General features: G+C 38.1%; 5 protein-coding genes across 7 annotated transcripts; 3 read left to right on the top strand and 2 right to left on the bottom strand.

The window, feature by feature from the left end:
• Positions 1-5,294: 5,294 nt before the first annotated feature.
• LOC137601027 (coiled-coil domain-containing protein 81-like) lies at positions 5,295-17,217 on the bottom strand. Its single transcript, XM_068323012.1, has 17 exons — positions 17,106-17,217; positions 14,281-14,392; positions 14,070-14,131; positions 13,789-13,942; positions 13,037-13,221; positions 12,889-12,963; positions 12,636-12,801; positions 12,278-12,383; positions 11,685-11,778; positions 11,239-11,385; positions 11,009-11,101; positions 9,281-9,450; positions 9,116-9,194; positions 6,499-6,609; positions 6,214-6,323; positions 6,005-6,130; positions 5,295-5,838 (listed from the first exon to the last, which is right to left on the bottom strand). Exons 2-17 carry the CDS (start codon positions 14,354-14,356, stop codon positions 5,700-5,702), a joined length of 1,893 nt encoding a protein of 630 aa, XP_068179113.1. The 5' UTR covers positions 14,357-14,392; positions 17,106-17,217; the 3' UTR covers positions 5,295-5,699.
• LOC137593471 (X-linked interleukin-1 receptor accessory protein-like 2) lies at positions 16,820-25,053 on the top strand. The gene is made up of 17 exons (XM_068312225.1): positions 16,820-16,902; positions 17,084-17,336; positions 17,627-17,813; positions 18,003-18,147; positions 18,220-18,282; positions 18,386-18,509; positions 18,606-18,751; positions 19,112-19,333; positions 21,709-21,958; positions 22,621-22,783; positions 22,961-23,105; positions 23,198-23,260; positions 23,356-23,479; positions 23,578-23,723; positions 24,056-24,199; positions 24,311-24,463; positions 24,553-25,053. Exons 1-17 carry the CDS (start codon positions 16,845-16,847, stop codon positions 24,951-24,953), a joined length of 2,787 nt encoding a protein of 928 aa, XP_068168326.1. The 5' UTR covers positions 16,820-16,844; the 3' UTR covers positions 24,954-25,053.
• A 1,671-nt stretch (positions 25,054-26,724) lies between these two features.
• On the top strand, positions 26,725-34,218 carry LOC137600136 (interleukin-18 receptor accessory protein-like). Of its 2 annotated transcripts, none has more exons than XM_068321577.1 (12): positions 26,725-26,961; positions 27,137-27,338; positions 28,816-28,975; positions 29,055-29,223; positions 31,005-31,076; positions 31,257-31,386; positions 31,525-31,679; positions 32,555-32,692; positions 32,990-33,097; positions 33,174-33,317; positions 33,399-33,514; positions 33,714-34,218. In XM_068321577.1, the coding sequence occupies exons 1-12, from the start codon at positions 26,874-26,876 to the stop codon at positions 33,918-33,920; spliced, it is 1,689 nt and encodes a 562-aa protein (XP_068177678.1). In that variant the 5' UTR covers positions 26,725-26,873; the 3' UTR covers positions 33,921-34,218. The 2 variants fall into 2 exon arrangements, with proteins under 2 accessions (XP_068177678.1, XP_068177669.1); XM_068321568.1 differs by having other exon boundaries at positions 26,726-26,961; positions 27,134-27,338.
• A 131-nt stretch (positions 34,219-34,349) lies between these two features.
• LOC137600147 (PEST proteolytic signal-containing nuclear protein-like) lies at positions 34,350-37,053 on the bottom strand. 2 transcript variants are annotated; one of them, XM_068321598.1, is made up of 6 exons: positions 36,903-36,963; positions 36,340-36,358; positions 36,090-36,267; positions 35,692-35,766; positions 35,546-35,601; positions 34,350-35,434 (listed from the first exon to the last, which is right to left on the bottom strand). In XM_068321598.1, the coding sequence occupies exons 1-6, from the start codon at positions 36,949-36,951 to the stop codon at positions 35,323-35,325; spliced, it is 489 nt and encodes a 162-aa protein (XP_068177699.1). In that variant the 5' UTR covers positions 36,952-36,963; the 3' UTR covers positions 34,350-35,322. The 2 variants fall into 2 exon arrangements, with proteins under 2 accessions (XP_068177699.1, XP_068177691.1); XM_068321590.1 differs by lacking the exon at positions 36,340-36,358 and having other exon boundaries at positions 36,090-36,316; positions 36,903-37,053.
• A 1,776-nt stretch (positions 37,054-38,829) lies between these two features.
• On the top strand, positions 38,830-44,168 carry stk16 (serine/threonine kinase 16). Its single transcript, XM_068314238.1, has 8 exons — positions 38,830-38,927; positions 39,423-39,547; positions 40,347-40,566; positions 40,650-40,783; positions 41,314-41,401; positions 41,967-42,095; positions 42,226-42,347; positions 42,449-44,168. The coding sequence occupies exons 2-8, from the start codon at positions 39,462-39,464 to the stop codon at positions 42,585-42,587; spliced, it is 918 nt and encodes a 305-aa protein (XP_068170339.1). The 5' UTR covers positions 38,830-38,927; positions 39,423-39,461; the 3' UTR covers positions 42,588-44,168.
• The last annotated feature ends 16,528 nt before the right edge of the window (positions 44,169-60,696 follow it).

Consider the following 60,696-nt stretch of genomic DNA (forward strand, 5'->3'; position numbering starts at 1 on the left):
TCCAACAGTTTGCAGTAGTTCTCCTGGAGGTGGAGGAACGACCTTTTAGTATAATTAGTTCTTATTCAAAGCAAAGAATCTGGGCAGAATTACTAATTAGATGTCATAAAAGGAAAATTAAAGATATTTGTGATCCCAGGGAGGATTGCAGCAACTTCCTTTTAGCTTTGCAGCAGCTCATAGTGCGTACGCGCACACACACACATACACACACACACACACATACACACACAGACAGGGATCTTCTATCTCCTCATTAAGGCTGTTTTTAGTTCAGTAGTCTGTCAGGTGAGCGCTGCTGGCGTACCTGCAGAGACTCCCCTAACAAGCCGTGAGGAGGAGTGCGCAACTTGCAACTTGTACGGCTGTTTCTTCTGCAGACCATTTGTTGAACTGTGCTGCAAACTGCACCGGAAGGTTCACTTGTTGACGTCCACTAGAGATCCCTTTCACTGTCTTGCGACGGGCTGCTTCCATGGCTTCTATGTGTTGAATAAGATCCTCGATGACATTCATCAATTCCGTCATAGTGATGATCCCACTTCTGACACCAATGTAACGTGGTTGAGATTAATCACGAGATGATGAAATCTGAAACAGGAAATCTGATCAAAGAAGGCCATTTACTGTTTACTCAAATGTAAATCACATTCACAGTGGAGTCTCATGAAAACAGAAGTACTGTACAGTCATGGTGTCACACAAAAGCTAGCCAACAACATCAACAACAGTTAACACAGTAAGCAAATAAACGTCCCACCACAACACCGTACACACATAACCAGACAGCTCCAAAACTGGCCATAATAACGGTTCCCAGCCACCACCACCCCCCCATTACACCCGCACGGCATGCTGGGAAATCCTCGGGCACCGTTCTCCAAGACACGCTACACAATGAAGCTTCACACATTATTTAAAACTTTATTTTATTTATCATTTATTTAATCGGAAGTCCCTGATTATAAAGCTCTTTTACAAGAGAGATCTGATCACAGAAATGCTCTGTTTTCTTATAAGGGATTGAACCTGAAAAAACTAATAAAACCTTTTCATATAGGTTTTAGTACCTAACATCACATTACAGTTACATGTTTATTCATTATTTTATAAAACATATCCGAGTACAAAACTAGAACTGAACTAGAACTATGGGAGGATCATAATCAGTAATATTTCTGATCTGGATATCAGACAAACAGGAAACTCTTGAGAAAACTGTCGAAAACTGATCCAAAACATTTTGGAAAGGAAATTAACAATCTGTGAAAGTATTTAGTTGTCATAAAATTGTATGATTCCTCTGAGTCCTCTATGGAAGCTTATGTGTGTTTCTGATCAATGAGATTGTGATACGTCAACCAGGGGTCAAAAAATATTGTCTGCACTGTGAATTTGAGACACCTGGTTTACACTTAAAAAGAAGGGTGATTAATACAGGAATGCAAATCTGTCAAAGCACTGTTAAAATACAACTATCTACCACACACAGATTCAGAATTGTTAAAAGGATCTAAAATATGTCAGATCAGACACTTTACTGGTTCATAAAGTAAACATAGCACATTTAATTTTGTATATATAAGCATTATGTAAAAACGTCCTCTTGTGGTATTAGTTTGCACTGTATGTTACAATATCACCCTGCATGCTGGTGGCCCTTAAAACATCACCATAGAAACACAACAGAAGCATAAATGGATTGATTGATTCATTACAAATATGAAATGCAAGTTCCAATGCGAGGAATAGTTTTGACTGTTCCTCTACAAATTTAAGAATTGCAATTTAGTACCTCAGTATTTAAAGTATGAGGATTTTGAAATGATTGAGAAACTGGGTTTGCTCCAAATAAAGAACCAAATAGTGTGTGGAAGATGCCTGGTATAGTAGAATGTGGGCCTGTCATTGGTTAAATCACTGTTGTTGTTGTTGTATACTTTATTTATCCCGCAGGGGAAATTACATTGTCACTCAGGTTAGTATAGTATACAGGCCCCCTGAACACAACACACAAGGGGGCCTGTAAGCATGCAGTTAGTACATACAGGTACACATCAAACTACACACATCAGGAGGCAGAGTGACGGGGCAGCGGCGTCTGTAACGCGCCCCAAATTGAGCAGCTTGTAGGGGGGACGGCGCCTTGCTCAAGGGCGCCTCGGCAGTGGCTAGGAGGTGAGCCGATACCTCCCATCATCGACTGACACTCGGTGGAATGTTCTGGCGGGAGCGGGATTCGAATCCCCGATGGCGGGGCATTCCTGTCTTCAAGACGATTGCTCTACTGCTGAGCCACTGCCACCCCATGTGTGTCGCTCAATGCAGGTTTGTAAGTGTGACATAATTCTAAAATTATTACTTTATTGTAGTGATATTGCACCTAATGTCTAGCAATACATCCATTCATTCATTCATTACTTTGTTGGTTTGTTCATTTTACATTCATTCATTGTGAGCAATGTATTTTATCTTTCATCAATCAATATGGACCGTAGTGGCGGCGCGCCCGGGGTGCAGCGGCTCTGGACCAACACTCCATCTGGCTTTTGAAATTTCATTGTACCGTCTGTGTATGTGTATAATGACAAATAAAGAAAGGTTATTTGTTGTTTGTTTTATATGAAACGCAATTCCTTTTGTGTTATTTTTATTGCTAGATTATCACCTTTTGAGCTCTTGGCATTCGTTATTAATTTGTCCCAGACTGTAAGCAGTTCATCCTTTGTTGGTTGTCTTTCAATGACAACCCACCCCCTCCTACAATGCGTTTGGTTTATGGTCATTGTGGGATGACCTGTAAGCAGGTCGGAAACATCTGGATGTACAATGACTCCCTGACAGTAACTGTCGACAGCCAACTGCAATCTGCCTGCCAGCGACACAAGGATGGATGTTCATTGAAACTATTGTGCTGGGAATTTAAAAACGTGAAAGCACACACATACTCACACTCACTCCATTCCCATTTAAGTGGTCTTGAGAGTGAAGTTGGCCCCGGAAGAAGGTAACCAGCAGAGGGAAGTGGAGGATGTTCACCATGTGTCACAAATTTCCTTAATTTCACAGGTTTACTTGAGAGGAAAACAACTCACATTAAAACCAATTATACAAGGGCCCGATTAGAGTCTCAGAACCCCACCCTTGGGTCACAGTCATCAAGCCCATTACAAACAACATTAAGTATGTAGTTGGTCTCCTGCTGTCTGAGGTCCCCCAAGGCTGTGGCCTCCACCCTCCTAATCACCCAGCAATCCACTCTAATGACTCGGATTTTCTGATATCACCTTCATAAGCCTAGTAAGAGATGACAATGACACTTTATAATTACATTTGTCTAATGTTTCCAAATCTTAAATCCTCAGTATTTCTTCCAACATTTTATGTCCAAAAAATATATTCTTTGCTAGAAAATGGATTAGTGAACAAGCACGGAAAGCTTTTTCTGCATTTAAACAAAGACTGTTTAAATAAACATGAGCAAATCTTCTGGTTTAAGCCAGTCAGAGGCTGAGTGAGAGATGCTTCCCATTGTATCAGACAGCAAGTTGTGTATATATGCAGTAATAATATGTATATATGCAGTAATACGATATCTACTCTGCAGCAGATGATCTGTGTAGCATCCAAATCATGGAGGACCATCACAGTGAGTGCTTCAACCAAGTGTCATTAAATAGTAATATGTTCTTGCACACATCGTAAAGTTCAAAAGAGTATATTTTGTAATTCTCCTTATGTGGAGGAGTCCAGGATGTACCCACACATTGGAATTCTTCTCTGCATCCACTGAAGGCAACACAACTGAAACATGACTTAGCCATCTTATCTGTTGAAAGTAACAGGACAGCAATTTTTTTCTCTCTGTTTAGAGGTAGAATGACACACACAAGCTGTTGTGATAGAAAAACACATAGCAGTAGGGTGTAAATGGGTGTGAATCAATATGTACATCACAGCAGTAGAAGTACTAGATAAGTAATCATAACATTAAAATTTTTTGTATTAAAGTTTAAGATCTTCTAGGAGGGACACAGATTTTGTATGCATCACATGCTTCATCTCATGCTAGCTTGTGGAACAGCTGCAGGTCAACTAATTTAATCAGGCATTCAGGGTGCCTCTCGCTGTTAACGTGGCCTTAGAACCATTTTTGAACTGAGTTAGATGTGATATGCAGTCAGTAACTGACATTTGTCATGTTTTCTGTGTTTGAGTGTTCTCTTAATATGATTTTTAGATAGTTGTGTTCAGTCCCTGAACATGTATAAGAATATCTGCTCATGCAAATAGAAACACATGTAACCTGGTGTTTATATATTGACTTCATTTAACATAGTTTAATGGACGATCTGTTGATTTTTAAAGTTCACTGTGCATGCATGTGTGTGTGCGTGCGTGTATGTGTGCGTGTGTGTATGCATTGATCAGCAAGTGTGTGATTGTGCATACGTGTTCATTGTGTTCAAGTATTATGACCTTAGAATTGCCTCTGGGCACTCATTTAGGGGGTCTGGCTCCACAGAAACTGTAAACAGGGAGAACTGGGACATCAGCCAGATGAAAAAAGTCATAATGCTAAAGCTCATTTATCTTCTATTTAAACTCTCCATACACACCCACATTTTTTCTTTTCGGTTCTTTTCTACTAGTCATACTCCTCACAGTCACCTGCAACCCATCTCTCAATCGGTCTCCACCCTACATACACTCCGCTCAGCCCTCAGTTCTCTGCCAGATCGTTAGTGTTTGTCCAAGTTTCCTGCATTCCTGTTGTCTGCCTGAATATCTATGACTGATTCTCTCTGTTGCCTGCTCCTCGTTGGCTTTGTTTGCCAGTTTGGACTAATTAGTTGGGGTTTTGAACTCCGGTCTTGAATTAATTTTGATTCTACTCTCCGGTCATGTTTTTGGGGTCCATCTGTCAGTTTTGTCTGAATTTTTTCTGATGACAACACACTGATTTATAGATTTGTGTTTTCTATCCTATCCTTGCAGTCACTGGAAGTCTGGAACCTTGCAAAGACCCTTTTGCCTTTCTTCTCTCAGTAATGAATTTCTATGTATCTGTATGTATTTTATCACAGGGAACTTCCACCATCATCTGTCATGGTTAGCTACGGGACAGCAATCTGTTAAAGTATAGTAAGTAACTAATGAGCAGCCCCCGCCTGCTTGTCTCCAACAACACACACAAACTAATACACCAGGTCTCTTAAGCCCATTGGGGCAGGCAAATGTCTGACTGCATGACTTTATTAAATGTCACAGGTGGATATTGTATCATACGGCTGTTAAACATAAATATAAAAAAGGAAAACTACACTACATAAAATAGAAGCACCACAAACACTAAAGAACTCCAATAAAATTAATTAGGAAAGAAATAAGAATAAATGTCACAGTAAAAGTGAGTAAAAACAACACATGCCATAATGACTCGATAAACATCACATATGCTAAAATTATTTTCTGACCACCTTTTTTTAAAATGTACGGAGCCCCTAAGGTGACATGGAGAAAAAACTTTTGCGAGATCTCGCAAAGATGGAGCTTTTTTTCTTCTTCTCTCCATGCTTTTTTTTTTTCTCCATGTCACCTCAGGGACTCCGTAAAAATGGATCATCATAAAATGAGTTATAAAGGTTAAAGCAATATTTGTTAATAAGATATCAATATTCAAGACCCATTACTGTTCATCAGATTATGAACTGGGAGCCAGAGAAGTGATGAGAGTCTTTCCAGATGTTGGTTGCTCCATAGTTGGTGGTTTTCCTCTTACACTGGCAGCAACGCTTGTACTGGTCCAGCTTATCTACCAGAAGCTGACCAGCAGACCTGAACACAGAATAAAGTAGGGATGGATGAATGAGGAATCTGGAAATCATGTCATCCTGCAGAAATACTTTTGGCTATGATGTGCCTTTTAGGTAAAGTACATCACAATCAGATGATAGCTAAAACATTAGGTGTTTGAAGGAGCAAGATGAATCAGACCACACACCTCAGGAAGCGCCTCTCCTCTTCCTCTCGTTGGTGTTTGACCTTTGCACTGTGACTCCACTCTTCCCGTAGTGACTTACAGATATCTCTCTTCCTCTCAAACCGATTAATGCAGCTCATTATTAACCTGGACAGGGAAAACACCCACTACCATAGTTTCCACATCATCGCTGTTAGCTATTCTGCTCGTTTCACCCTTTATTTACTCACTCCTTTTTGTTGTTTTTAAGAATTTCTCTTTCCATCTCCAGCTGCTCTCGATGACTTTGCATTTCTTTATTCTTCCTCTGAATGGCAGCACTGAAGTTCACCTGGAAGAGCTGTTAGTACTCGCAGTTTCATCACTCAGCATCATGATGTAGTAGACATTTAAATAAGCTAAATCAGTTGAAAATATTAGTGGGACTTTAAAAAGTAGATGCATTTCTGTTAAATTTATGAGACCACAAATGAAAAGTTGTTTATTTTCTTGCAACAATAAGAAACGGTGGTGACCTTCTGTGCCCTCTCACGGCCCTCTGTGTTACTGACGGCTGTCTCAGTGCAGATGGACCAGGAGTTGTTGGACTGAATCTCTGGAAGTTCATTGCACTTCTTATCTCCTACCTAAGAGGTGGAACATTTTAAATGCAGTTGTAATATTGACATGATATACACCAATTTTTTTGTTTTTGTTTGTAATGATTTACTGGAGAATTCTTTTAAGGAACTGAATTGCATTACATTGTTCTGAAGTAGGAAACACAGGATGCGTGACAATGCTGTGTTCATTACTCAAATAACATTTTGATTCCCAAACAGAACACTTGACAAAGACCGCAAAAATTTACTGGAATGTTCAGACAATGTGTGAATTGTCAAGAAAACTGAATGAAACACCTTTAATGAATTGTTTATTTTATAATTTATTCCATATATAAGGCACACTGGATTATAAGGCGCATATAACAAAACAATGTAAATAGATTTAAAAAAAATAGTTGTGCTATCCGTCCACTAGCTAGAGCATTCATGACTGTATCTTTAGTCAGCTGTGAACATCCCTATTGTTATTTCAATTAAGCCATTCTGAGCCTCATCATGGAAACCTGATCACTTGATCACTTTGCCGTCTTAAGGCCACGTCCACACGATGACGGATTTTTTTTGAAAACGCAACTTTTAAAAACGCATCAAAAACGATTCGCGTCCACACGACAGTGTTTTCAAAAAAATCTCCGTCCACACGTAAATGCATCAGTGCGTTTTCGAAGACGGCTATAAGCATGCCAAACCATGTGGTGGCAGTATTGAGTCAACTTTTATCCAATAGGAATCCTCTGTGTTTTGTCGTCACAAAACGCCTGCAAGAACACTGCCATCAACAAGGATCATACATCCATCATGTTTGTATGACGTCACAGAGGTTTTCATCGCAGGCAAGACGTCAGCGTTTTTAAAAAGTTGGGGATACACCGTTCACACGACAATGCACACCCAGCATTTTTAAAAAAAATCCACCTAGGCCAGCGTTTTCAAAAAGTTGCATTTTCGCTCTGGATATCTGCGTTGTCGTGTGGACGGAAGGCATAAACACAACAAAAAAGTTTTCAAAAAGTTCCGGCATCGTGTGGACAGGGCCTAAATGCGCCCCTCCGCCGCCCGCCCAGAGCTATCAACTACATTTGTAAATCAATGCAGCACACCAGGTACCTTTGTCTAGCAGTGACTCTGCTCTTGAAATTTCAGAAAAAGCTTGACGTTCAGCTTTGAGGGTCTTTCATTCACCTTTAGGCCAATTTCTCCGTGTGTTTCCACAGACTAATACAATGGACCGTCACAAGATTCCAGATGACAGGACAATGGCATTTTTTAGACCAATTAAGTTTAAAGTGGGTTATTTCTGGCGCCACAGTAGTTGGGAAATACTGAGATCAGTCAGTCAGTCAAACTGTATTAATTGAATTTTTGAAAGTTCCTTATGTTTTGTTACGTTGTCGTAGCCAGTCACCGGTGCTCCTACAGTGTGCTCTGCCGTCAGACAGCAAGTCAGCGAGAGCCGCCACTTCAGCGACGCCCCTTGACTACCGTTGTTAGGGGGCGTAGGCCCGAATACCTTGTGAGGGTGCCCCTGGTGGCTGAGTGCGGCATGACTGCTGGCCAGACTGCCGGCTTTTTTTCAGCGAACTTGTTTTTAACCAAGACTAATATTAATATTAATCCAAATACAAGGCGCATCGGATTACAAGGCGCACCACGGGATTGTGACAAAATTATAGGCTTTTAGGTGCGCCTTATAGTGCGGAAAATACTGTATTTTTAAAATTTATATTCTAACATTATGTATTACTGCGTTTTGACACTTTGTAGGCTATTTTGCCTTTGATAGGACGGATGAGAGAATGTGACAGGAAAAAGGGACCATGAGAGTAAGATTACTCACAATAGACCAGGAATCAGACCACTTCCCTGAACGCCTTCTAATTTAACCTTTACTCTCAATATATCATTTAACTGGTTTTGTTTGTCTTAAGAGATGTAGAAATTAGACATGCAATAGTATTAACCCTAATAGTGCAGTAAAGGATATGTACGATCCTATTTAGAATGATGACATAATGATAATGATAATGATAATTATTGATTAGACTAGACTCAGATCATAATACTGTATTTTTATTTGTCAGTTCTTGCTGACAGTAGAGCACAGTTCTGTTTTTGCTCATCTGTAGCACTGAATACACTCTGGCCTCTAAATACAAGTGTGAAACCCCCCAGTAGGCCTGTCATATACTGTAAGCATGTATCAGCAGTTGTTTTTTTCTAATTACCTTCAGAAGGGAAAGAAAAAAGTCCCATGCTGCAGATTTTCACACCACTTTTATGTTCAATGTGGTGCAATTTCTTATCTGAAATGTCTAAGCCTGTCTTTAAGTATGAGCAATAAAAGTATTTTTAGTAGTGATAGTATTATTAGTATTAGCGAGTTTTAGAGTACTCTAATATGTGCTCTCAGAGTGTAAATCTGAAATGATATAATATTAGACTCAGGTTTTATTAAAGACCTTTTTTAAAACTGGCATACAAAGTCAAAATAAAATGTGCTATTCAACTTTAAGTAATGTTTTCTTGCCTGGGTGTCCAGAGCCGTCTTGTAATGCTTCGTTGTGTCATACTTCTGCTGGAGCTGCTGAGCTTTCTGCAACGCTAGCCTAAAATTTTCAGTACACACTTGTTACAGAAACCAATCAGGTAATTATCAGTTAATGCCTGATCAATTCTGCTGTTACAGACTCACTCCTGGGCCAGCTGGACCCGATCTTCTTGCTCCATGAGAAGACGGCTCTCCTGCTCCTGAGCCTCATGACGCTGACGACCTTCAATCTGGTTCTGGAGCTCTGTCATGTAGCGATGCTGCTGAATCCGTCTGAGAGGCGTGAGAGGCCGAGTTGGGAAGATAAAGGAAGTCTAAACACAAGCAGCAATCGCTGAATTATAACAAGCTGCTGTTAGACGGCAGTGATTGACAACAGTGTTAAAAGTGTGATGTAAAGTTTTATATATAATACTATATAATAGAATATAATATTATAAAATACAATATATACTGTATATTATAATATAAGACTATATAATAACATATGTAATGTTTCTTTTCTTTATTTGAGCGCCCAGAGATAAATCTGAAGATCTAGATGAACTGTCTCAGGCAGAAATGTTAAGAATCCAGTTACAATTGATCTGATGGTCATATTAACAAATGTATTTATGGTCCTTCAGTCCCAAATACATCTTTGAAGTTTCTTGCCTAAAAATTCACTCGGGTCATGTATTTTAAGGATGCCTGTATAGCATCTGTTTCTGTGGTCATAGACATGGACGTGTGGTTTATTTACATTCACCGTAGCTGAAGCTAGGTATGGACCTTTCAAGAAGTGGATGTTTGTGCACGGTGTGTGTGTATGTGTGTGTGCACAAAGCAAACTCTGAGCATACATAATGTTTCTGAAGAAGATGCAAAATTTACTGTTACATCATGGTTGACCTCAAACCCGAATGACACTTCACTGGAAATATTTTCTGCTCCGCTGAGGGAGGAAAAGAGACAGATCTTTTTTTTTCTTCTATTTATGGGGTGCTTGTAGATGTCAGGACAGACATTCTTGTTGGAAAACCATGAATATGTATAATTATGCATACTTGCACATAATAGAGGCCCTTAGAACATCTTTTCAAAGGGTAAATATAAGAGCCTAAACAATGGTCAAACATTAGAAACCGGTTTTCAGCTCACAGTTTCCAACACTCAACAGTACAGACATATTTAGGGTGATATACTTAGAAAGGACAGGTGAAATGGAAGTAAATACTCAGGTACTATACTTCATTTGAATTTAAGTTGCTACATTTGTATGAAAACATATTTGTCATTAATTTTCAAATTAATCTAAATTGCATATAAACATAGGGTGAACATAAACTGATAACCTTGTATTAAATTAATTTATAATAGATTATTATTATACTGTATAAGTATCTATCTCTCTCTCTCTGTGTGTGTGTGTGTGTGTGTGTGTGTGTGTGTGTGTGTGTGTGTGTGTGTGTGTGTGTGTGTGTGTGTGTGTGTGTGTGTGTGTGTGGTGTGTGCGTGCGTGCGTGTGTGTGTGTGTGTGCGCATCTGTGTTGTTATTATATATAAAAGTTACAATATACCTGAAACTGCAGGATTTAATTTGTTAAAATATTTCAAACTGACATTAAAAGTCTTAAATTTATGCCAAACAAAACTTAAGTGTTTTGAGATTATATAGCAAACTTAAACATCCTTTTAATGTTTTTTCCACCATGAAAGTGTTACATTTAAAAAAAATAAAATTATTACTTATTTTAAGAAAACTATGAATGTTTGGTTGTGCTTCAGACATGTTCACCTGTTGCTCTCCTGCTGCGTGTTTCAGAAGCCTGCAGCTGAAAACGTCTATCATTACTGAGGTCAACGGGATTTTAATGACCAGGTTCTACTCACAGGGACGGGAGGGCAGCAGGTTTTCTTCTTACACATTTCCAAGTTGAATGCTGCAACCTGCTTTGCATGCTTACGTTGCTCATTGAGCTTTGCCTAATACACACAAAAACATATTTTATCATAATTTTGACCAATGGGATGAAACACACATTTTATCTTGTGATCACTCAAATGTTGAAACATGCATGCACACTTCACACACTTCACACACTTCACACACACACACACACCTGTTCTTGGCTCATGCACTGCTCATCCCTCTGTTGTGCTTTAAGGAGTAAAAGCTTCTCCTGTTCTTTCTCCTCCTTCTGCTGCTGCTCCCTCAGGAACACCGGAATGTTTTTTCTGGCTCGCTGCATACACAGGTAACACAGCTCCTGCAATCATAACCAGTAATTTAATAATTTAAATACTGTATATCATTATTTTCCTAAGCGGTATTACAATACTAATACCTCTAACGATCTAACTCCCAGTGGAAAGACTCACTTCTCAGCTCGTCCACCAGGAAAGTGAATACAGCCTAATTTTAGATTTTTTAAAACTTTGTGGACACATCCATTCATCACACACACACACACACACACACACACACACACACACACACACACACACACACACACACACACACACACACACACACACACACACACACACACACATGAATACACTTCACCTGTCCGGCACGGGTGTGATCAGCACAGCTGACACTGACACGAGATTCTTCCTGCTTGGGAGCCATTTGTAGCTGTGAGATGGAGGTGGTGGGCCTGGAAGGGGAAACAGATGCTGTTCTAATGTCGCGTTTTCCAGTTTGACTTCCCTTGTAATTAAATTGCTCATAGATGGCATGTTTAATTACAAATGAAGAAGAATAATTAATTCAATTGTTCGTTAGAAATGTCCAAGTGTGTGTCTGTGTGCGTGTGGCTGCTGCCTGTTGTGTAGAGAGGTAATGGTAGAAGAGGACTCAGTCCTACAGGAAGCAGTGCATCATTTATAGGGCTTTAAACTGCCTGTGGGGTTGTAACAATACAAGACCACCACTGAGCTCTCAACTCTCTGACTCATCTGCCTGGAAACATCGACCACATGCACTGCCAGCATTGTCATTCTCACGGAGTGTGTCTGCTTGTCCGTCTGGGTGCTCGTGTGTGTGTGTGTGTGTGTGTGTGTGTGTGTGTGTGTGTGTGTGTGTGTGTGTGTGTGTGTGTGTGTGTGTGTGTGTGTGTGTGTGTGTGTGTGGGTGTGTGTGTGTGTGTGTATTACTTGTCTGTGGCCTCCGATGGAGACACCGGATGAGGTTGATGGGACAGACTGTCAGCTCTCGTCTGCAGTTTTTGATGCAATTTAGATTCTCTCTGTTGAAGAACTTCTACAGGAGACACACAATACCCTTCATAGGAACGCTACTTTAAAAATTAATGCATTTATCTGATTTCCAAATTATATCATTTCTGATTGATTCTGCAACCCATTAACTATTCTTTCTGTGTTGTATCTCAGCCTGTTACATCCTGTTGATGTTTTTAACGAAACATTCGTTTCAGCAGGCAGCAAAAGCTTGTTGTTGTGTCTTGATGATATTAAATGTCAGGTTGTCTGCCTCTAAAACAAGATCTTTCACCTCCAGCGATCTTCCGGTCTGGGTCTTGTGATGAACTCCAGTGATCTTTGTCGTTATTTTCTGACTGAGGAGAGCAGACAGCTGGAAGGGCGGTTGAGTCGGCAGTCTGTGGCTTCTGAAAGCTGGCCAGTCCAGCAGACAATAAGGAGATACTGCTCCCGGGTCTCTGCAGGTCAAAATGACGAACAATCTCCATACTCTAGTATCACGATACACCACAACACGTAACACACGTGTACTTCTTTATACTCACATTGTTAAAAGCTAACAGCAAATGACCATTTCCATCCATTGCATTAATAAAATCTCGGTTGAACTTCATCCGCACCTTTGAATAACAGTAGATCAGATTGGTATAATGTCATTGTCATTCAATCAATCAATAAATCAATGGCAGCCACCTTTTTGTTTTTAAAGTACAAAACTCCAATTCCATATAAGGTGAGGAACACATTCACTTCAGAGGCCAAAGCTCTGGAGAGGAGCACTAGTGTTTCTCGAATGCAGCCCTCTACCACGTCCCGACCGAGGGATGTCTCCTGAGCCACCGCCATGAAGTTCAGTTGCACCACTGCCAGGTGCATTGCTGCGAGGAACACGCACACACACACACACACACACACACACACACACACACACACACACACAAATCCTTAGTGTTTTTTTGTTAATGCTACTTATCTTTTAAATCCAAACTAGTGAGTCTAATTGATGGGTAGAGGGTGGTAAAGGTCCAGCGCATTGTTTAGTTTCCTGGTTTAAATGAAAAATCATGAATTTTGACCCAAAATGATCAACGTGAGAGTTTTTAAATTGTTTGTAGCTTCTAGCTTGTCAAATGTTAAAATATAAAATATGCCATTAAATGAGTAAACAATCCTACCTTCAGCTTTTACTCAAAAGTTTTAGTGGCGTAGAATGATAGACTTTTCTCTCTTGTTTCCAGCCTTATGGTGTGTTAGTTGTAACCACACATTCACCTTTACAAGTGTTTCTTTCATCTCAAGAAACAGCATGATTTAATTTTTCAAACATATTTCACTACATGTTAAGTACAACTGAGATGTTGAGGTTATGTCATCCAGAGAGGAGGAGATTTTCAAATTATAATGAGAATTTATTGATCATCATTGACTTTCTTATTAAGGCTCACCTTCAGCCAGTGGCCTGACCTGCTTTAAACACACAGATTGAGCTAATTTCCCAGACAGGACGAAGATGGGTCGTTGGATCATTATGCACTTGTTTCCTAAGTCCAACTTCTGCTGGGAGAAGGTGAAGGTCCCCAGTCCTGGCACATGGACCCCCTATGAGATATACAGATACAGATAAAGTGAACGACAGACAGACAGACAGACAGACAGACAGACAGACAGACAGACAGACAGACAGACAGACAGACAGACAGACAGACAGACAGACAGACAGACTAACCTTTTGTAAGGTCATCTTATGCTCAATGTAGTTGGATACTTCAACCCAGATACTCTTAATATCTGCCGGAAACGCATAGAGGTTGCATGGTGACGTCATGAATGATTCACTGGTACTTTATTAGCAGTAAATGGCCATATATTTAATAAAAACAACCTGAAACATTTAAAGAAAAACCTAAAAAAAAATAAAGCAGCTGTCATTGTCAGACCGTTCTCAGGGAGCTGGGAGAGAGTCGGTAAAGTCCGTTTGTCCGCTTCAGACACCACCCGCAGGAGATCGTTCATCTTCGCCCAAAGACGACCCGCACAATGAAGTTGAGCCTGGGTCAGATAGATAGATAGATAGATAGATAGATAGATAGATAGATAGATAGATAGATAGATAGATAGATAGATAGATAGATAGATAGATAGATAGATAGATAGATAGATAGATAGATAGATAGATAGATAGATAGATAGATAGATAGATAGATAGATAGATAGATAGATAGATAGATAGATAGATAGATAGATAGATAGATAGATAGATAGATAGATAGATACTTTAATAATCCCGAAGGAAATCCACGTCTCAGTCCTGCTTGTTTGTGACTGTCGAGACCGTAGAGACGTGTTCCAGTGCGCTGGTTGCCCTCAGCGATGCGCCGGACGCACCGGTGCCGGTCTCCAGGGCGCAGCGCGGAGTCAGTGCGCTTTCAGGGAAACTACAACAAAGCAGTCCAACGAGATCAAGTTTCATTGTGTTTGTCATCGCTAGAGTGTAAGACAAAAATGTATGAGGCAATCACGAATATATTGTCGGGTGATTGCACCAGGAATTGTAGGCATGTAGCTTATTTAATGTGTAGAATTTTTTTTAATAGACCCAAGAATAATAATAAATAAAATAATAAGACCCCTAATAACTTGTCATGCTGATAACCAAGATAGAACATGTGTTAATTGGGATTGCTTATTAATCTGATCTCAGGGTGCACTGAAACGGAAACTGCACGTGCAGACACAAAGGTCATGGGGAAAAAACAGACGCATGTCTGTCGATCTTATTCAAGTACAATGCATGATGATGTCATCAGTGATGTCATCATTTTCATTATGTGAACTGCCAAGTGGCGACTGGTCTTTTACAGTACGGCTTCCTCCCACCTATAGGTAGGAGTGTCCACGTAAATGATTGTCTATGTGTGGCCCTGCAATGAGCTGGCGTCTCATCTGGGGTGTACCCCGCCTTTTGCCCGTATCAAGTTACAATTGGTCTGATGGTCATATTAACAAATGTATTTATGGTCCTTCAGTCCCAAATACATCTTTGAAGTTTCTTGCCTAAAAATTCACTCGGGTCATGTATTTTAAGGATGCCTGTATAGCATCTGTTTCTGTGGTCATAGACATGGACGTGTGGTTTATTTACATTCACCGTAGCTGAAGCTAGGTATGGACCTTTCAAGAAGTGGATGTTTGTGCACGGTGTGTGTGTATGTGTGTGTGCACAAAGCAAACTCTGAGCATACATAATGTTTCTGAAGAAGATGCAAAATTTACTGTTACATCATGGTTGACCTCAAACCCGAATGACACTTCACTGGAAATATTTTCTGCTCGGCTGAGGGAGGAAAAGAGAGACATCTTTTTTTTTTCTTCTATTTATGGGGTGCTTGTAGAGGTCAGGACATATATTCCTGTTGGAAAACCATGAATATTTATAATTATGCATACTTGCACATAATAGAGGCCCTTAGAACATCTTTTCAAAGGGTAAATATAAGAGCCTAAACAATGGTCAAACATTAGAAACCGGTTTTCAGCTCACAGTTTCCAACACTCAACAGTACAGACATATTTAGGGTGATATACTTAGAAAGGACAGGTGAAATGGAAGTAAATACTCAGGTACTATACTTCATTTGAATTTAAGTTGCTACATTTGTATGAAAACATATTTGTCATTAATTTTCAAATTAATCTAAATTGCATATAAACATAGGGTGAACATAAACTGATTACCTTGTATTAAATTAATTTATAATAGATTATTATTATACTGTATAAGTATCTATCTGTGTGTGTGTGTGTGTGTGTGTGTGTGTGTGTGTGTGTGTGTGTGTGTGTGTGTGTGTGTGTGTGTGTGTGTGTGTGTGTGTGTGTGTGTAACTATCTTTCTGTGCTTGTTTTGTTTTAATGTCCAAATAGAATAATAAAAAATTGAACATGGACTCTGACCCTCACTGTTTCCAAAGTTACAAAGTCAACTCTGTGTCACGTAAGTTGCTCAAATATATGTGACTCAACAGATTTCACAGCTGTACCAATAGTTTACGATTAGGATCCTATTTTCAGGAAAACAGAAACAAAAACAAAATAATGAGCTACAGAGGATTTTAGAAATTTCTAGCATTTGTTAAACACAAACTCATTCACTCTCCTCTTACAGTAATCTAACATCATGTGTTTGTGTCCATTTCCTACATTATTACATGTACCTCAAATTTGACTAGAGGTAACAGCTATTATTCAAACATTTTTTTATGTAAAAATATTAAAGTTTTTCATGGTATAAGTGCCTTTTACTAAATTAATATCTTGTACAACATTACTCTACTAAATGTAAATATAAACAGGAAGTGTTGGTCATGCTTTTTCAGCTGTGGTCTAGTATATAGTGTCAAGTGGAAACTCATTAACTCTGCAGATGTGATCAGCAGCTAGTATATAAAGGACATTTTTTACCAGGTGACACAAAGACAGCTGGAACCGGATGTGAAGTTTCATCATGAGGACAGTGAAAATGCATCCTTCTCTTCTTCTCCTCTTCTTCACATTATTAACAGGTAAGCAAATCACAGACATTTAATTTTTGTCTATCTATGTATGCTGTTAACATTTGAAAATCGAAGTCGGGATATATAAATGTAGATATGGATAAATGCAGTTTACAGTATATTATTTTCTACTGTCCATAAACCAGTTTACACACTAAAATGATGTAAAATGTGTGCCCCATATTCACAGGTGTATGCCCCCAGAGACTCACCGAGACGTTTGTCAAGACAGGTGAGATGGTGGGTCTGTATTGCTCTTGTCCCAGAGGGTATCATCGTGATGAATCCAAACTGATCTGGACAAGTCACACCACTGAGGTCATGGTTCTGACCAGCATGTCGCTGCTGGAGCAGAGGCAGATGGACGTAGTGATTCATGGGAGAAATCTCGTGATCCTCAAGGCATCTGTAAAACATCATGGGAATTACTCATGTTCTCTAGGGTAAAAACAAGCATTTCAAAATTGATAAAAAGTGTTTCCCAGAAGTGTTTTCACACATTTCAACAGTAGTTGCATTATCTTTTAATGTAGTCCAATGGGGTAAGCTGATGAGAAGTGGAGAGGAGAATTTAGTGGAGTGGTTATACTGCGTGAATATACTGTGGATTGCTAATATAAAGAGATAAAGTGTAATAAAGAGATAAAGCCAATAAAGTGGTTCAAATAAAAGAATATGTTGTTATATCTAAATGAAATCTTCCTTTTAACCCTTTGTACCAATAACACGACAGGAATGGGAGCACAGAGGTATGGTTCACACTGAAGGTTTACACAGCACAGAGCGGAGAAGATGATGAAAGGACAATGTACTCCACAACGTGTGACACAAAGGAGTCGTGTACATTAACCTGTCCTGATGTAAATACACCAGCCAGAAATATCCTGGATATTACACAAAGTGGCATCACATGGCAAAAGGTATTTAAACACAGTAAATTAGTTGGAATGAGATTGGGAATTCTTAACTTCTTTGAATTATAACTTATCATGAAGGGTAAGTTTTGATCACACATTTGATTGTAGTTTATTTAAATAATGAATGGATTTAATACTGATTTTCATTCCGTTCAACTCCTCAAAAATTCGCATTACTGTTCCTTTTTATAGGAGGGAGAACTGTCACCAAAATCCAATTATTTCTCCACTGTGGAGGAGAACGACCAGGGTGTCTACACCTGTACCAGAACTTATCTGTATCAACGTAAAATGTACAAGATGACCTTTAAAGTGGTGCTCCATGTCCAGCCAAAGGGTAAGGCAAACAAATGTTATAAAGGTTCATTAAGAAAAATAAATTAAAGTACTTTCCTCTTTTTTAACACAGCGAAACTCATGAAATCTTCAGTGATAATGTCTCCTACAAAAGATGTATATTATGTCGACCTAGGTAATCTTAAATCTCAAATCATGTAACGTGCATTCATATAAATCAGTTAAGACTAATATTTTTAAAATCCTGTGTCTCTTTTTTTTTTTTCTTACATCATCAGGTTCAACAGTCGTTATTGACTGTAAAGCACTTTTGTACTCAAACTCTGATGAGGTGTTCTGGTTAAGAGGAGACACATTTGTGGACATAAACGACAGTTTACCAGTTTTCTACAACTATTCAATGTAAATATATCACACAGATGTGGCAGCTTGTACAACAAAGTTCTGAAGCCCAAATGTTGCACAAAACTACATCTTCCCTTGTCACTTCTTGTCCAGTGAACCCAAGTCTGATGTAATATTGATGACAGCATCCCTCGTCTTCAAAAATGTGTCTGAGGATGATATATCGAAACTTTACACCTGTAAGCTGGAATCTTCATCTGAAGCCCCAAGCTTTGTCACCATCGCATTGGCCCAAAAAGGTATTATTGCTTCTATTGTGTTTGTGCAGGTGCTTTGGTAAAGCAGTTCAGCTGATGATCCTTGCATCCATGCATCCTTTGCTAAAATGCACTTAGTGAGTCCTACTGTGCATATTTAAGTTTCAGGTATAGGTTTCATCCATCATGTGTTACCTCATGTCCCCACAGCTTCTCTTCTTTCCTTTTTCCTGACTGCTATTATGGTTGTAATTATGATAACATTATTTCTTAAGACAGTAAGGTGGTTTTTAAAAAAAAGAATTTTTAACAAAGTTTTCAACAAATTCTGTATTGATGACTGATCTGAATTCTGGTTGCTTGCGGCAAAGCAGACTGTCATTCTGTTTCCCACTTTTTCAGATCAGGGCCCAGGATTTGCCCCGCTGAGCACTATTCATCCTGCCCTTGTGGACGGGCAGAATGACTTGGTTTCCATCAAAACTGAGGCTGCAGATTCAAAATCAGTTTCAGCATCAGAGATGGTGTCACCTGGAAAGACCAGAGTTCGATCTCGCTGTCCTCCTGCTGCTGGAGGTCGCTACGCTAAAACCTACCTGCTTCTCATGAAAAAGGTCTTTGTGTGTAACTGTTAATTTAGTTGCATTTTAGTTGCATTTTGTTGCTTTGTACCTGTTGACATGTGTCAATATAGTTTAATCTAATCTAATCTAATCTAATCTAATCTAATCGAAATTTATCTAATCTAATCTAATGACAATCCATCTGACTTTACAGGATGTTCAAAATCACTGGTATGAGTGTTTATCTCTGCCCCCTCATTAATTAAATTCACCAGCACACATTTTTGATAAAATACTTTCTATTCTTTTTTATAGTTGTTATATTCCTGATAAACTCTGTTTATGACCAGTTTTGGTCTGAAAATCAAATCAAATTGAACAAAAAAACATTTTTTGATGTGTCACAGTGATCAGAAGTAACACGAAAAATAAGTAAATAAAATAAAGAAATAACAGCATTGAAAATAAACACATATTTAAATACTGATACTTAAGGTTTTTGGTTTTTTTTAATTCTATATATGTAATCATTTTGTCTTTGCACTGTTGTAATGCCTGAATCTCTCTTCAGGGAAACCAGTAAAGCATTTTCTTGTCTTAGCTTAGTGTTTTTGTGCCCTCTTTGAAAGTAGTATGCAATATGTTGAGTAAAGTTTTTTTGTTTCTATTTCATTTTTATTTTAAGTTAATTTAATGTCATCCTGATCAGAAGTAGATCATTAGAATTCAAATTAAAAAAACAAACAAACACATAAGCCAAAAGACAATATTAGATTGCCATTCATCATTTGGGAGGAACCACCTTGCTCCAAGATTATTGATGAAGAAGGCCATTGTTTTCTTAAAGATATTTGAAACAAGAAATAAAATGTCATTATAAGTTTATTTGGTTTGTAGTGCTTTACTTCCACCTGGTGGAAAAATCCATCAGCACAGCGACAAAAACTGGGTGTCCTGAAACAAAGACTGTGCATTGTCTTCAATATTAGATTTCCCATTTTCTTTCTAAGTCTAACTAAAACCACACACACACACACACACACACACACACACACACACACACACACACACACACACACACACACACACACACACACACAAACACACACACACACACCCAAACACACACACACACACACACACACACACACACACACACACACACGCACACATACACACACACGTATGCATACAATGTCATGTTCTCTTTATTGTACCAGTAAGTCGTGTGGTTTCCTTTTCGGTTGAAGCATTCTGAATGCTCAATGGAAACAAATAGTAGAAACACAGACCATATAAAGTGAATAATTTGACAGATTTCTAACAGTAAAATAATAATGATAATAATAATAATAATAAACAAACAGGGGAAAAAAACTAATGGACATTGTTTAATTTCTTGTTGAGGGATTTGGGGGTTGTTTTAATGTCAGTGGTTTCACGAGGCTCTTACTTAGCTTTCATTTCTCACAACCACCCACTGTGGTTTGACAATGTTGAGGAACTATTCACGGGAAATTAAACAGAACACATTTATGAAGGCGCTCCTCAGTATTTGATGTACGTCGCTGGAAGTGTTTATGATGTTTCTCGTCTTGCTGTTCTTCCTCCTTACATCATTGACAGGTAGGATAATGGTCTCAGTGGTCTGCCTGCAATAAATTTCATTTGAGAATTTATAAGAATAAAAAGGTGCATGACACTTTTGTCCAAAGTAATACGTGGACACACAAATAACAAGGATTCAGATTCATATGGTCAGTTATAAACTGCATGTAACAGCATAGGTATTAGTCTATAAAGACGATGTACGCAAGTGTTACCAGCATACATCTGCTCTGATAGAAAAATCAAGAGAAATCTTGAAGTCAGTTACAAATATTAGCCTTTTCATCATTTGTTTGATAAATGAAAAAATAAAAATAAAATTACTAAACTGGAAAATTTGGCACTGCTTGCTGATTTTCACAAATTTGATCCAGTCTCCTCAGAAACGAAAGTCAAGAAATAGGATGTGGATCAGAACCCAGTGCTTGTTTTGAAGAAGTTACATTAGTTGAGTCAGTGTTTTTCTGTGACAATGTAAATGCTACAGCCAAATAAAAAGTTATTTTGGTTCCAGAACAAACACACACACATATATAGTTTCACACACGTCTTTTTGAAATGAAAAAGTATTAATTGATATTGATTATTGATTTTGTGTGAATAATGACATTTGCAACTAAATAGATCATTTTAAACGGTTTGATTTCTTCAGTGTTGGATATACAGAAAGAAATTATGACCAAGCAGTAATAACTCATGCCAAAATTTGACACATCAGACATATTTCTTTGTGACCTATCACAATGATGAACTGTTTCATGTTGCATTCACACCGGCTCACCTTATACTGTACATTTACACAGTAATGTTCACTAACATGTGTGACAGCTGTGTGCCCACAGGGACAGGAACCAATATATGTCAAGCATGGTGAGATTGTGGCACTGCACTGCTCTCATTATAGTCACAGTCAAAGTGGATCCAAACTGATCTGGAAAAGCGACACCACCAAGAAAGTGAATCTGAGTAGCCTGTCAAGTGCGGAGCAGACGCAGATGGACGTGCTGGTTCGTGGGAGTAGCCTCATTATCCTCAGAGCTTCTGCAAACCATCAAGGGAATTACTCGTGCTCTCTGGGGTGAAGCTCTGTTTATCCAGTTTTATACATAAATGATTTAGAATTGGTGTTTTATATCTGTCTACAGAAAATATCTGCGCTCACTGGTTTAGATAAAGCTAACAGCAGCATCATGCATTTCCAGAAATACATTGCTGCTGGATTGGATACCCAGTAAGGCTGTGCAGTGACACACAGAGCATGGTTGTAATAGAATTTGTTAATACATTAAGTTCTTATCTGCTTTGTGCGATTGTTATATATTGGAACACTGTTTGTACTTTCTTGGTTAAATTTGACAACAATTTTGGACATAACGGCTATGAGTTCCTGAACCATTTTATTAAACATTACTAACAATCACAGTATTTTCCGCACTACAAGACACACCGGACTATAAGGCGCACCTTCGATGAATGCCATCGGATAAAAAAGCTGTATATAAGGTGCACTGGATTATAAGATGCATCTGATCATAAGGCACACCTTCAACGAATGGCCAATTTTAAAACTGTTTTCATATATAAGGCGCACTGTTCGTTTTTGAGAGAATTAGGTGCACCTTATAATGCGGAAAATACTGTATATGGCTCACTAGTCGACATGAAAACTGCCTGGATGTGGAAATGACACTGCTTAACAGAAAATCTTACATTGATTTTTTTTCTTAACTGATGTGACAGTAATGCAAGCAGAAAGTTCTACGTCAATGTGACGATGACAGAGGCCATGAAGTATGAAGACCCATGTCACGCAGGGCAATCCTGCACATTAGATTGTCCTGAAGTCAATTTACCAAATCTCACCAGCAACGGAACCGCATGGCAGCGAGTCAATTCGACTAATGTAAGAAACTGAGAAACTCCTGGAAACAGAGAAGTAGTCTTGGGATTTTCACACTGCTTTTTTGTGTTTAACAAATCTTTTTTTTTCTTCTTATTTTTCCCCAAGTACACCAAGATTTTTAATGTATTTGGAGTTTTCTGTCTATTTGAGACATTGTCTGACTCTTCTGTCTTACAGGAGGATGAGCCATCACCAAAATACGGTTACTTCTCCCGTGTTGAGGAGACAGACCAGGGTGTCTACATATGTACCAGATCTTACCAGTACCAAGATCAAAAATATAGCATGAGCTTTGAAGTGGTTCTTCGTGTCCACCCACAGAGTAAGACAAACACTTAGAATGCATTTATCTTCATGTTAATATTTCCCCAAAAAGCTTTCCCCCAAATGTTTTTTTTTCCCTTTCTGTGCTAGACGGAAAGAAATCATCAGAGATCACATCACCACAAATGAATGATATAATTCAGGTAGACTTGGGTGAGCTTTATACTTTTTGTTTGAATAGATATATCTATAGGCATTTGATAACTTTGAAAGGGACTCCTTCTGAACCCTGTGTCCGTTTCTTCCAGGCTCACCAGCGGTGATTGATTGTAAAGCTGATATATATTCGGAGTCTGGTGAGGTTTTCTGGTTAATCGGGGAGACATTTGTGGATACAAACAACAGATTACCAGTTTTCTACAATTATACAATGTACCAGCTCTTACTAACTATGTCTGGAAGTGTGAATGTCGCTACATAACACGACTCGTCATTCTTAATCCTCCTCTGTCTACTCCTTGTTTCTGTAGTCAATCAGAAACTGAAGCTAGAAGAATGACGGCATCTCTAGTCTTCCAAAGTGTGTCAGAAGAGGATCTGTTAAAAAATTATACCTGTAAACTGGAAATTGACAACCAGCCACCAAGCTCTGTCACCATCACCCTGGTGAAGAAAGGCATGTGACATGGATCAAGATATAGAATATCTCAAAAATCCAGCCCCTTCACTTATCTTGAGGATCGTACTTTTAATTCTACAAACAAGTTTCCTTCATTACTGCTTTTTTTGAAAATTAACTTGTTAAATCCAGATATTATTTTAATTGTTATATCCAGCTCCCCCCCATTTTTATTTATTCATTTTTATCTTCTTCCTCTTCTTGTTATTATTATTATTATTATTTTTATTTTTTATTTTTTTTATTTTTTTTTTTTAATTTAAATTTTTTATTTTAATTGTTATATCCAACTTAATTTACAAATTTTCTCTTTCCATTATTTCCCACAGTCCCACCTCCTTATATTTCCCTGGCACTTTGTATCACTGGTATCTTGGTTGTCATGATTGTGACAGTGGTAATATATGTGAAATTTAAAATCAGTATCTCTCTTTTCCTGCGAGACACACTTGGGTGCCATGGCAACACTACAGGTTTGTTTTTTTTCATTTAAACTAATATCCTGTATTTTTGATATGTCAATATTTTTTTCTGTATCAAATTGAGAGCACAGATTAAGCTACTTTTTATTGCTGTTTGTTTAGATGGAAAGAGCTGTGATGCCTTTCTGATGTGTTACAAGAGCCACACAGATGCAGGGTTAAGTGACAGTGAAACTAAATGTTTGATGAGTGCCCTGGAAGACAGGTTTGGTTATAATCTCTGTCTTTATGATCGGGATGTGTTGCCAGGTGGAGGTATGAAATAATTATGTGCAATAATATCATGAAAATCTACTTCAAATCTCAACAACATGATGAGTGATCTGAATTCTGGTTGCTTGCAGCTGCAGCAGAGGCAGTGTTACACTGTATGGAGCAAAGCCGGACTGTGATTCTGGTTCCCACCTCTTCCGATCACAATGCAGGATTTGGCCTGTTGAGCATCATTCATGCTGCCCTTGTGGACCGGCAGACTCACTTGGTTTTCATCAAAACTGAGGCTGCAGGAGATTCCAGATCCGTTTCAGTACCAGAGGCCTTACAGCTGCTTGCTGAGGTTGGAGATTGTGTCACCTGGAAAGGACCGAGTTCGATGTCACCCTCCTCATTCTTCTGGAAGCAGCTACGCTATTATCTGCCTGCCCCGCAGAATACAGAAAAGAAAAAAAAAGTTGTTCCCTCAGACTGCAGAACCTGTGACCAAATTCTGCAATGTCAGAATCAAGAGTCAGTGTTTTGTATGTAGGGGAAAAGCACCATGTGTATCAAGCTAAATAACACTTGTCTTGAGAATTTGTAATCTGCTACATATTGTATATAATATTAAATTTTCCAAGATCTTCTTACTCCCTGGTATGTGCATTTGTATGCCTCTTATATAATTCATGTTCTTATTTTATCCAGTTATCCAGTTCAATCTTTGTATTTTGTAATCCTTTATACTTTAAATATCCCAGACTTTCACAAAACATACCAGTCATTAAATGGATCATTCATTTAATCTCTCATATTTTCAGGTCACATACTCTTTAAATTTTCAAATATTGTTTCCAAGCAAAACCATTTATCAGCATAATAACATGACATTTTAAAAAGCGTTGTTATTTACCATCACACAAGACGAGATCATGTTGTTTTCTCACATGCAAATCACACCTTTGTATTATTTTGCATGATCTTAAGAGTGAGAGAGTTCAAGTCTTTTGAAATCCCCTTTGAAATCAGTCACTATTGCCTCCTGATTGGATGATGGGAGGTCATACCGACTCGATGCCTGCCATTCTCCAAGGACTTGATGCTCCCTTTTTTGGTGTTAGGTTTCACTGTGACATACTGTAAGTTTACATTGATTAAACAGATATTTGTCACTTCTCTTACGTCACCCCCATAGAACTGGCCATATCCATGCACACTGATCCCCAGAGCACTGTGCTTTTCTTCTTCTCTATTCATATGTTCTTCAGATAGCAGACTTAGAACAATGCTTTCATCATCATTTTCATCATCATCCTCACCTTGAGGAGAATAGCAATATTCGCCTTTTGTTTCCAGCTCTTCCTGGATTTTTAAATTCACCTAATAGTGGCTGGTTGTTAATTATTTTTCATTCACTGACTGATTTATGATCAGATCAGGACCTATGGGTTAAACTAATGGATCATATTTCTTTGAGGAGGTTATCAGAAGTCCCTCACCTGATGATTCCATCACTCTAATCCACCTATGCAACCAATTCATCATGCCATTTTTTTCTTTTAATATTAGTTGGGCATTTTAACACAAAATCTATATGCCCATCTGAGCAAAATAACTTGATTCATTGGAGTCCTCAATGAACTCTTCTGGTTGATTCCTCAGTCAACCAGTCTAGAAACATGTTCATGAGAAAATTATGTTTGAGCTTACACTTTCATTTCAACAGACAGCTGGAAACAACAGAGAAAGAACATGGTGGAGGGAAATTTAGGCTAGACTATTCTGTAAAAAAAAAAAAAAAAGAGGAAACAATCAGCCCACTGAAAGTTCAGACAGAAAATAAGGGTTTGAACCACTAAAAATAACTTGAAATTATTTGTTATCAATAAGAAAGTTTTTCATTTCTAATGTATTTTTTAACACATTTTTCATTTTCTCCTAATATTTATCTTATAATAATAATAATAATAATAATAATAATAATAATAATAATAATAATAATAATAATAATAATAATAATAATAATAATAATAATAATAATAATTCTGTCTAACCAAGATCAGTGTGTCTGTCATCATTTAATGAACTGTACTACAGCCTTCTTCCTTTAGATGTATGAAAGAAATTTTGTTTTAGTGATTAAGTTCAAAGCAAAGTCAAATATTCTTTCACTTTTGTCTATACACGAAGGGGCTTTGAAGCTATGCAAAAGAAAATTTGGGTTCCAGTGAACTCTTGTTCAAGTTACATAACAGGAAATTTTAATCTTCCGCCTACAACAGCTTCTATTTGTCCCGTGGAAATGGTGTGCCTCTTGTTGCTGCAGTGAGGAACAAGCTTGAATGATGTTGGCCACTTTGGTAGGAATCTACTGTACATGTGGATATACAGGGAGAAATGCTGAAATTTAAAACGGTTTCATGAGCATCATGACAAAAATTATCAATTTTTACACATTTAAAGACGCAGGATGCAAACTGGATACTTTCTGTTTTTTGCCTTTTTTCCAATTTATTTGGAGGGGTGCTGTGTGGAAAATCATCAAAAGAAAAGAACAGGTACTGAATTTCAACAAGAACTGCTTTTTAAAATTATATCTGAATAATTGCTTAGTTAATTTCTTGACTGTGATTGTCTACATTGATTGAAATTAAACATGTATGGTATGCTAATGTCTTTTTTTCTATACAATCAACATGAAATTAAGCTGAAAATTTGATGATTTCTCAGCAGGGTGTCAACAGGATATCACACATCATCACTACAAAGTTGTGGAAGGGGAACTCTTCATGATGCCATGCTTCACATGTGTGAACCGGCATGCAGAGATGGTGTGTTTCAGGACCGACGAAGACGGAAATGAATCATCCTTTGACTGTGGGAGGACATTCCTAGCTGACAAAAAACATTCTGGAAAGTACATGTGCGCCACAGGGTAAATAACGTTCTTATTACAATAACCATTTCCAATGTTTCTCATTAATCTTTATTATCTGACCATCTCTTGTTGCAATAGCTTGAGATCATAGATTAGTATAAAGACAAATAATAAATAGAAGCAAGTATTACAAAAATGTAAGAATTTAACACATCTGAGAGCAAATAAAGGTCACAGGTCAAGCAATACAAACTAAATTACATTTGATCAGAGTTCTACAAGTAAAGTGGAAAATGCTTCACTTTAACCAGAGTTTCTGAACCATTCATCATTAGTTTTCTATTGACTGATAGAAAACTATTATTGACTAATCTATTGATACTTCAACCGTGTTCCTCTATTAACACACCTATAGTTGGAACCAAACTGTTATTCTTACCATACCCTCTACATTTTGGGGCTTTAGCCCCCTAGACCCCCTTTCATTTTACCTTGAGTCTCCCATTAATACCCAGATGTTCTGAGAGACCTCTGGTCATAGTAATGTACAGTTTCTGGTTAAAGTACAGTGGTGCCTCTACTTACGAAATTAATTGGTTCCGGAAGAAATTACACAAGTAGAAAAGTACGTAAGTAGAGAAATTCGTAAGTAGAGGTATGACTGTAGTTTAACTTATCATCTGAATAGAATAACTTTATGTGTAGATATTTTATGCAGTATTTACTTTAACACACATCAGTACCAATTAATTATAACATTGTTCCACAATTTCCTGTGTGATACTATGTTAGCTTGAACTCAGTACTTTGCGCATCGTGTTGGATGATATTTTCAAATGCATGAGATTTTTATGAGCCCCCTGTACTTCTAAGCATACTGCTCTACCCACAGTCTAACACACACACACACACACACACACACACACACACACACACACACACACACACACACACACACACACACACACACACACACACACACACACACACACACACAAACAATGTCACACACACACACACACACACACACACACACACACACACACACAAACAATGTCACACACACACACACACACACACACACACACACACACACACACAAACAATGTCACACACACAAACCAATGTCACACACACTCACACACACACCTCAAAACACTAGATTAATGTTGGACCAGTACTCCAGATGGACTTGGTTCATACATCTGGTTAATTTTTTGCAAACAGCACCATTTCCTTTTCAACTGTCACCAACGGAACGACAACTAACCACATCACCACACGGGTATCCTGTATTTGACACTAACTGCGTGGGTTGGCAATACATAAATTTAAGACAAAGCTATCACTGCAATGATCACATCATTTATAACTTGTTATCTCCCACACAAAAACAGGAAAGTAAATTACAAATCATCTCTAAGTTATTCTATGCAACGTTATCAGCATACATGACAAAGTACAAACAGTAACGTGGTTTTGATTCAGATATGTGACTGAGCTTCAACCAAGTTGTCATTTGTCCGCTGTCCAGTGGAGGCAAGTTGTCCATCCAACTAGAGGTGGTGAAGAAAAAAAGTCTCCAATGCTTCAACCCTGAGGCGAGGAGTCAAGAACTGCGTGTGCACGTTGGTGGCCGGGTATCCTGCCCTGGTGTCAACTGTAGTGACAACACAGATGTCATCTGGTCCAAGGTGAAGTGTGAACATCAAACGGATTATCCATTTAATAATGGAAAACATGACTGAGACTAGTGTGTATATTTTCTTCTAGGGTAACAAAGCAGTATCTGCTCAGCCTAGAGCCTCCTGTGAGGAGTATGGCTGGTTACATCTCTGTCAAGTCAGTGAACTTGATTCTGGTATTTATTTCTGTGACAGACAAATAATGGAGAAAGGATTTAAATGGATCCTCAGGAGGTCCGTTAATGTCACAGTCGTACGTAAGTCATTGGTATGTACATTTGTCACAAAAAAAAAACCGAAGGCATTTTTTGTTAATCATGAAAAAACGGCATAATTCCGCATTTAGGTTAAAGGTAGGTCCTATGAGCCTAAATCTTGGATAGTTAAACATCCATATTTAATAATTAAAACAAACAAACACATGAAACATTTAATTTTCTGGGCTGGCCAAAATGCAGAAGATAGAAATATTGAAGATGACCTAAATAGGTTTCAGGACCATGAATAAAGGATGTTCACATGAACATGGCAAAAGGTTTTAGCCTAATGCTAACGGTCTGTATAACATAACATTAACACCCCATAGATTAAGATGTCACATTATGTCAAAATAACTCAGCAAAGAGACCACCTGTAAGAAAACTGTAACAACCTGCCTGTTGTTTCAAACATTATTGCTGGGTTGTCACCCTGAGAATAAAATTTATGCATTACCCCTAAAAAACCACACCCTGGCTGTATAGATGGGAGAGATAACTAACTTACTGATCCAGAAATAATGGAAAGTAATTTGTGGTGTTTTCTCCACTAAAATTCTGGATGTTTTTTTTAAATAACATTTAAAGAGAGGACACTAGATATAAGTATTCAATTACAAAACAGCAAATAAGTGCAACACAGTTTTAATAAAGTGGTGGTCTATCAGTCTTTAGCCAATACAGTTAATCTGGTCAATATTCACTTTTCAGTGGAGGAAGGTAGGGTCATTGTTCCTCATTGTCATACAGCCATTGCTAATTTAAAAAAAATCAGATATGACCTAAGCACAAAAATTCACAAATCAGATAATGTCCTAAACATATGTATTTCTTTCATTCTATAGGAAAAAAAAAGAAGCAAGACTTTTCTGTGAAAAAATATTTGCCCTCTTTTCTCTTTCAAATTCAGTTTTGATGACAAATTCATTTTTCCATTTCTGGTATGCTAGTATTTACCCATTACACTCACCCTCTGAATTTATTCACACCCTGCTTTTAATTTCAAACCACTTCCTGTTCTACAAATGTCAAATGTGTGTGGTTAATGTAGTATCTCTTCCATGCCAGATTGCATGTAAAATGTAATTCTAGTTTATCATTTACCTTTGGTTTGAGTTTTGCAATGATTACTGTAGATTATGTATTGAGAATTCATCTATACATGAGACTGGTCAGTAACAAAATCTGCTCAGATCAATCACAAGAACACTTCATCTTTGGTAGCCCTGCAGACTGTACTGGAATCCTGTTTACCTCAACATAGATACCTTTAAAAGGGGGAAATTATGTTTTTTTAAAAAGATCATTCTGAGAAATATAGTCAAAACAACATGAAAACCCACAATGATGTCATGGAGCTCACTGAGCATGAGTAACCTGCTTCATGACTTACTTTCTGAAGGTTGAACAGTTTAAACCTTCAACTTTCAGCTTCCGCTATTCAAATCAATACAAAATTTTCCTCAACTTATTGTATTTGTCGAAGCCTTCCAGAAGAATGTTTCCTCCCATTTAGTCATATGTGTTTAATGCTACGTACTCAACAACAATTATAGAATGCATAAAAGTATTTCACTTATTGTAACGTCTAGAATCGTAAAATCCTCCATATGAGGTTGTCAAAGGTCTTTTTTCAATTCAAAATTGTGTCTTTTACCTTCATCTGAAGAGAATTTCTTAAATATTGGTCAAAGTGATGCTCAGATCTGATTCAGTGTGTTATTTTTTTCAGTAGATGGATTATACTGAAAAGGTTTTGCTTTTTTCTCCATACATAACAGCTAATTTGAAGCGAAGTTACCCTCCCAGAATCACATATCCAAAAGACGGCGAGACAGAAATAGCCGTACTTGGTAAGTGTGAGAGGATATAACTTTTTTCTGTGTATCTAATGATAAAATAAAATATTATCGTTGTCACTAAAAGGTTAACACAGTGATCAACCGAAAGTATTGTAACTCACTCCTTGACAAGTGAAAACTACCGTATGTATCAGGGATCGATTGTGATTCCATGTTCCATTTGCATTCCAGGTCAGCCTTACACTCTGGAATGTAGGATATATTTTCCTTTTGAGATGCCATTCTCTCCAAATGTCTCATGGTACATGCACTATGGTGGGAACATGGACAATATGACTGTGCTGCAAATGGAATCTCATCAGTGAGTCACTTTTTCAACATCTTTAAATCAGACTTTTATAATAAATCGATGATGTTCCGTTTGTCCAACTTTATGAAATGATCTTCAGCTTGGTTTACATGATATGTTTTCATCATATTCATTTTTCTTCTGATTCAGACAAGATAAAGCAATTCTTGAAGAGTTCAAGGTCACACAAAGAGCCATCATTAAAGAGGTGACTCTGCAGCACTTGAGCAGCGCATACAGCTGCATTGCCACTAACGCCAATGGAAGCAGTCGTGTCACCATCAAGCTCAAGAATGCAATTAAAGGTCCGGTTGTCCTCTTGTTAACTTCATGTATTTTTGAATTTATACTGTAGTTTATCATAATAGTGTTGCAGCAAAGGTTTTGTAAATTGTATGGCTATGAATGCTGGACAATACACTCGATAAAGACTATTATGATCCTCCAGACTTCACGCCAGGTGTGTTCACCTAGAACAACCAATGTGTAACATGTTCCTCACGTCAACACCACAACCAGATGGTAGGTGGTGAGAACCTCAGCAGCTGGTGGTGTAGATCAAAATTGTCTTAAACTGGTTACGGGTAAACCTCAGTGTTCAGAGGTAATGAGTTTGAATCCAGCAGAAGACTTACTTATACCTCTGCAGCTTCTGAGGTGCACCAGTGACCCGTTCATATTTGCGCAAACTAAAAAAAAAAAGAGGTCAATAATGATGTAACCACCTCAGTGAGTTCAGAGGTGACATGTTCACACAGACCTGTCTGCTGACACGTATCAATGATCAGCTTGAAACAGGTAGAATATTATGCACGCGACATGTAAAGTCAAGCTGATTCACTATGTGTTTTAGTGATGTGAATAATTTAAATGAATAATCTCTCAGTCTCTATTCAGTTAAGAAGCATTTCATTTTTTTCCCCCACACAATATTTTGTTTTACTTTTTGGAGCGTGACCCACTGGTTCATTTGCATCTCCAAAAGGAGAAAGTACATGCTCATCTTTATTTGAAACAAACGTTCAGGATAAACTTCCCATCACCTAACTAAAGACAAGCAAAGTTAAAAACAATTAGTGAAGGAAGTAGCAAGGAGTCAGAATCCAAAACAGCATCAAAACTTTGGATTTAAAGGCACAAGTTGTGAAAATGAAATGTGGATTTTGTACTTGGGTTTCAGGGAAGTGGCTGTCATGGTTTCTGTATCCAGTTACCTCTTTGCTGCTGATAGCTGGGCTCGGTGTCCTGTTACACGTGAAATGGTTGGAGGTACAGCTTATCTACAGATCTCACTTCCAACATGGAAAACACAGTGGAGGTCAGAATGCATGCAGACATCCACACACACTCACACACATGCACACACACAGACATACACACACACAAACACGCAGCATGTAGATCATAAAGCAACCACTCCTTACATGCTCTAACATCCAATAGCTTTTTATTAAATGAGACTTCTTATTAACTTCTAATGACTTGTTCAATATTCTGCCACAGATGCGTATTAAATAAAAAAATCAACAACTACATAACAATTAATAAATAAAAACATGCAAGACTCTAGAATTGAACTGAAAATGATTTGGTGTCATAACTGTCTACCAATCAGCCAAGAAAGAGTTTGATGTGTTTCTGTCGTGTGTGTGGAGTCCTCCATCAGCAGAGGTGGAGGGAGATTTTACCCCTTCCTCCCTGTCAGGACCTGACACCAATGAAGGTACGGTGTATTTAAATGGATGTGTGCCTTCACATCAGGTCGTTTATACAGTATTAACAAGTATTTTTACTGGCAGCGAATTTGCGCAGTATGGAACCACTGAACTCTGAGGAGGGGAAAGCCTTCCAGAGGGAAGTGGAAGTCCTGCTACCCCAAGTGTTGGAGGAGCAGTGGGGGTATCGCCTCTGTCTACTGGAGAGGGACGTCCTTCCTGGAGGAGGTGACAGAATTAGCTGTGTTCATCTGTGTGCATGTGTTGACCACATCATGAATGTCCCTGAGAGTCTGTTTTGCGTTGCAGCATATACAAATGATGTGGTTCTTGCAATAGAGAGAAGTCGAATGCTTATCTGTCTCCTGTCAGCTGAATACTTCTCCAACACCAATGCTGTGTTTGTCCTGGAGACAGGAATTCAGGTAGGTAGACATGCAGGAGAAGACTGATCACACAAAAACAAAGCTTCACTTTATCCTTTTATCCACATATTTACTGCAACCAGAAAGTATGTAGAATCAGTTCAGTTAAATTCTCCTCAGTTGAGTTTGAGTAGCAAATTTAGTTTTATTGTAAAAACTAAGGTTTATGTTTCATTCATTACTTGGTCCATATTTTTAGGCTTTGCTCCAAAACTCGACTCTCAATCTCCTGTTAATATGGACAAACAGAACCTCTGCGACCGCAGATGAGATGGACTGCCCACTGCCCCCGCTGGTCCAGAGGGCTTTGAAGGTTCTACCAAGTCTGGACTGGACACCAGGAAAGTCTGACAGAGCCACCCGCAACTTCTGGAGGTCTTTGAGGAAGGCTATGCCCAGAGAGTGAAGCCGCTTTAAATCCAGTAGGATTTTCCACACATTTCTTTCATAATGTAAATTATATCATCTTCACTGCAAACCTTTGTGAGGCTAAAGAAGCCTTTAAAATGTCAAGAAAATGTGTGATTTATTTAAAATATATCAAGAAGTTCATCTTTCCAAAATGACTGTATAAAAAAACCAAGTCGTTTCTTAGAACTTACTTTGTATTTCCAAGTGGTTTGTATTGTTTAACTGGATCAGTCGACCATCACCCCCACAATATTTAGAATCAAGCTAGAAAACTGAAATGTACACACAATGTATAACTTGAAATTCTGACAATTCACTTTCACATAGCAGTTTCTGGCTTAGCTTGGCTAAAACAAATTAATGGTGAAAGGATCATCATTCAGTCCGACAGCAGACACAAGTAAGAAATAAACATGACACGCAATAAATGATCCCAAATTTTATTCAAAGTTTTAATCATGTCTTTGTCAGTTTTGTTGATATTTCATGTGGTGGCAGGACACATTTATGCCATTCATTTAGGGGAAACCCCTTTGTCACATTTAAAGTCAACATTTATATTTCTGATAAAGGGATCTTCCAAACTGTTACTGTGGTAAATACTGAGTTCAACTTTCTGAAGTGTGGGTTGTCAGAGAGGAAAGTGGAGTTAAAAAATGTGTCTACTCATTGCTAACCCATATTTTCATCAGGCAGAAGTCGTTCAACATGATCAGCACAGGCGCAGCAGCACACCAGTCAATCCAATGCAAAACATTCCGACTATAATAATCCAGAAATGCATTTTGCAAATTTAGTAAAGCAGACAAAAAAAATTACCGTAGTGATAAAAACACTTCTATTGAAGGAGCACAGCTGGTGAAACAGAAGGAACAAACTCTGATGTTGAGAAACTAAATCAAACAAATCTATTGTGAAACTAATCTATGCCTGATAACACACATTAACACAGAACCACTGTCCAATTTGTGGATTTAAAAATGAAACTCTACCACACTACTATGTACATTTTTTACACAAATATTACACAAGCAACACAAAAGGGGCACAAGAGCTCTAAGATATTATAATTTGTCACTAGCCAGCAAAGAGCAACTGCAGCAAACTTCAGTTACATACTTTATGGTGGCTAATTTGTCCCATTCCCACTCTTCACCTCTCAGGATGAAGCGTGACACTGTGGTACTCTCGTCTCAGTTAACCTCAGCCAGTCCAGACTAGATATTTATGGTCAGTCACCATAAAAAGGCTTAAAGTATCCACATGTATATTCTACACAGTTGAGAATTTCTCAATCATCAGACTATAATGAGGAATATTTTGAGCCTTTGTAGATAGATCCTACACAGATTTTTAACTATACAAAATGATCTATTAGCGCCCAAAACTGTCGCCTTTTACAGTTTGTCTGACTGGGCCTTCATCTTCCTCTCCCAAAGTTTTTGATTATCAGAGAAACCCTGTTTGCCTTTATTAAAGGAATTGGGTCCAGCAGATGTTGGCGTCTCCCTGAAATGTAGGACAATACTCATGATTAGGCCAATTCACAAACTAATTAAAAAAATAGAGAGAAAGAGAGCAACGAAGATGATAATATGACAAGTGTGTTAACTACTGTACCTGCCAACATTTTTCATCCTCATCTTTGCTTCTGGAGGCATTTCTTCAGGTTCACTCTGCAGAGCAACAGAAAGTTAAGGTCAACTTCTCACTGTTTTCAGTTTATGGATTGAACAAGAAGAATATTTCTGTGTATGCAAACTTACATCATCATCTTCATTAAAGACAGATGCCAGCCCTGGCTTTTTAGGAAGAAGTGATGGTGTGGGCTCTTTGGGTTTCTGGAAATGGTTTTTGAGATTAAAAAAACAGAAATATCAAATTTTTTAAAAAATCACACATCGTCAGAGGCTTCATCAACTAACAAGAAATCCTCTCAGTCAGTACAGTTTTGGTATGTTGATACCGGCAATATCATGATTAATGAGTAGTAAAATAATTAATAATTTCATCATACATGTGTTGAATCTCTCACGTTGTAGTGTTATCAGTGAATGTGTGTTTTTTTAATGCAATTCCACCATTGAGCATTCACAAATACATCAAAAATGAACCTTTTTAACACAACCTCTGCATGGCATTAACCTCCAGGCTACACACTCACTGTCGCTCCAAGTTTGATAGATATGGGATTCGACTTCTTCCCCACTTGACTGCTCATGCGAAAGCCTATCTTTGAGACTTTTCGTGGGGCTGATGGGTCTCCTGAGGAATCATCCTCATCTTCAGGCGTGAGATGCTGGGATGAGCGTTTGGCTGCTGTCCCTTCTCCTCCCACAGTGCTACAAGAGACAGGCTTAGTTGTCACTCTGCCTTCCTCCTCCTGCGGCCCTGCTTGAGGCAAGACAACTCACCAGGGTGAACAACAGTTTCCTGTGAACTGGAGAATAACAAAAGATATCTATATCTCTTTTATTGTGTGGTTAACTTTATATTCTACCCCTCAATGGGCCAGAAGCCGTCTAGGAGGGACTGGATGTGCAGAATTTACAATCTTTAGCAGGGTTGGTGATAAATTATGAGCCCTGGGATTAATTTAGTTCAGTAAATAATAAAACCTTGTTCCTCATTCATACCGCAACCACTTGCGCTAGCTAACCCAGACTACCGCTCCCCGAATCAAACAACCGCAAATCTGTCTGCAACATATAACTGATGTTATTAGTGCATCATCAGGTTAACGTTAATGGTAATTTTACAAAAGTAGTTGCAACCAACACATTTTTTACAGAACTATTAAATTGGGAAACGCTGACAACGTGTTTCGTGCTAGCATCGGCTTCCGACGTGAAACGAATGTTTTGTCTAACTTCGTTAGCTGGAAGTAGATTTCATGCACAGCCACTAAATTAAACAAAAAAATAAATACACTTTATTTGTCAACCATGTTTAGACGTTAAACCAGCGCAAATATCACCTCCGTCGTCGGTAGAGTCCCTTCTATTTCGGTCGTAGTCCGCCATCATTTATCCGCTACTCCCTTCTTCTCGTCTTACGTCATCTTTGTGTTTGGTTTGACGACTGTAAATGAAGCGAGAGCCACCTACCGAGGTGGAGTGGAACTACACCCACTGGTGAGTCCAGTCCGGATCACAATCTGACCATGCTGGGAACGGGCGAACGAACACTCCACTGGATTGTAGCGGTGATCTGCAGCACCATCTAGATTTACAATTCTTTGAATTGTTCTGTTAATGCCTACAGCAAAACACACAGCGACATCCCTGGAAGATCTCACACATTTAATATGTTTGGTTGGTTAGTTGGATGGACAGACAGACAGACAGACAGACAGACAGACAGACAGACAGACAGACAGACAGACAGACAGACAGACAGACAGACAGACAGACAGACAGACAGACAGACAGACAGACAGACAGACAGACAGACAGACAGACAGACAGACAGACAGACAGACAGACAGACAGACAGACAGACAGACAGACAGACAGACAGACAGACAGACAGACAGACAGACAGACAGACAGACAGACAGACAGACAGACAGACAGACAGACAGACAGACAGACAGACAGACAGACAGACAGACAGACAGACAGACAGACAGACAGACAGACAGACAGACAGACAGACAGACAGACAGACAGACAGACCTAAAGTGTATGCTTCTGGAGTTGTGAGGAACCCACAGAACATACAACCTCCAACCAGACAACAGCGCTCCCCACTGCGCCACCGTGCTGCTCCAAGTTGCACCACTGACTGTCAAAATAAACAGACTGTCATGATAAACAGACTGTCAAAATAAACAGACTGTCATGATAAACAGACTGTCAAAATAAACAAAGCTCACGAACGGTTTTTCAGGGTGAGTATTTGCAGAAAGTCAGAGTCAAATGAGTTCAACACTCGTGTTTGCCTTTCATTTCAGGTTGTGTAGAGTGAATAAGGACACTTGAAGGGATTTCTCCTCAATATTATTAACACGTTTCTACATATGCAGGTGTGATAGTGCTCGCCGCCTCTTTCACAAGTGTGGTGATGCCTTATTAAATTATCAGTATCCTACTGCAACTAATAATAATAATACTGTAGTGATGCTCATAATGTTCAAAATGATCGTCAAAAAAGACAATTTCGACCACTAGAGGGTAGAGGAGGGAGAAGAAGATTTTTTTTTTTTTTGCAATAACACTTTGATCACATTCAAACATTTTACAATTTTACATTAGATGAAAGCACTAAAGTGCTTCAGAAGAAAGAAGAAGATTTTGTGCAAAAAAGCTTCAATCACATTCAGAACATTTTACAATTTTTCATGAGATGAAACTTCAAAAACAATAAACACCAATAAATAAAAGGAAATACAATTTAAAAATTAGTGCATTATATCAGGAAGTTTGCAAAAGAGAGGTGATCATCAACTAAAGTGCATAGGACATTTTTGTAACACCAGATGTTCCTAAAGTTATTTAGGTCTTTTGTCATTTTATAGAAACCAAATTCTAGTTTTAAGCGACATCTGATGTTACAGCAAAAAACAGTAGTTGCGTCTTGAACAGTATTGTTTTCAATCCTCCTCTTCCTGGTCATGTAAATTACGAGTTTTGCCTCTCCAGAAATAAAATTTAAAAGTTGCCACTTTTTTTGATTCAATTTCTTGTATCCAGCACCATAAATAAATTTCCTGATATTAAAATTTTGACTGAACAGATTAAAAACATTCGTTAAAATAGCGAAGAGCACACTAGCTGGACACAGCAGGGTTAAAACAGATAAAGCATTGGAACCGATGGCACCGTGTAAAACTCTCCACTAGAGGTCAGCTGTTTTTTTCTTGAGGGGAGGTTTGTATAGAAGAAGAAGTAGAAGAAGAAGAAGAAGTAGTAGAAGAAGAAGAAGTAGTAGAAGAAGAAGAAGACGAAGAAGAAGAGTATTACTGTATTATTATTATGACTAACACGGTAGTCACTCACAGGTTTGTGCGTTTCTGACTGAACGATAACTTACGACTCGATAAAAAGCTGGTTTTGTTCATTTATTAAACTATTAAACCTTTAATACGACTCTTCGTAGCTTAGCTTAGCACGGATGATCTTTTGATTGGGCTAGGTTAGCTCATCAGAGGAAAGATGCAGCTGTATGTCAGTAGCGTTAAACTAAATTAAAACACAAAAAACATTGTTGTCAGTCGTCAGAAGTTAGTAGTTTTATCCTGGATGGACTAGAAGGCGATCGATGTTGGTGTTTGTTAAAATGTTGTGAAAATGGACTTTAGAGTTGACCTTTGTCGACAGACACTTGTTTTCTATCTTAACATATGTTGTCTTGTTTCACTTTGGCGTCATAGATTTTCTTACAATTTGGGTTGAAGAATGAACGCTTTTAGCTTTTGATTTATGTGACATTGGATCACAACCTGCATGTTTATCTGTTGTTCTCTTTTAACTTTTATTTTTCTCATTTCTCACAGGTTCTTCGAAGCTTTTTGCTAAACAATGTTACAGTCACGATGGGCCAGTCCTTCTGCATTTGTTCCCGTGGCTCCATCACAGTCGATAACAAAAAATATTATTTCATACAGAAACTAGACGAAGGGTAAGATAATGTGTTGTCATTGTTTGAATTTACATGTAATTTAAGTTTTAATGTTAAACATGGTGATGTTTTATCATGCAAATATTAGCTCTTATATTTGTTTGGTTTATAATTTATTTTAATTGTAATGTTGGACACATTCACCTATGACACATCCTCCCTTCCTACACCTGGAGGAGTTAGTATTATTCCAGATGTATGCTTTGAAGAAGATGACCAACCTTCATATTCACATTGAATTCATATTTATATTGAAAGTTTAATATTGTTGAAAATTCAACAAAATATTCTTCAAACAACAAATGATTATGGTCAGACAAAGGAACATCCTCGTGTACATCAATCATTTTTATGCTGGTGGTTAATAAAAGTGAGAGAAAGATATGAAGTCTTTATATCTGTGCCATTAGTCCAAAACAATAAACACCAAATGATTTAAGGGTTTGTTAAATAGCCTGCCAATGTATTTGTTTTTAAATTTCTTGTGAGGTTTGGATGTCTCTTTTATTTTAATTAAATTGGGGGTTTTTTTTATTTAATTTTATAAAAATTCTTGTGAGGTTTGGATGTCTATCTCATATTAAGATAAGTTGATAAAAATGAAACTTGTAACTCACAAACTTCCGCACCTGAGGATGTTATAGGTTTTTATAAAAGAGCCAAAAATGAGGAGGAAACAACAGTTTTGATATTGCTGGTTTTATGGAATGAATTGTCAGTGGAATATCAACAGCAACTTGTGCCCCCCCTAATATGCCCCCCTTAAGCACTCATCACTCTGTCCTGTGTGTCTTTTCAGTGGGTTCAGCTATGTTGATCTGGTTGAGGGGGCCAAGGATGGGCACTTCTACGCCCTGAAGAGGATCCTGTGCCATGATCGTGAAGGTCATCAGGAGGCTCAGACGGAGGTGGAGATGCATCAGAGGTTTAATCACCCCAACATCTTGAGCCTGGTTGCGCACGCCTTTGTTGATCGTGGAGGCAAAACGGAAGCCTGGTTACTTCTGCCCTATGTCAGAGTAAGTTGATACAGACAGATGGTTCAGAATCAAATGATGTAAAATGATGTTATTCTGATACGTTGGTGTACTTTTATGAGCAGAAAGGCAGCCTGTGGTCCATTCTGGAGAAGCTAAGAGACAAGGGGAGCTTCATGCCTGAAAAACAGATTTTGCAAATCTTACGTGGCATCTGCTCTGGACTCAAGGCTATTCATGATAAAGGCTATGCACATAGGTAATATGTCTCCACATGTACACATATTGAACTAGCATTAAACATGCAGGACGAGCATACAGTTTGTGCTGACTTGGACAGTGATACCAGTGTTAACTTGAAGTGTTTTTGATTGTGATGCACACCCAGTGTTTGATATTTTACATTTCATATGAATTAAATTTTTTGTGGAAACATGTTGTTTAAGTGAGTAACTACTAGAAGCTTATCTCGCAAGCTGCATTCTAACTCCAGCGAACTTTACGTGTAGGTTAACCATGATACGTAGTGGACCCTTAATATCTTGACCTTTCTACGATTTTAGTTCTTTATTTTTTCATGGAAAGAATTTAATGTCACCCTGAAGATCGGTCTTTTTCTCCATACCCTAAAAAATATAGTTAAATACTGCTTTAGGCTCACAGGGGATCCTTTTGTTTGGTTTTGTACCATTTTGGGGGAAGTATTGCGTCGTCTCCAGATGTTTTTTGTTAACAGTAATAAAAAAGATAATCTAGAACTTGTGCTTTGTGTCTGTTTGAATTTGACAGAGACCTGAAACCCACAAATGTTCTTCTGGATGAAGATGACAAGCCAGTTCTGATGGACCTGGGATCTATGAACCACGCCAGGATTGAGGTAAGGATATAAGATAATTTTATCTGTCACATCTTTACAATGTATGATGAAACCTTTTAATTATTTTAAATTTTAATCTCATTTTGAACATAAATGGTAACTGTAGCTTAGTAGTTTGTATGAAATGTCAGATATTTCCTGATGTCTTTGTAAATGAGAATATTTTTTCACATACACATTAACTCTCCCTTCAAAACTTTCACGCTTCAGTCTTTTGAAATGTTTTCAATATATTAAATTGCGTGCTTACAGGTCTTTGGTATGTGTGTGTTTGTTTCACGGGCCTGTACACACACATATATACGTCACTTGATAGAATCTAGTGACATGTCACACGTGATTCTGGATGCTCTAAGGTTGTGCGTCTCATCACTGTTGTCTTAAAGTTGCTTTTGTTTGTTGCCTGAAAGGTGATGAGTTGTTCTGTACCAATTCTGATCAACTTTTGTTATCAGCTACTGTATTATGCAAGTCAAAGGATTTCCTTGTTTGTCTTTACTGTTGTTACAGTAAAGTTTCTCGTGTTTTTTTAATCATGATTTTAATAAAATTCACTTTATTTCAGGTTAGAGGAAGCAGGGAAGCGATGACCATACAGGACTGGGCAGCCCAGCGGTGCACCATTTCCTACAGGGCTCCTGAGCTCTTCAATGTGGAGAGCCACTGCATTATCGATGAGCGCACTGACATCTGGGTAACGCCTTGCATTCTTTACCCCTTCAGACTTTTTGTAGGGTGCTGTTGTCCTAAATTTGAAATCGATGCTCGGCCCTTTGCTGACTTCTCTTTCTTGTTGTTTCATGTTTTTTTCCACGCTCCTCCAGTCACTTGGCTGTGTGCTTTACTGCATGATGATGCTGGAGGGGCCGTATGACATGGTGTTTCAGAGGGGAGACAGTGTTGCCTTGGCAGTTCAGAATCCTGTGGCCATCCCTCAGTCTTGCAGGTTAGCCATCAGACATCCTCTATTCATCTTCTGTTGACAAATGAGATTAAAAATAGACCAAACTGGAATAGTTCCTAATTCTCTCCTTGTCTTGTTCCAAGTTACTCACAGGGCCTGCAGATGCTGCTGAGCTCCATCATGGTGTCAAATCCCCAGGAGCGACCAAACATCAACTGGGTTCTTGACCAGGTCCAGGACCTGCAGAGTCGCAGCCCCAACACCCAAACCAATATGGTCTGATCTTTGACCACATCAGTGAACGACTCTTATTTTGAACTGTAGAATATTTATTGATTTCTTTTCTTTTTTTTCGTAAAACTTTTAGTGCACATTTTTTGCATAGGTCAGTCAGTCAGTTTAGGGAGCTTTGTAGAATTATCAGTCGACAGTGATTGAATTCAAAGACAAATGATCTTAAAGGCCTTGAATATACAAAAAGAAGAAAGCAGGTACGTAAACTGCCTCATAATCTTTAAAATCTTATTTTGAAAGATATACAACTCTCATGCCTCTTAACTCAGTATGAATCTTCACTATATTTGAAATGAACGAAGTCTCCCTACAAGCACTTTTTAAATCATAAATGATCATGTTATAACCAGGTACAAAGAAAAACAGTGGCTCAAAAGGTTTATGTGGAGTTTTATTGTTTTAAACTTGAAACTGTCAAGAATTTAACAGATGAGTGGATTTTTTACCTTGGGATAAGGTTCCTTTAGCCCCCCCCCCCCCCCCCCCCCACACACACACACACACACACACACACACCATCTTGTTGTCAATGGCTGCTAACTGCCCTCAGCAAGATAATATTCATAGATATACATTTTTTAATTATTCTCATAAAACTTTATTTCAGTTAGATAAAACATAACATGAACGAGTTGCCACACATTCCTGGTGTTGAATATTACCTGAGTTTAATCCATATTAATTTACATTCCCCACATCGGAACAATGTGGTCCAGTTCCTCTTATTTGTACTTTGTTTTGTACTCCAGAGTTGTGTGACTGCACGTAGGTGGAGTAACAGTATCTTCTCCTTTAGCTGTTCCCAGTTTGTCCTCACCTGCATTGCTGCATTTGAACACACAGAGGTGCTCTACCATCACGCTCCCATCATAGCCACCGTAGTCATTCGACATGTTTGTGTCCACTCTCATGTAGGATGTGAATCGACTGTAAAATAAAGCAAAGGAGGATCTGTGTCGGGTGGCGAGGTTCCACACCAAAATTACTAATGAACTTGAAACCACTTTAAGGAATGAGAAATATTTTTATTAACTCAAAGTCAAATGCTCATCAGCTGTTGTGATTTTTTTTTACCTCAGTTTTCTCTGTGTTGTGTTTTACACAGTATTTTCCATTTTGTTGTGTTTTTGTGTATTTCTGGGTTTGTAAATGGGTTCAGTCTCATTCTTTCTGTTACGGTTCACCGGTACCTTAATGGGTCTGGCAGTCGACTTTTTAAAAAAAACAACACTAATATTAGATGCTGTATAATGAAGCTTTGGGACTGTATGTGTTGAGGAATGCTTTGGTGACTCTGCAGTATGGTTTTATGGAAATATAACTTAAACATTCCTTTATAGTTAAATAATTCTGAAGTTAATTGTTGGACTCATGAACATATTTGAATGCTTTAAGTTCATAAAGTAATTATTAAAACTTGTGTGCTTTTAATGAGAAGGATTACTGGTATTTGCAGGTAAACCAAGAAATGTCTCAGATATCACTTTGTTAGATTCTTTGATTTGATTTTGAACAATTCTGTTTAAACTTTTCATGTCTGCACTTTGTTAATAAATATTAGGTATGACACACTTGTTTACAGTCTTCAATGTAAATTTAAATTAAATACATCAGAAAGATTGTAAAGAAATGTATGTAAATCAATTGTCAAATAGTTTCACTATTTGAGAATAGTGGACAAATCTTTTGGACATATTTGTCCTAAAGGTTTTTGGACAAATCTGTAAATAGTTAAAAAATAAATAAATAGCTTTTCAAAGAAAATTTTTGTTTTCAATTTAGAAAATAAAGAGTAAAAAATTCATGGTAAACTGTTTAGATATCATTGAATTCGAATTACTGTACTCCGTCAACTGTAAAATATTGCATTTAAAGTTTTTAAGATTAAAGCAGTCATAATTGTGAAAAATGACTACTGATTTTCTTCAGTCGGCAACAGGACAAATCTTTCTCTGAACTAAAAAAAAGCGCAAAGCATTTTTGAAATGTGTGAAAAGAGATGCATGAAATGAGGCAGGAATGGACATAATTATAAAGACAAATGGAAACACACAAATCAGGGCATGTATACAGTATATTTGTGTTTAGCTACAGATCTGCATGTACCAAATGTGCTTTGGTGTATCTTTGCTATTCACAGATTCTTGCTTTAATTTCTGATTTTGGTTACAAGTCTGCTCAATCCCAGCGTTGGTTCATGGGACAGATCTCAAACATTACTCGTTGTATTTTATTACAAAGCTTATATAAACACTGAAGAGGTGCCTTTTGCTATTGAAGATTTTTTTTTTCTTCCTGTTTTATTATGACAATTTCTTATGCACAAAGACAATCGAGTAGCTTTGAGCACCGCTAAAGTTGAGAGTACAGTAGTTTTCACACTATAAGGCGCACCTTCGATGAATGGCCTTTTTAAAAAAAAAAAATTTGCAATTGTGTAAATGCGTAAATGTAGTATGTGTGGAGGCAGTGGCTGAATTGAGAGAGTTTATCTGTTTAGTTACATAAAGATAGGTTTTTGCTACTTTATTAGTTGTCCTTTGTGTATTTAGAGTTTCATCAGTGTTAAATAGCGTGACAAATGCTAATGAAATTATATATAATAGTCTTGGGTGCATTGCCTGCTGCGGTAGGCACACAATCGTCATCTGACAGTGCTGGGCGCTTGTGGCCGTTTCCATTGCCTCGGTGTGTGTTTGTGCCAGAAACTAATACGACACTGCGCTGCTGTTGGATTTACAACCCTCATGTCCGTTGGGCTCAGTGAGGTGTCACGCTGTTATACATAACGTGACACATATTTAAAGTACACGTGCCCTCTCATACGTCAGGGTGCACTACAATTGAATTAATGTCTCAGCTGATTCTTCCTCAGGACAGCCTACAAATCCCAGACTGCCTTGGGTCTGGCCTCTGGGTGGACTTCTGTTTATGGCTCCAACACACACAGTGTCACACTCCTTTATATGCATCTCCCTGTTAAGGTCTAAAAATGCTGTTACACAAAAACAAGCTCAAGGTTAGAGGAGATATTGTGTTTTTTCCGAGCATTCTCTTTTGAGGAAGCGCCCACTGTGTGTGTGTGTGTGTGTGTGTGTGTGTGTGTGTGTGTGTGTGTGTGTGTGTATTTTTCATTTGCATGCCAAACCCTAGTCCTCACCACTCATAAACTATCTACGGACTTTATCGATTTGGCAATGAATCAATTAGTGAATTATTTAATTAGGGAGGCATTATGGGTCAGTGCAGAGCTTCTCCTACCCTGCACCATTCCTGCATCTCTTTAAATCATCTTGTTGCTTCTTGTTGGGGTTCGTGGGGCGTCTGAGGGCGCAGTTTTATCTCTGCAGTGAAGACGAAAAGCTTTCTAAAGGGAGTGGGTTCGGTTAACTCCATTCAGGCCTTGTAGAAGTCACCCAGACCGGGGCTGCTATTTCTTTAGAATTTTATGTTTACACGTCCAGAACTTTCGCTGTCATTTAAGACCAAATTATTAACGGCTGTCGCTGAAAGAGGGTGAATTGTGAACATTACGTCTTCCCTGTTACGTGGATGACTTATTGCTTGTGTTCATGATCAAGGCGTCCTTTCCATCCAGGAGCCGTCTTTGCGCTCATTAATTCACGAGAGTGTTTGGGTTCAAATGCGTAATGAGTTCATTAAGGGGCATTGGCGTAATCAGGAAGGGTATTGCCTTAATTACAGGCTCAGGGCCAGACCAATATGTTCTCAGCGAGACCGCTAACCCACCCTGTCCACAGAGCTCACTAATTTAATTAAGTGTACAAAACGCTACACCCTAACGTCACCCTCGGGGGCAATTATGGCACATGAGATTGAAAGATCTCCACCGGGGGGTATTTTACTTGCTGGCAGGAGATTGCCTGTGTCAGTTAGCTGATTGCATTGATTGTATTGATTTGTAACAGCTTTTCAGGTAATTTCATCTGCAAAGGTAAGAGCAACATGTTGGCCCGGGGGATTTTTATTTATTTACTCTTTTTTTTTTTTAATTTAGACCCAGGACTCTTTTGCCAAGTGATTAGATAAAATGGAGCGCCACAATAAGTCTTTTAAAGTAGGAGTTGGGGAGGGAAGGTCACTAGAGGTTTGGTGTGGTGAATTCTTATGGCATCACAAGTCTTTTGGGGAAAGTTGTGCTTTTTTTTTGTGTTTAAGCAGAGAATAGAACGGCTTAAACAGTATGTCATGGAAAAAATAAGAGTCCTACAGACTGGACAGATCTGGCTCATCCAGATTAAATATGACATTTCAGAGAAGATTATTGATGTCTGCCCTTGACAAAAACATTACATAACTAGGAAAGTTGAATTGGGAGTTGCTCCCTAAAGCTAAGGGCTCTCTGAGACTCCAGACATCATGTGGACTTTGGGTTGGACTGACATTCTGAAGGCAGAAGTGAAACCAAAAATGATCTACATCCTAATATCCTGGGTCATTATGACCTTTGGGCCGTGACATAAAGAATGCAACTGCTGAGTAGAATAGAGTTTCTCGCTACCTTATTTCACCTGCTCTGCGACCAGTACAGTATTTTTTCCGCACTGTAAGGCACACCTAAAACCTTTAATTTTCTCAATTTCTTATAATCCAATGTGCCTTATATGAAAAAAGTTTCATAATAGACTATTCATTAAAGATGAGTTCTCAGATGCATTTTATAATCCAGTGCATTTTATAATCTAGTGCGCTTTATGTACAAATTTTTTTTTAGATAGGCCATTCATTGAAGGTGTGCCTTATAATCCAGTGTGCTTTATAGTGTGAAAAATATAGTAGATTATAAACAGTCCTTTCCCCTTAACAACCACCATTTATGTAAAGTTTTGTCTGGAAAGTTCTCGTGAGATGCAGTAAAAACTGGAATATGTTTCTGGTTTAACCTAGAGGCCCATTATAGTCACCAATTTTTCTTTTTTTTAATAACGTCCCGATGTGTAAACCATGCAGCATTTGCCCGTCTTTAATTGTTTCACCCTTTTTTTTCTTCTTTTTTTTTTAAATGTTGGACTATCTCTTCTTAGCGCTGTTGTCTTATCTTTCTATGGTGTGATCCTCACTGCTGTATTGTGTCTTAAATATCTTGTCTGTAAGTCTGGTGAGCCAAAGATGAATTTCCACCCCTGTGGACAATAAAGATTATTATTATTATTATTATTATTAATAAGTGTTAATGTGTTAATATTAAGTGTTATTAAGTGTTAATTATTATTAAGTGTCACTTATTTGGAGTGTGTTTTCCCTTTTGCATTTTCAATCCATGTGTACTGTACTTCATGGATGTACATCATATACTGAGTTCAGGCGTCTCGACCATTGTGAAAAAGCCATTAAAAGGGTTACCATTCTGTCAATTACAGGGAGGAATGTGACCCATCAGATTAGTTTTAATTACAGGCCTATAACCTTTACTAAGCATGAGGGAAACAACAAACAGAGGCTAATAGTCTGATGAGCAGTTAATCATTGCTGATGAAGATGAGGGGATGACAAGATAATCCAGAGGTGGCGTGGTCATTAACGATGGTCAGAGAGGAGTAAATTAGCTGATTAAACAACTTCCCGCCCGGCGAGCACCAGGAAAGCAGAGGGGAGGGGATCGGGTGATGATTGATGGACGAGGAGGAGGAGGAGGAGGAGGGGAGGAAGTTTTTATGTCGCTCGCCAGTAGAGTTGTCACCGAATGAGTGAAGTGTCTTCATCAATTTGGAGCCATTACCATGTCAAAAGGAGAGGATGGTGCTTGAAGGGAGGTGGGGGTGGGGGGTGAGGCCATCTGCATACTACAAGCTTATTCATTTTCACACAAACACACACTTTCCAGCCCCTCCTCCACAGACGGGCCGGTTTACCGTAAGGCCGTTTAATTTTACTGAAATAGGGCTGTGACAGCTGTGTCATGCTGATGAGGAGAGTGGCAGGGTGTCACATCTCATCTATCTCAGCGCTGATACCCCCCAACCTCCTCTTCCTCCTCCTCCCTCCTCTTCCTCTGCTGCCTTCACCTCCTCGGATCTCGTCTGAGATGCCAAACCTTTTCCATAAATAAACACAGCAGTTCCAGTCTGTTAAACTGGTGTGCGTGCGCGTGTGTGTGTGTGTGTGTGTGTGCGTGTGTGTGTGTGTGTGTGTACCATTGACTGATGTCAGAAAAGGACAAAAGTAATAACTGGGAGCTGTTTTTTATTTCACCTGCATTGATTGTTATAGGTCCCTTTATCATCTGATCTGGCTCAATTATGCCAATTGGACGACGCGGTGACACCTTGAGGCTCTGGGGGACAAGAAAGTGAAACACAGGATAGTAAGTGATGGGATATGAGTGTGTGTGACTCAGAAAAGTGGAGTAAAGATGAAACAAATGAGCATAGAAATGGTGTGGAGGTGGAATGTGGATTATTCAGGATGTGTGAGTGTACGGAGAGAAGGACAACTATTTAAATGTTAGTGATGTCATTTCCACCTGTCAGTCACATCAGGGTGTGATTAATGTAAAGCCATTACATTAATGAGATGTTGACGTGAAGCTCCAGCATGCGCGCGTGCACACACACACACACACACACACACACACACACACACACACACACACACACACACACACACACACACACGCTGATTTAGTTTCATGTAAACACAATGCAAATCTACAAACATGACCTAAATCTATTGTGTTTGCCATTACAGGAGTAACTTGTTCTGATGCTTGTCTCAATGCAGTCAGATTCGATCTTTTTGCTGTGTTTGCAACTTTTTTTTTTAAGTCCCAGAGGTCATGACACCAGACAGGAAGGAACCAGAGTGATGATTTTTATTCCATTTGTATGTGGTGAAGGTGCACCAGGGTCTTGTTTCACATCTGTAACGACAGTGGTGAGCACCACAGTGTCAAATTACACATCTGTTTGAAAAAAAAAAAGATTTACCTATGGGCTTTTTGTTCATTTCAGTTCCTTAAAATCGACATGTTTATTAGAAGGAAATATTTTGGAATATAGATACACAATTACAAGTAAAGAAAAATGAAGAAATAAATATGAAAGTAATTTTTTCAACATAATTTTACAAATCTCAGCAACTCACAAAGAAAAAATGTAGTTGGCTAAATGGTGATGCACTGCTAAAGACAAAAACCATGTGAAATTTAAAGCAGTTGTTGTTGATGGTCCAAAACTGAAGTGAAATCTGCTGTAATAACATGTCTGGAAAGAAAAAAAAACCTGAATAATTTAAATTAAAATAAAAAAGCATAATTAAAAATTAAATTAAATTAAAATTAAATAAAATTAATTAGTCCAGGAATGGGCCAGAAGGCCAGAGACAGTACTTCATCCTCGTCTAAAGATCCATGCCTTTCATATTTCACATAAAGTTTTCCTTAGAACCTGCTAGAACCTTCAGTCCCATTCAAAAACAGTGCATTTTAATTTATTATATCATACATCTCACTGTCATTGTTGAATACAAGTGGTATGAAAAGTCACGAATAACACAGTAAATTGACATTTTTTACACTGAGACGTGGATAATTTTTTGTGTTCTTAAACCTAATACTTTATCTGTTATTTAAATATTACTAAGCTTTATGTCAGCATAAAAATATTTTTAAATACAGACCTCGTTTAGGATTGATTTATCCTTATAATTTCAGTCTATTTCTGTGAGACACATAAATTCAAACATACATGGATCCACACAGGCATGCAGGTTCACACGTAATATTCACAAGGAGGTGATTGAGCCGTTGGGACTGCATCTCAGCCAAAAACTGTATTTATGATTCCTGCTGTTTTGATGCTGTCAGCTGGATGGATCGCCCTGTTCTTAACCCCCCATTGAACCTAGAACGCCACACAAAGAGCAGCGGTGCACCACCATACCAATGCAAACACACTAATGCCACTTTAGTCACTGTCACTTCAGTGAAGGAGGGATACGTTTGAGTGAGCATTTATATCATATGACTCACAAAATGAAAACATGCTGGATTAGAAAAGGTCAACAGCTCAGCAAAGGCATACAGAGCTGAAAGAGTAATACCATCATCATCATCATCATCATCATCATCAACATCATCATCATCATCATCATATGATGACAAACTCCAATAACACTGGGAAAGCAAATACAGTTACAACAACAAGAAAATCAATCAATCACTGTGTGAAGAATATCAGACTCATAACAAAATAACTTTTTATGTCATATATTTTTAAAAACAACAACTTTTAATTTTAAAAAAGTCATTTATTTTCGTGAGATAAATGGCTGACATTACAACATTTAATATATCATTAAAGATCAGCTCATTCTTTGCCATAATTTGTGTATAAACTGTCATGATACCCTGTCCAATACTTATCAAGATTTTTAGCTGAAAACCAAAAATGATAATTCATGTTGGGGATATAAGACCAGTCAGGTGTTTTCTAAAATGCAGATGTGACTCTGGGTAACATGTATGCATTTTTATATTAAATGTAATTAAAATCCACCTAACATTTGTTGACGTATTTTAGATTGGAAATAATCTGGGGGTGATGAATGACTTTGGATGAAACGAACTCACATATGAAGCCACCATGAATTTCCAACTATTCCACCGTTCATCATTGATCCAAAAAGCTCGATCACAGAGCGGATTACTGATGGATTGGCTTCAGTGTGTTCAGGTGATATCTTAGACTTCTCTACAACATTGTGAGAAGTTACAAATTAGCTTGTGTCATTTTGTGGTTTGCAGAGCTGAGGTGGGAGGTGCAGGCAGTGGAGGGGAGGCCTGGGTTGGAAGGTCAGTGTCTCTCCAGCAGCAGGCGGGGAGGCGGTCTCTGCAGACCGAGGGGGGGATTTAATTAGAGCAAGTGCCTTCATCCCCGTCTGGTCTCTGCTCCGTATTACTACTTGCTGCCAAGGGTTAACTGCCCTGATAAATGGGATCAGTCATGCCTGCACACACATGCACACACCTGTGTTGACGAGGGGGAATGACTGAACCTGTGCACCAATAAAAAAATGCATTAATATTCAGATCTTAGCTTACACTCTGTTTTGATACACTACTTTTACTTAAATATTCTCACATCAACATCAAGATTTGCAGAGGATCATGGAAACCTGACCACAGCGATCACTCACCAATTGTTTGATTGATCAGACGCTTCTGGCATAATGTCATGGAAAAGCTGCTTCTGAATTTGAAGTTACTATTGTTAAGGTGATGCACGTGTATCTGTGTACAATGGAGTTCTCGTAATGTCCTTTAGTTTTGCAGATATTTGTAGTTGACATCTGTCTGTCCAATCAGTTTTCAGATATGCTGGTGCAGCAATGCTTATAGCATAAGCATTAGTTTTGTGTCGCTGTGGGAAGAATATTTTTATCACCTGCGATTCCCCTGACCTTTCTTCAAGCTTCATCACCGCCTCTCAATCATTATATATAATTATTATATACAATTTGCTTTTGATCAAGTAGCTGCAAAATATTCTCATCAACCTCAGTTGTACTTTCAGATTAGTACCCATCGAGCTAGCAGGCCAACACTACAAGAGCCATTAGCATTGTTCTAAAACCATAATCTTTTTTTTTTTTTAAGCATTTCTGATGACAGTCTTTCAATTCAGTTCACATACATGGTCTCAGCTGAGATTATGGTTTTGAACAAATCAGGTTATAAGCTAACTAGGTTTTGTAATAACTAGGGTTTGAACGAGCTCACTTTGTCCTGAACTAACTAGATTTTAAATCATTATTTAACATAAACTTTATATTTATATTTATGTCATTATTTAATTATTATTTATGTTTACACTGCTTACATTGACACTTTATGTTTTACACCTATCCTGTGCTTTCAGTTGTCCCTTAGGGACTAATGAAGATTTTTTAATTGAACTGAATTGAATTGAATTGAATTGAAGTGAACTGAATTGAATTGACTAAATTTGGGCTGAATTGAATTGATTTGAATCAAATTGACAGTAGTGTGTCGACCTAATATATTTACTACTGTGACACCAGCGTGACCAAAACAGAAATGAGACTGTTGTCATTCACCTGTTAGCTCCTGCACTAGGTGTCGCCTGTGTTTCTAACATTTGTAAGGGGACTTTTTGTGAGTGCAGGAGCGCATTCACACCTTAGTAAAGAAAAATAGGTTTGGTGCTATGCCACTAGCGTGTGGTTTTTCATAAATCTTCAGTCTTAATCAAAGCAGAAGCTGTGTCCATTAATAACCCAACGTGGTCGATCTGATGACAGAATACAATGCACCTAATGGAATAATTTATTTCCATAATGCTGCATTGTCTGGGCAGAGAGCGAGAGAGCACGCAATAGAGGAAGAAGAGAAAAAGCAAAGAGGGCAATGAAGGACATTGAAAGCAAATTCAGTCAGTTTGATAACATATTTTATGGTAGGACTTGTAAACAGAATGAAGATGAACCAGTTTGTTCAATCTTTCATGTTAAACGTTTTACCAAATCCTACAATAAAATTGTTAAAGGCAAACAATTATAACTCAATCAAGTGACATCACTAAGTAGACACTAAGGTAGAATCTTAGAGTTACGTTATGAACCCACAATAAAGCACTTCTCATACTATATGGAACTTTTCAGTCCAGTGTAACACTTCTTCTCTGAAAAAGGTGAACAGTTTTAGAGTCTGATGTTTTGTTGACACATCCATCCACCCCGATTGCCACCATCTGCTCTTCAACAACACTGGCCTCCTCTTCCTCTGATAGACACATGTCATAATCCCAACAGCAACTAGAGGGCGCTGTCATTTGACTATAATACAGTGCTGCATATGTGTTTGGGTTATTGCTGAAAAAAACCGTAGATGTTCTGTTGTTGTTGCTCCAATTGTTGTTGTTTTTGTTGTTGTATGTTGGATGTTTGTACGTACGTAGTGCTGATAAAACCACAAGTTCAGCAACTCTGATGAAGTGATTCAGGTTTTCGTGTTTAAATTACAGCCTGGACTGAAATGGAAAATGGAGAGATTAAGTCTGCAAAGTGAGACGCAGTGGATGTTCAGATTTATGACTGAAGTTCTGTGTTCGGAGCGATGAGACAGAGGAGGTGACAAATCACTCCATGTCCTCTTCATCATCTCAGCTTGTCAGAATCTCTGACAGAAGAGCCAATTATGGAATTGCTAATTCCTCAGTTAGCTCCCAGTGAGTCAGTACAAGTAGGACGTTCTTTATCTTCAGCAACATGTCCTCAACTCAACACTTCAGGGCACCAGAGCGAAGAAAGTTTTGCAAACAGTGATAATTTCATGAAGACAGTTGAACAAAATCTAATATCAATAAGCATGAGACTTAGTAGTACGTATAGGAAGTGTTGATTCACAGATCATAAGTTTGGGATGTGTGAAAAAGCAGAGTACATTTCAAGCACAATGAACCAAGTCTTTAGGTGCTTTAAGACATAAAAATACCATAATACAATAAAGAGGATAAATATGTTGAATTAAGGAGATGATGCCTATGGAATTTAGTTTGAAAAATTAACTATTAGAATTAATACCACAGGGTTAGTAAGCTGGGACAAGACCAGCCACCACCAGAACTGAAGAAGCCTCTTGAACGAGATGCGAAACGTCTTAAAGAAACTTTCTTCAAGTCCAGTGGATTGATTTCAAGAGGTTTTGATAGTTCTTCTTCTTTTCCTTTCGGCTTTTCCCTTCAGGGGTCATCACAGCAAATCAAGAGTTTTTGATAATCAATACCTTCAATTTTAATGCTTTCATGCAAACAGAAAGAGAAGGCACGAATACATGAAACATGTTCTTTCTTTGAATTGATTTTCAACAGACACAATAAGCAAATGGAACTCTACGTCAGAAAGAAAACGTTAACAAAATGACATTATGATCTTTTAAACCAGACTGTTTGAAAGAATTGGCAATCAATTTTTATAGAAATTACTGGTAGTATCCTCAGTTTAAGTAGGCAAAGTGTGAAAAGAGACCGAGAAGACTGTAAAGACTGAAGTCCAGTTCAGATACTGTTCAACTGTACAACAAACTTTCTGTTGGATTTTATAGATGCCTTAAGAAACAGGTGTAAAGAGGCCTTGAATTGACCCTTGGGGGCCCCCAGGAGAAGTAAACTGAGGAGGTTAGAGAACAAGGAGCAGAAACTCTGATTCTAATGGGGAAAATGTACTTTTCATTCAGATATGTTACACAAGATGTCCAACAAAGACCAATGATGACATGATGTCTGACATCACCCCTGTAGATTCTGGTGTTAGCTGTTAAATCACTGTGTCTTTGTCATAGAAGTAATATGATATTACATTTTTTAAAAAGGTTTTGTTTCTCTCTTCGGAAATAAAACAAGCCTAGAAGTTTGGCCTGTTTGACCTGCAAAGCACCTCAAATTGAAACAGTTTGGAGAATCTGTCCTTCCCTGGTTATTTGTGGCAGGTTAACTAAAAATGATTTAGGCTAGCTTAAAGATTGAGCACACGTAGTTTATTGGGAGGAGGGCCAGTTTATTCCAACCAATTAGCACGCTGACAGAGAGCTATGAGCTCCATGACCTCGCTACCCTTGAAGCCATAAATTGAATAAATATAATGAAGAACAAGCAGTTAAGAAAAGACAACTGAATGTAGCAGTGATGAAGGTGTTCAAACCTCTATAAAACTTTCAATGATCTCCAAAATCTGTAAAAAATACAATAGTCATAGAATCGTATTTTATTTGTATGAAGGCCTACAACTTGACACCTGTAGTTTGCTCAGGTGAAGCTGAATGAATCCTGATCTGTCCATTGGTTTCCTGTGTCGGTTTCACCTCGGAGCTCTGCTTCCGAAGGACTGACCACACTTTATCACACCTCTGACGACATTTTGATCAATTGCAAGCCATTAAAATACACAACAATGCTGTGATTTACCTCTGCTATTACTTCATACATTGACAATTTTTACAGCACTCCATTAGTCTATTGACTGATCGATTCATTCAAGTTTTTTGGAATATTGACTTCGTCTTAATAGAAATTACCTGATGGAAGGTGGCACAGTTAACATCACCAAAGAGATTCATTTGCTTAAGAGATTATCCTGACTGAATTTGTTTTCTGAGCCCGATGGCCTGTTTCTGGCACCTCAAAGCAACTTCCAAAAATAAATGATTTTTTAAGACCAAGATTTACTTTTGCTGAAATGAAACTTCATGTGTAACAGAGTAACAATTTATGCTGCCTTTAACTCATGTTGACACGTGTTGGAGTTTTTATATTACTGTATACCAAAAAAATAAAGACCTTGTATTTTTATCATATATTTCTTATATTTTTATACACATATATATATACAAACACATACACACACACACACACACACACACACACACACACACACACACACACACACACACACACACACACACACACATATATATATATATATATATATATATATATATATATATATATATATATATATATACTGTTCATCCAAAATGGATTGCACTCACTTGATTTCATGTGCTTTTATAAAATAATTTGCTACAGTTAATGTTGAACAGATCCCTAAAGCTCCTTTTTCTCCTGGTGTTTATCCAGTATTATTTGTTAAGTAATGCCTGAGCAGTGGATATATGCAATTTCCTCCGGGATTAATAAAGTATCTATCTATCTATCTAAAGGAAATGCTTGCAGTTCCACTGGGACACCATACACACTGTACATTTATACTTCAAATTTACCATATTTTTCAAACTTGAACGTCAGCAAACTAAATCATGTGCACACAAGTTGAAAAAAAATTGGCTCAATTTAGTCAAATATTATTAAATGAGGTTCATTTATATTTCAATCGACAATGAAATAGATCTTCAAATTAATTTGGAATCATCTTATTGCACTTAATAAATAATGTCTATTCAGAAATTTCATGTCGGTCGATTTAGTAAATGTTAGTATATTTTGGTATTGTGTTGGACAGAGTAAGTCACCATCTTCATTTGCATTTTGCCACGGCTAAAACAAGTTCTGCTTGCAGTTTCAAAATAAATGCATGGACCAGTTTGATTGATCCTACAAGAATAAAAACAATCTGCTCGTGCTTCATTCAAGCTATCTTTCACTGCTTGCCTTCTCCACACAGTAACCTTTGGTTAGTGGTGCTAACGGATAAATTGGGCAATAAGGGACCTAATGACGTCGTACGATTTCCTCACAATGGAGGGCACGGAAGAAGAAACATCGTGGGCATTAAGCCTTAAATCAAAAACAGCAGTTTGAGGAGATTTAATTGTCTCTTTAGGCAAAAAACATGTGTCTCATGGTGGAGACCTGATATGTACAGTTGAACGCAAGTTCACCTGCAGAAATGGAGAAACAAAAGGAGCAAATGGCAAACTGTCGGACGTCTTCAAAGCACTTGATTGCTCTGAATGTCCCCATAAGTGGCCAGATAATGCATACTGGAGAGGGACAATCAGATAGGAGGGTGAAAGTAATGATGTGTTGTTGTGGCTGATAAGGTGTATTTATCTCCTATCTTCCCATGTCTCTGCACAATAGGGCCCTTGTATGGGTGACAGTAAAACACAGGGCTGTTAGATGGAAGGACCCATTAAATGGCCATAAAACTCACACCGGACCAGATTATGTTGAAAGGAATCTTTTGTTTCCAATGAGGAAAAAGCAAATAGAAGATCTGGGAAAGAGAAGGAGAGCCAAAACTTTGGAATTCCCCAATTTAGATGTGAAGAAGACTCTGGACCTGTGCTCTCATATTTGCTTCGCTTCTATTGTAGTTTACAACTGAAGTGGAATTTATTAGCTAAAATCATATCTGAAAGATGTAAAGGAGCAATCCCGCTCAGATAATCTGTCATTAAATTAACGCAAGACCATTAATTCCATTGCAGTTTTATGTGATTTAGTGTGAAGTGTTACCTCACCTCTTGGAAGCGGATCACTCCTAAATCTGATTTCAGCTCAGTTCAGTGTAAGATTTAAAGAAATAAAATTGTTTTTGCAACAATCAGAGTGGCCGGACTGGCGTCACAGCCGGAGTGTACCCTGCCTCATTCTGCTGGGATAGCCTCCAGCAACCCCAGCAACCCGAAACGGTGGTAGAAGCGGGTACTGAAGATGATTGAATGATTAAAAAGTGAGTAAAAAGTAAAACTAAATTTGTAAATGTACCGCAACCCTTACAACTACGTGATAGGTTAGGGACAATTTAAATTTGTTTGGTTTGGACGCAAAATTGCATAGGTTTAGGAAACAATAAAGATTTTGGTTTATATAGGTACGTCTTTGATAAATGATAGCCAGCAATAATTAGAAGAAGTTATGTTGAAGTTTGTAGAGTTACCTCACTACATTTTCCATGTTGCTTTGCTCATACTACAGTTGAGGGTTTTGTCCATTTAAAATAAACACGTTATTTTTTTGTTTGCTTTGATTTTAGGGAGGAATTCTGTCATTTTCTCTGACGTGACAGTGAGTCTCAATGAGTTCCAGAGTGCAACTTTAGATCTCAGCCTCTCAGTCCGACGTCTCCCTGACATGACATACAATGTGGATGTGATAGTAAGAAAAACTATACATTTAATTTCTTATTTTTCTTTGTTACGTATTTATAAATAAGTGAAATCAAACAAGTTACAAACTCTTAAAATTAGCTGAACCGATTTTATTACTCTTTGTATTGGACTTCAGATTCACAATTCGAGACTAATATGTCAGTTTAACAGTCTGAAAGATATCATGGCTATATCTCTGTTCTCTTGGGCTCAGCACTGGATCCTTCCTCATTTTAGTTGGAGCACTTTGTCATAAACACAGATGTTTATGAGGCTTACGATTGGATAACCGACACTAAAAAAAAAAAGATATTTGTTTACTCTCCATGTCTGATATGTCTAAATGTGCTTCGACATTGTTAATTGAAAAACATATTTTCATCGATGTTCTTGTCATTTTTGGAAGATAAAAAAGAAAGGCAAAAAGAAAATTCAAGACATTTCATGAAATCCGCAGACTATTTTTTCCATCTATACTGATATGCATCTGATGAGGAAGACAGGAATAAGCCAAAGTAACATAGAAAAGAGATTCTCATCCATTGGGCCAGATGTCATCTGGCAAAGCTCAATATTAGTTAATAAATGACAGGAACAGTGTATGTAGATGAGAAGTAGTAGAAAACTTCTAATAAATTACTTTTATCTCCTTAATGAGACAACATTAATTTTGGTCTCAAGGTCTGGCAGTAAGCGAACTGATTTATCATCTACCTTTAACATTGTGGGAATTACTCTAATTACCAGAGGCGTGGAGAGATGATTTCCACTTCACAGAAAGCCTATTGTGCACCCAAATCATTTATCAGAGCCGTGATCCGGACGTTGTTCCCCAGACCTGGTGGGAAAAATTTAAGAGTGTGTCACAACAAGCCTGAAGGAAGAGCCGATGCAGGAATGTGAGCACAGACATGCATCAGAACAGGTTGGATCAAGTTTAACCGACACAAATAAAACATTATCCTACAGTGCATTAATATTAAAAATCTGTATCTTTCTTGATCTTTTGCACTGCGTTGACCTGTTTTCATATCATCCACGTTATCACACTGCTGATCTCTAGACGCTCATGTTTGCTTTATTTCAGCTCCTGAACTCTCTCATCTATCAATGGCATGAAGGGGTCTTATCAGGAGGTTAAATAAATCAGCGATGTTCAGTGACCCAGCGGGAGTCAATAATGTGCTGACAAAGCTGACACACAGAGAGCACTTGGATTAGTTTGAGGACATAGAGAGCTGTCTCAGACCTATGGTAATGATTGAAAAATATGCCTGTAATTGCTGATAAGGCATTTAATGTTTCAGTAAACTCATGTTGGCCACTAAAATTTACTGACACATCATTTCTCGATAAACTCTGCCTTTGTGGTGCAACGGCAAGGTCTCTTTGAAGCTATTGTCACCTCGCGTTGGGAAGGTTGTGTGCTGCACAAAAACCGTGCAGAGGATTAATGAGGGTTGGAATGGAGGCCATGATTTAAGTTGGTTTGTTGTGATTCGATGGTAGGAGTCAGATCATTTATGTGCTGATTTCCAGTTTGCCGCTGCTGTTTTTTAATGTGGTTGTAAGCACTGTGCAACTGTGCACATTCCTGAGGTGTCCATCAGTAATCCAGTAAAATAGTTTCACTGTGATGCATTAGAGCTGACCCTGACCTCTACAAGGTTTCCTTTTCTTTCAATATGAAAGCGTTTCGCTATCTCTAATCTTTCTATTTGTTAAGAAAGAGCAAAACTCGTGTAAGAGTGTCCTACAGATAGCTTGTTTGCTTGCACCCCGAGGCCACTCATGTTGGAGTTCCCCAATCAATGGAAATGAATGGAGCGAAATGGCTAAAATAATAATATCCACCTATTTCTAGACCCACATTTTATTTTAGTTTATAAAATTTAGCTAAAAAATCACTATAACTCTACTAATAATGGTCTATTATACTGCAAAATATTTATCACTTTAATGTGATAGAACCCCCCCCCCCTGTGAATGTGTTCTTCAGAGGTTTTTGAAATTAAATGAATATCTGAAGGATAACCAGGACAGGACATCAAATGTTGATATGCTTAATGTAATGACTGTGATATTTTATCAATTATTACTGCTGAATATTGTCTTGTGGCGCACAACTATCTAAAAAAAGCTGCAAAAATCTGTTTATTATATACATATACATATGTACATGTGTATAAAATGCCTACATAATATAAACAGACACATCCAGTAGACTTTAATTCAAAAGAACGACAGGGGAGCCCACAGGATGCTGCAGGTGTCGCTGCGTCAGGGGCCCCGGTTCAATCCAATCTGCGCGCCTCTGACGAACGGATTTTCTCCCGTGTAATTACTTTTTATTCATGAAAGAGGGGAAACGAGTCTTTCCAGAGGGAGAAAGTGGGAGAAAGGAACTTACGATTGCCCCTCTATCAGCCCCGGAGACAGGCAGATAAATGTGGGTGAGAGACGTGGACCCACACTGGTGAATAAGAGAGAGAGAGAGGGAGAGGGCGG

Source organism: Antennarius striatus, chromosome 1 (genome assembly GCF_040054535.1).
Source record: "Antennarius striatus isolate MH-2024 chromosome 1, ASM4005453v1, whole genome shotgun sequence".
Classification (NCBI taxonomy): Eukaryota; Metazoa; Chordata; class Actinopteri; order Lophiiformes; family Antennariidae; genus Antennarius; species Antennarius striatus.

What these genes read in the sequence shown, in the direction of transcription:
- LOC137601027 (XM_068323012.1), bottom strand. Translation starts at nt 14,356, where the DNA reads ATGAACGATCTCCTGCGGGTGGTGTCTGAAGCGGACAAACGGACTTTA. An exon ending in GGTCAGGCCACTGGCTGAAG is followed by an intron (nt 13,222 to 13,788) that starts GTGAGCCTTAAT and finishes TGTTCCTCGCAG; the next exon opens with CAATGCACCTGGCAGTGGTG. An exon ending in CGGGTCCAGCTGGCCCAGGA is followed by an intron (nt 9,195 to 9,280) that starts GTGAGTCTGTAA and finishes TGAAAATTTTAG; the next exon opens with GCTAGCGTTGCAGAAAGCTC.
- LOC137593471 (XM_068312225.1), top strand. Translation starts at nt 16,845, where the DNA reads ATGAGGACAGTGAAAATGCATCCTTCTCTTCTTCTCCTCTTCTTCACA. An exon ending in GTTTTCTACAACTATTCAAT is followed by an intron (nt 18,510 to 18,605) that starts GTAAATATATCA and finishes CTTCTTGTCCAG; the next exon opens with TGAACCCAAGTCTGATGTAA. An exon ending in GTTTTCTACAATTATACAAT is followed by an intron (nt 23,480 to 23,577) that starts GTACCAGCTCTT and finishes TTGTTTCTGTAG; the next exon opens with TCAATCAGAAACTGAAGCTA.
- LOC137600136 (XM_068321568.1), top strand. Translation starts at nt 26,874, where the DNA reads ATGCAAACTGGATACTTTCTGTTTTTTGCCTTTTTTCCAATTTATTTG. An exon ending in CAGATGTCATCTGGTCCAAG is followed by an intron (nt 28,976 to 29,054) that starts GTGAAGTGTGAA and finishes ATTTTCTTCTAG; the next exon opens with GGTAACAAAGCAGTATCTGC. An exon ending in CGTTAATGTCACAGTCGTAC is followed by an intron (nt 29,224 to 31,004) that starts GTAAGTCATTGG and finishes CATACATAACAG; the next exon opens with CTAATTTGAAGCGAAGTTAC.
- LOC137600147 (XM_068321590.1), bottom strand. Translation starts at nt 36,951, where the DNA reads ATGATGGCGGACTACGACCGAAATAGAAGGGACTCTACCGACGACGGA. An exon ending in GGACTCTACCGACGACGGAG is followed by an intron (nt 36,317 to 36,902) that starts GTGATATTTGCG and finishes TGCCTCAAGCAG; the next exon opens with GGCCGCAGGAGGAGGAAGGC. An exon ending in AGGATGAAAAATGTTGGCAG is followed by an intron (nt 35,435 to 35,545) that starts GTACAGTAGTTA and finishes CCTACATTTCAG; the next exon opens with GGAGACGCCAACATCTGCTG.
- stk16 (XM_068314238.1), top strand. Translation starts at nt 39,462, where the DNA reads ATGGGCCAGTCCTTCTGCATTTGTTCCCGTGGCTCCATCACAGTCGAT. An exon ending in ATGAGCGCACTGACATCTGG is followed by an intron (nt 42,096 to 42,225) that starts GTAACGCCTTGC and finishes ACGCTCCTCCAG; the next exon opens with TCACTTGGCTGTGTGCTTTA. An exon ending in GCCATCCCTCAGTCTTGCAG is followed by an intron (nt 42,348 to 42,448) that starts GTTAGCCATCAG and finishes TCTTGTTCCAAG; the next exon opens with TTACTCACAGGGCCTGCAGA.